General features: G+C 34.5%; 7 protein-coding genes across 13 annotated transcripts; 4 read left to right on the plus strand and 3 right to left on the minus strand.

The window, feature by feature from the left end:
- Positions 1-837: 837 nt before the first annotated feature.
- On the plus strand, positions 838-3464 carry LOC125847710 (protein RTF1 homolog). 3 transcript variants are annotated; one of them, XM_049527378.1, is made up of 2 exons: positions 838-966; positions 1375-3464. In XM_049527378.1, exon 2 carries the CDS (start codon positions 1397-1399, stop codon positions 3353-3355), a length of 1959 nt encoding a protein of 652 aa, XP_049383335.1. In that variant the 5' UTR covers positions 838-966; positions 1375-1396; the 3' UTR covers positions 3356-3464. The 3 variants fall into 3 exon arrangements, with proteins under 3 accessions (XP_049383335.1, XP_049383334.1, XP_049383337.1); XM_049527377.1 differs by having other exon boundaries at positions 878-966; positions 1347-3464; XM_049527380.1 differs by having other exon boundaries at positions 896-966; positions 1359-3464.
- A 5463-nt stretch (positions 3465-8927) lies between these two features.
- On the plus strand, positions 8928-11105 carry LOC125848623 (uncharacterized). The gene has a single exon (XM_049528515.1). It carries the CDS (start codon positions 9215-9217, stop codon positions 10514-10516), a length of 1302 nt encoding a protein of 433 aa, XP_049384472.1. The 5' UTR covers positions 8928-9214; the 3' UTR covers positions 10517-11105.
- A 1568-nt stretch (positions 11106-12673) lies between these two features.
- LOC125848862 (probable polyol transporter 4) lies at positions 12674-15344 on the minus strand. Of its 2 annotated transcripts, none has more exons than XM_049528806.1 (2): positions 14880-15344; positions 12674-14291 (listed from the first exon to the last, which is right to left on the minus strand). In XM_049528806.1, the coding sequence occupies exons 1-2, from the start codon at positions 14935-14937 to the stop codon at positions 12928-12930; spliced, it is 1422 nt and encodes a 473-aa protein (XP_049384763.1). In that variant the 5' UTR covers positions 14938-15344; the 3' UTR covers positions 12674-12927. The 2 variants fall into 2 exon arrangements, with proteins under 2 accessions (XP_049384763.1, XP_049384762.1); XM_049528805.1 differs by having other exon boundaries at positions 14884-15343.
- Positions 15345-16542: 1198 nt separating this feature from the next.
- Positions 16543-26515, plus strand: LOC125847826 (uncharacterized). The gene is made up of 18 exons (XM_049527530.1): positions 16543-16951; positions 20398-20517; positions 20607-20732; positions 20810-20872; positions 21624-21731; positions 22325-22402; positions 23082-23174; positions 23288-23374; positions 23928-24029; positions 24155-24274; positions 24385-24447; positions 24751-24884; positions 25043-25124; positions 25221-25279; positions 25376-25421; positions 25806-25897; positions 25986-26055; positions 26173-26515. Exons 1-18 carry the CDS (start codon positions 16706-16708, stop codon positions 26242-26244), a joined length of 1761 nt encoding a protein of 586 aa, XP_049383487.1. The 5' UTR covers positions 16543-16705; the 3' UTR covers positions 26245-26515.
- Positions 26516-32171: 5656 nt separating this feature from the next.
- Positions 32172-33485, plus strand: LOC125848323 (dof zinc finger protein DOF2.2-like). Its single transcript, XM_049528174.1, has one exon. It carries the CDS (start codon positions 32410-32412, stop codon positions 33259-33261), a length of 852 nt encoding a protein of 283 aa, XP_049384131.1. The 5' UTR covers positions 32172-32409; the 3' UTR covers positions 33262-33485.
- A 1909-nt stretch (positions 33486-35394) lies between these two features.
- On the minus strand, positions 35395-39208 carry LOC125849186 (uncharacterized). 3 transcript variants are annotated; one of them, XM_049529217.1, is made up of 4 exons: positions 39006-39208; positions 38559-38678; positions 36159-36358; positions 35395-36022 (listed from the first exon to the last, which is right to left on the minus strand). In XM_049529217.1, the coding sequence occupies exons 2-4, from the start codon at positions 38646-38648 to the stop codon at positions 35764-35766; spliced, it is 549 nt and encodes a 182-aa protein (XP_049385174.1). In that variant the 5' UTR covers positions 38649-38678; positions 39006-39208; the 3' UTR covers positions 35395-35763. The 3 variants fall into 3 exon arrangements, with proteins under 3 accessions (XP_049385174.1, XP_049385173.1, XP_049385172.1); XM_049529216.1 differs by lacking the exon at positions 39006-39208 and adding an exon at positions 38856-38880; XM_049529215.1 differs by lacking the exon at positions 39006-39208 and having other exon boundaries at positions 38559-38772.
- A 656-nt stretch (positions 39209-39864) lies between these two features.
- LOC125849532 (protein MOR1) lies at positions 39865-63768 on the minus strand. 2 transcript variants are annotated; one of them, XM_049529619.1, is made up of 54 exons: positions 63368-63768; positions 63105-63210; positions 62890-63013; positions 58993-59072; positions 58734-58911; positions 58578-58642; positions 56985-57067; positions 55890-55975; positions 55605-55718; positions 54467-54586; positions 54001-54103; positions 53160-53296; positions 52131-52196; positions 51919-52036; positions 51773-51813; positions 51091-51162; positions 50905-51009; positions 50686-50791; positions 49672-49784; positions 49489-49576; positions 49280-49380; positions 49030-49137; positions 48832-48937; positions 48675-48754; positions 48457-48603; positions 48306-48381; positions 48088-48212; positions 47898-48008; positions 47670-47819; positions 47480-47554; positions 47302-47383; positions 47057-47178; positions 46874-46975; positions 46716-46790; positions 46539-46634; positions 46355-46456; positions 46112-46213; positions 45429-45611; positions 45245-45356; positions 44984-45060; positions 44680-44759; positions 44202-44264; positions 43983-44109; positions 42944-43066; positions 42782-42859; positions 42483-42641; positions 42224-42382; positions 41864-41961; positions 41603-41759; positions 41405-41518; positions 41178-41270; positions 41016-41087; positions 40651-40933; positions 39865-40533 (listed from the first exon to the last, which is right to left on the minus strand). In XM_049529619.1, exons 1-54 carry the CDS (start codon positions 63525-63527, stop codon positions 40268-40270), a joined length of 6069 nt encoding a protein of 2022 aa, XP_049385576.1. In that variant the 5' UTR covers positions 63528-63768; the 3' UTR covers positions 39865-40267. The 2 variants fall into 2 exon arrangements, with proteins under 2 accessions (XP_049385576.1, XP_049385575.1); XM_049529618.1 differs by having other exon boundaries at positions 41178-41273.
- Between the last annotated feature and the right edge of the window lie 7113 nt (positions 63769-70881).

Genomic DNA, 70881 nt, shown 5'->3' on the forward strand with positions numbered 1-70881 from the left:
TCAGATAGGAGGATCCCTTTTTTGGGATAGACCGACCCCTACACGGAAGTATTTTTAAAGTAAGATAAAAAATAGTCAAACGTTCACAACCAAAACTTGATAGAGCAATGTAAATTTTGGACACATCTCCAAAACTTAGACTATTATTATATTTTTGAAAGAAACGCGTGAATTAAAAATATAGACAAATATAACTACAATGAGTGGGCTGGTTTGAATTTTTAATTCCATACTATAACTCTTTTTGAAAAAATAAAACATGTCTTTTAGTAGCTCTGCACGTAACTAGAAATGACTTGCTATAGTCAATTACATAACTCATATCTGAAATAATTTGAGCAAATCACGAATATGATGCCTACTTTTATTATTACCTTGAAAAATAGAAACCTTTCACATTAATAATGTTTGAATTTAAAATACGTCACAATAAAATTGTGATAATATTCAATGTGATGTTTTTATTAGAAGGCATGATGCCAATTAGTCTTATCAGATGTATAAAAAGTAGAACAATATCGCTTGATTTTTAATAGTTGCTTAAACATTTTGTTAGATTATTTTTTCGTAAAAAATATTTTGTAGTAGTATTTTTTAGGTCTCATTTGGCTAATCAATCTTTATTAAATTGGCTAATATTTTAAGTTTGAAGCTTCATCATTAAATATTTTTATTTTATTTTATACTATAACAACTTATAACTATTACAATATTTGATAATTATCCAAATTATCGCTATGCTTGTAATTAGATACCAAAGTATAGCTATTTACAAAATTTATTAACTCAAAAGAAATAGCCCAAGCCCAATTTCTTTCTGATGTCAATTGAAAAATGAAAAAAAAGTGGATCTTAATCCAAACGGCTTACTTACTGGTTACTGCCTTGCAAAGCATTTTCTGCTATGCCCTAATTTGTTCCTTTCTAATTTCTCTCCGGCGAGCTCGTTATCCGGCGGGATCAAATGTATGTATCTAATTCTTCTCTCCGGCAAACTTGTATTCTTTCTGTTATTCCTTTGCCAATTTTGTGTATGGTAAATTTTAGACTTGATTGAACAGAAATTTGAAATTTTAGAATGATTGATAGAGTTGAATGGATCTGAATCAATGCTAATCTGTTTATTTGCTCAGCAGAATAGTTTAATTCCTTGTTCTACTGTATTCTGTATCCAGACTTAGGGTTTGTATTCTGTATGCAGATTTAGGGTTAGTATTCGGTGCTTTGAGGTTTGACTGAGAGTTTTATATTTCCTTGTTTGGTGGTTTTGTTGTTCTTCTTTCAGGTTATAGTCAAATTAATTGTTGTTGTGTTTATAATTTGTCGAAATTGTTGATTTTTTTTAGTGATTTTTGAAGTTGTTATTTTCGCAAGTGGCTGAGTGGAATAGAAGACCATGGAAGAAGAGTTAACTGATTTGCTCTTGGAGGCTGCTGGTAGAACGAATACTGGTGGAAGGAATCGTCCACCTCAATCATCTAGAAGACATCACAAGAGTTCATATTCTGATGATGGAAGTGATTCCAGGGATGATGACTCTGATGATGGTCGTGGGTATTCAGGTCGAAAGCTTTCTGGTTCACAAGTTCCTCTTAAGAAGAGATTGGACCCTCAAGAAAGAGATGATGATCATAGCAGTCATGGAGAAGGTAATGATGGAGATGGTTATGGCAATGAGAGTGATGATGATTCTATTGGTAGTGATCTTTACAAGGATGATGATGACCGGCAAAAGCTTGCTCAGATGACTGAACTGGAAAGAGAAATGATTTTGACTGATCGTGCAGCGAAGAAATCTGACAGGAGTCTGCATGACAAAATGATCAAGGATCGGGCCCAACCAAGGAAACAAAGCTCACCTCCTTCACATTCTCGTGGCATGCGCTCATCAACAAGAGCTTTGGATAGGGCAGCTGACAGAGATGATGCATTGAATGAGATACGAGCAAAACGAGCAAGACAGCAGCAGGATCCTGAGGGTCAATTCAAGCTGAGGGATGCAGCTAGAAAAGGTTCTGGAGGCAGGGGTTACTCACCTATCAAACGTAGAAGTTTTACAGCTGCAACCCTAGGTAGTAGTCCTACCAGGGGAGAGAGTGATTCACATAGTAATGAGGGAGATTCATCAGCTGATGATGGAATGGATGACAGTGATGATGACAAGTCATCACCGGAGTCACAGTTGCCAACATTTGAGGATATAAAAGAAATCTCTATTCGTCGTTCAAAACTGGCAAAATGGTTTATGGAGCCCTTCTTTGATGAGTTAATTGTGGGTTGCTTCGTAAGAGTTGGCATTGGGAGGTCAAGGTCTGGTCCTATCTATAGGCTCTGTGTGGTCCGCAATGTTGATTCTTCAGATCCTAATCGACAATACAAGCTAGAAAATAAAACCACATCCAAATTTCTAAATGTTGTTTGGGGCAATGAAAACTCTGCTGCTAGGTGGCAGATGGCTATGGTTTCAGACTCTCCTCCTCTGAGGGATGAGTTTGATCAGTGGGTAAGGGAAGTAGAACGAAGTGGTGGTCGTATGCCTAGTAAACAAGATGTGTTGGAAAAAAAAGAGGCCATACAGAAATCTAACACATTTGTTTACTCTGCTGACACTGTAAAGCAGATGTTGCAGCAGAAAAAATCTGCAACATGGAGGCCACTTAATGTTGCTGCTGAGAAGGATCGTTTGAGGAGGGATTTGGAAGTGGCCAAAATGAAGAATGACGAAGCAGAGGTGGAGAGGATTAAGGCAAGACTGCAGGAACTGGAGGATAGCAGGAAGGTTCAAGAGAAAGATGACAAGGCCCGCAGACTAGCTGAGATGAACCGGAAGAATAGGGTCGAGAATTTCAAAAATGCATCAGAACTCAGACCAGTGAATCAACTGTTGAAAGCTGGTCAGGCTGGGTATGATCCCTTCTCTAGAAGGTGGACTAGGTCTACAAATTATTTTGCAAAAGGCGCCAATGAAGAAGCAGAAGGTGCATCCAATGGTGAAGCTGCAGCTGCTGCAGCATTGGCAGCTGAAGATAACAATGGGGCTGGTGGAACTGCTGACGGAGGAATGGCAGCTACAGCAGCAGCCTTGCAGGCTGCAGCAGGCGCTGGGAAGTTGGTGGACACAAATGCTCCAGTAGATCAAGGAACAGAATCAAATACGCTACATGATTTCGATCTGCCTATCTCGTTGGCTGTACTTCAGAAGTTTGGAGGGTCTCAAGGAGGCCAAGCAGGATTCATGGCTCGCAAACAGAGGATAGAAGCAACTGTTGGATGTAGCGTTCCTGAGAACGATGGGAGAAGACATGCACTAACTTTAAGTGTTAGTGACTACAAGAGAAGGAGAGGACTCCTTTGAGATTTACAGCTTTTGTTATTAAGCCAAATGAATTGTTCTTCCCTTTGAATTGTTGTTACTGGGGATTCATGTACTAGCTGTGAATTAAGAGTTACAGTTACTGCTATATCAAATATGTTGAAACTGTTCTTCAATTTATGCTTCTACCGCAAAGACCTGGTCTACCAGAGGTCTTTTCAGCTTTACTGAGAATAGCACTCTTTATTTTTCAAAAATTCCGAGTATTTACCTCCCATACGCTTACAAAAAGTCGTGTTTGAGCTCTTCGATTTTTCTGGATATTATAATTTCTGGTGAAAACTTAGAACTTGTCCTAAAAATTTCAAGAGAGACGATGTAGTACCAGCACCTAGATAAATTACCCCAAAAAAATGCACTGATATGAACCTTGTTTACCCAAAAAGCAAAAGAAAATTACACTGGTATAATTTGTGATTTTGCTTTCCCAAATTTGTTGCAATTCCCAAAAAGGACAATCAGTTTGGCAATAATGATTGAACATGGGACAATGAATGACATTTATTCCACATGACAGAAAATATAGCCGAATGTTTACACTAAATTATATGAATTTATCATGGTGAAATGTAAAGTGAAATCAACTTATAAATCAATTAATCACGATTACCTTATAAAAATACATGTATAAGTCTCAAGTATTTATCAATTCGATATAAACACTATGAATAAGTATTTCTAATGACATGACATATTGGCATACCCAAAAGAGGCATAAGTACGCTAATTTAGAATAAACATCGAAGTCATAGGGACATAGTTTTAGGATTAAAACTTAGACCGTCTACTCCAAAAGCATTCATTCATAAATCAATTACTGATACAAATAACATAAAGCAAGTATTGTACCTTTAAATGGCTAACATTACCGTGTGAAGGATTTTAATGGCTCATTTTTAACCCTTTCCCTTTCCTATCACCTCATTCAATTGATACTAACATTTGGAAAATGAAATAGGAAAGTAACGTGTTCAATTTATTATCGTTCGCAATAAATTTTCTCTTAGTATGAAAAATAAACTGCAACCATAAAATTAAAAGAAAAAGAGATTTTATTCATCAAGTTTGTTTTATTGTTCTCTTGATTCTTCTTTGCTAACTTTTCTCCATAGTTCGGCGGTTGTTAGTAGGGTGAATCGGTATATCAATATCGATTCAATCGAAGCTCTTAATATTGGATTGTGAAATTTTGATGATCTTGAAACTTTCATGTTAGAGGTCTCAAGTTCGAAATTCCTTGCCATTTGCTGAGGGTTTGTCTTATGGGTCGAGCTTGTCGCACAGGGCTTGCCTAGTGCGGGTTACCTCTCCTATGTGGTTTGTGAGTTATTACATGGGAGCGGGGGTTTTATCCTGTGCGCACCCAAAGAATAGCGACTGCGAATNAAAATAAACTGCAACCATAAAATTAAAAGAAAAAGAGATTTTATTCATCAAGTTTGTTTTATTGTTCTCTTGATTCTTCTTTGCTAACTTTTCTCCATAGTTCGGCGGTTGTTAGTAGGGTGAATCGCTATATCAATATCGATTCAATCGAAGCTCTTAATATTGGATTGTGAAATTTTGATGATCTTGAGACTTTCATGTTGGAGGTCTCAAGTTCGAAACTCCTTGCCATTTGCTGAGGGGTTTGTCTTCTGGGTCGAGCTTGTTGCACAGGGCTTACCTAGTGCGGATTACCTCTCCTATGTGGTTTGTGAGTTATTGCATGGGAGCGGGAGCTTTATCCTGTGCGCACCAAAAGGATAGCGACTGCGGATTTTCCTTGTCGAAAAAAATAAAAAATGTCTCCTTGAAATATATTTGATCGCTAAGAAAATCATGCAACACTTTTATCATTTCAAGTTGATCTCTTTGCTTGAGGATATCTTCTCTATGGTACTTTGGATGTATCGTCAAATGAGTAATGTAACTTCTGTATTTGGTCAAAACAGGTCATTTTGAACAGGTAATGACTTTTGATTGGTCTTTGTTTTGACGGAAAGTTGAATCTATCTTAACACGTGGTATTATTAAAAAAAAATTGAATTTAACTGGAATATCAATGATTGAATATGTAACAAGATTTGGGCCATCAGATGATGCAAACTATAGTTATGAAACATAATTAAGTTTATTATACTATTTGCGAAAGTTTATCCAATAAAAGTTGACTTATTTAATTTTTGAAGTCTGAATTAATTATTCAACCAAAATAAATTTAAGTTTTAATCCAAATATAGTATGGAACGGACCCAATTTTTTTTTTTTTTTATAATTATGTTCCATCTCCTTTTTTCTTTGATAATTTTTAATTTATACGAAGATGTAAAAGCGCATTTATCTCTATAAGAAGAGTGTGAGATATGAAGTGACAGAGGAGGAATGTCATAATTTAAGGGTTTTGTATAAAATGTCTTCTTCCTTTTTTATATTCAGAAAGTAATAAGAAAGAGAAGTGTAAAACTTTTTATTATCTTAGTATCGAGCTATTTTTCATAGGACCTCTCTTTCGGTATTAATTACTTGAATAAAGTTTAATCGTCGTGCTCAGGATTGATTGATATATTCTCTACCCAGGAGTACATCAAAATATTGAATCATGAGTGGATTATTATGTTATCATTTTTGAAATTTTCATGTATAGAAAAGATATATAAAGAAATAGATTAAAAATAACATTAATTAGTTATATAACAGACATCAAAGAGATATTTAATGAATGAAATATCTCATTAGGGAGAATTTTCGAAAGTTACGAAGAAAACTTCAATCGCATATTGTATCGATCATGAATTCATGATTCATTAAGTTGGAAACGAGAATTAAACCTTATGAAATTAAATTTCATATTATTATCCATTATCCAATGGTACCACATGCACAATTTTTATATACAACAAGCAGGTCAAAAGGTGAACATATATAATTGAAATAAATGTAGCAATAAATTGCCTATCAGGCAGTTAAATCATAATCATATTTTTTTTCCCTATTAGTCAAATCATATTTTATTTTGTGATTCTTCGAGATGAATGTAGAAAAATCGTGTAACATGATTTTTGTTTGGTGGAGTTTTAATTAAAGAATAATGTCACTACACATCTATGATCTCATTCTGTACCTAAAACCCTCGATTTGCTCAAAATTAAAATCAATTAATAGGTGTTAGCTATGGGCAGTTAGTTGTAAGTAAATAAAATGTCAACATTGAATCAATGTGTATCAATGAAAATTCAGATTAGTCGAGTCAATGAATTATAATTATATATTCCTAAATTATTGACATTTGGTTATTTCTCAATTTTGATCCTTCTATTATTAGTGCGACATTTAGCCTTGTAGGGAAAGGATATTACACATAAAAATTAAATTCTTAGCAAGGTGAAAAAGTTCAGGTATCCATTCAACTGAACTACGAAGATCCTAATTGAATACTGAGCAACAATCTTCTTCTTTTTACAAATACTATGTTGAAATTGATTAACTTAGAATCTTAAAGTCTATAATAAATAGACTTTGGTAAAATAAATACGATTTTAATAATATTGAGACGTAATTATCATAGTCGTTTTTGGTCACTATTGAAGAAGGTTTTAATTCCCTGCAGAGACAATATTTTTTTAGCGATTTCTTTTCTTCTTGAGTTTTAGACTTTTAGTGGAAAATATTATTTGACACATGTAAATTGTGTTAATGAAAATAATAGGTACCTAATAATAGAGGCGTACAAGACAACAATTTTACTAATATGTGTATACTACCATTCAATTTATCTTTTCCTTTATTTTTAAATTTTTTTTATACATGTGTAATTGCTCTATAACAATAAATGATTTAGCGGCATTGCGGCAATGATATAATTTTCATTAAATTATATTCGGCGATAATAACAAATATGAGTATTTTTAATAAATAATTTATATATTGCTAAAGGATCTAACAACAGTAACTCAATTATTATTAAATAATTTTACGGCAATAAATATTACAGTTAAAAAAATCTATTTTCACTAAATGTCTTTTTTGTTATTTTGTCGTGATTTATCATGTCCATGTGTAATGTGTTTGAGAATACATAGCACTATTTCTACACTTTGAATGTGATTAATTATTGTTTAAAGGGGAAATTGATTTAGCCATGATTCATTTTTCATTAAAATACACAGCTTGACCATGTAATGACCAATTAATTAATTAGCTGTGAGCTAAAAGATAGTAGTAATAAGTACTCCGTATTTAACAAAATATACTGGCTATATTAAATGTTATATTACTAGAGTACAATTTCATCCTATTTGTTGTGAATTTTGTAGCATTTTAAATTTCTAATTGAACTTAAAGAAAGTTAGGTAAACAGCTATAATTAATATCTTAAATAGCTTAAAAAAATTAAAGGCACTAATTTCCTTTAATGAATCTAATTTGTGATTTCCGGTAAGTAAACACCATTATTGTAAATGTAATTATTTATACTTAAAGGCTGAATTAGTGCTAAACGTAAGTTTTTTGATTGATCAAACTAAAGAAATTACTTAATAGATCAAATTAGTACAATTTTGGTGATTTTTTTTTTAATGAAATGTAGGGTAGTTCAATCATTTAATTAAACTGTGCACCACCTCTTTCTTCCAAAATGGAAACCCAAAAACTAATAACACTACTACTTAAGGTAGATATTTAATATTTTAATCTAAATATGTTATTAACACTCTTAACTACTTTATTAAATATTTTACTTAAATAACACTCCTCCATAAATTTGATAACAGAATCACTTTGGAGGAAAAGAGTCAAAACTGCAAATTGTTCTTGCTTGACCATAAAGAGTAAAGGAATAAGTTTGAAACTCCTCGCTAGCAAAATGAAACGATTTGTCTTCTTGGTCGAGTTCATTACATCAAACTTGTCTAATATAAATTATCTATTTGATGTGATATGCAAGCTATTGCATAAGAGCAAAAAATTTATCCAATGACGATGAGTTGTCATTATCATAATAAAATAAAAATAAACAGTAAAGGAAATTAACTTTGTCAGATATTAATTGGAAAAAAATGCTGCAGCGCCTATAGCTAAAAAGAAATTACTCATTCTATAGGTTATTTAATAAGTGGAATAAGATGAGATATTTTTAGAATATTATCAATCAAATGCGATGTATAAAGTTTATTTCAAACTTAATTCTAGGATATCTCATCTTATCTCATCTAACTTTAAATTATTTTATTCCATTTCTCAAATAGGACAAATTAATCCAAAACTTAAAAAATTAGAATAATTTAATTCCCGTTCCTAATGAAATGAATCTTAAAGGCTTATTTGATTAGAAACATCGAAATTAATTATCTCAAAATTAATTATTTTACTCTCAATATAAAATAAAAATAACATACCATCTCGAACATAAATAAACTCATCCTAAAATTAACCACCAAATTAGTTACCACTTACTACTCTTCTATCCTACCAAACCAAATGTGCCCAATTATATAAAGGGAAGTTAAGAACCAATGCAATATAGAGTTTGTTCTTCATAAAGCTATTGACTTGATAGCCCAATCAACAAATTCTGCTACATTTAATTCTCATTCTCCCTTCCCTCCGTTACTCCACAAAAATACAAAACAGGCTCAAAACCCAAGAGCTTTTTTCATATAGTGGTGATCTTTGGCTACTGAAAATTTCCAAAAAGCACCAAAAAAACATCTTTTCAATTTTCCTGCACTTTTTTTGCCGCCTCCATCACTGAAAAAATGCTCTTCAACTTCCTCTACTATCATCTTCATCACTTTCTCATAGAAAATTGCTTTAGAAACCAACTATGAAAAAGGAGACATTTTTAATTTACAAGAAAAGACCATGGATGGTGTCATCAAGAGGAGGTCTTTATGTGCAATTGTTTCTTGTTTTCTGCTTTTTCTCTTAGCTTACAACAGTTCCACTGTGTTCTATGTTCAAGTCCCGGTTCCGGGGAACTCTTCGCCGGAGATTTCAAGTTTTTTAACTGAAAATGTCGCCAGAAAATCAAGAAAGTTGGTTTCTTTATCTACTTCAGCTAAACTTTTATCCTCTGTGATATATGCAGTAAAAGAAGAAACCCCACTTGTAAAACCAAACACCCAGTTGATAATTTCCCGGAAAAATCCAAACTTGGTGGGTTTTACATATGATTCAGTGGCTTATCAACCTAGAAGAAGGAGAAAGAATAAGCCTTTGGTGAAGGTTCTTCCTTCAGGGGACAGAATCAATGTGTTTTCAATGAGAATGAAGGAGTTTTTTGGTTCTAAATCATCCAATTCTTCCTGTAAGTTTCGATTTTTCATGACTTGGATTTCTTCCATTGAATCTTTTGGTGGAAGGGAACTGTTTGCTGTGGAGAGTCTGTTTAAGGGACACCCAAATGGCTGTTTGGTCATTGTGTCTACTTCAATGGATTCTCCAAGAGGAATGCAAGTTTTAAACCCTTTCTTGGAGAAAGGATTAAAGGTAACTGCAATTTCACCTGATTTTATGTACTTGTTTAAAAATACTATTGCTCAAGCCTGGATTGATAACTTAATGAAGGGTAATATTGACCCCGGGGAAGTTTCTTTAGGTCAGAATCTCTCAAATTTGTTAAGACTTGGTTTACTGTATAAGTTTGGTGGGATTTATTTAGATACTGATGTTGTAGTGTTGAAGAGTTTTGGGAAGCTAAGGAATGTTATTGGGGCTCAAACTATTGATGTTGAAACAAGAAATTGGAGTAGGTTAAATAATGCTGTAATGATTTTTGATAAGAGGCATCCTTTGTTGTACAAGTTTATTGAAGAATTTGCACTTACGTTTGATGGGAATAAATGGGGTCATAATGGTCCTTATTTGGTTTCAAGGGTTGTGTCAAGGGTAAGTGGAAGAGATGGATACAATTTCACTGTTTTGCCCCCAATGGCTTTTTATCCAGTTGATTGGAATAGGATTGGTAGTCTCTTTCTTGGGCCGAGGAACGAGACTCAGGCGAAATGGTTGCTCTTGAAACTCCAGCAGATTCAGAGTGGAAGTTTGGCAGTGCATCTTTGGAACAAGCAAAGTAGAGAGCTTGAGGTTGAAGAAGGAAGCATAATTCAACATATAATGTCAGATTGTTGTGTTTTCTGCAATTCTTACTCATCAAAGTTGTAAGTATACACCACGGAAAATCAGCGTCAGCGTGTTTTATTCTTCATTAATTGTTGTAGGATTATGGACCACCTAAGTTCATTACATAGGTTGTCTTGAAGAAACTTAGATGGTACAGAAATAATGCAGGATCCATGTATTCTACTTCATTGTCTATGTGATTGAACAAATTATACAAAGATAGAACAGCAGAATTATTGCTAAGTTCCCATCGACTGAAATGCTATTGGCCCTACGATTTAACTGGATAAATATCTTGATTTTTTTTGCTTGGGTTTGGCAAAGACTTCAGTTTTCTTTAATATCAAAGTCACAACAGTAGTTGGGAGGGTGTCTATCAGCTAATGAATTGATTCAGGACCACTATATGTAATGTGATGCTGTTAGCTTATCCATTGAATAAACATTTGAGCTATTACTGATCAGCTCGTGCCCTTACTTTAATTATGGTCCAGAGTTCGTTCACATTGTTGTGCATGAAATTATGCTAGCTCGAGGGAAGCAAGTGAAATGTCTCCCTCTAAATCTGTAGGAGACAGGGTGCTACCTGTAAGATAATAGGTCAGTAAGCAAGTTTCTGCTGGAATTATTCATAAACTACCCTACTAACACTAATAATTCATAATTCTATCTGGTTAGTTCCATGTGAATGTAATTTGTGCAGAAAAGTCATGGAGATGTTGTGATCCAACCACCTTCAGTGATATCTCCTTACTTGGTGCACAAATATTTTGTTGACCTGAAACAGGATTATCATGAAGAATACTTGGAAATTTCCTCACTCATATCTGTTAATTAAAGTAAAATGACAACCAGACATATTGAATCTTCAGCTCCTCCATCACTCCTCATATCTGTTAATTTTTGTGACATTGAATACGAGCTTTCATTAACTACATTACTTCATTATAACTGAATTTGTATCCTGTATTGATCTTCATATAGTCCTTTCAAGACTAGAATAATGTCATTAAACTGAGATTCTCTGAAGAGGCCAGGAGAATTATTCTCTGTGATTGTATGTTTCTAGAATGGTACACTTGGTGCTTGACACTTCAATTATTGTCTTCTATTTTATTCTCCCTTTTGGTGGGGGGTGGGGGAGGTGGTGATCCTGTACTCTCTGCTTTCAACACAATAAAGAATGTAGATACTATCAACTAATATTTTATCTAGCGGTCGATGGCTACATAAACTTCCCTAAGCTTGCTGAATTTGAGATTGAAAGCAGTGTTTGTTAAGTTTCTTAGGAAATGCATATGCTGCACATGGTTGCTATCTTTTGAGTAGATACTACTCCACACTTGGGCCAATCTACTTTCGTTTTTTTACCCGTTTTTCACTCACTTTATCCAGTTACATTGCTGATCAAATTGGTGTATTTGGAGTGACAAAATCTAGATAGTTACCAAGTTACAGGACCAAAAAAAGGTAATTAATGTTTAGCTGGTGGAACTTTGATGATCAGTCCTTTTCTTTGTTTTCTGCACTATGTAGTGCATGTGGTCCTTTAAGAGCTTTCACTTTCAGGTCTATCTGTTTGGTGTACTCCCAATTCAACTTCACCAGAATGCTCAAAATAATTGCTAGTATCATTCTCTAAATACCTTAGAAGAGGTTGAACATTATAGAAGAAAAAAGGAGGCATACCATTTAATTCATTTTCCATTGAGGACTGAGCAAAATGTTTGACTTGCTATTTAGTATTTTAACAACTTTTATTCCTTTACAGTAATTCATCCTATACATGACATAACCTTTTGATTTCTGCAAGTTTTATTAAAGACTAAAAGCCAAAAAAAAAAAAAAAAAAAAACTAAAAGATGAAAAAGATAACCAGAAACCACCACCCATGGCATTGATCTAGTGATAAGAGAGTAGTGCGTGATGCATGGGTTAGGCACTCGTCACAGGTTTGAACCCTACCATGTACAAAAGTTTGGCATTTTAAGTGGAAGGATAAAGGGTCTGGCCCATCAAGTGTCGATTTCTGGATTGTGCTAACATTGATCCTCAGGGATTTCTTGATAGTAAAGTAAAAATAAGGGTAAACAGAAGAAGGTAACAATGGTCCAGTAAAAGTCAGTGGAATATCAAGTGGAACCTATATACAGATATTCACCATCAATACTCTGTTGTTCTTACAAAAAAAGGAAAAAGAAAGTGAATGAAGAAAATCTATGTATTACTTCTATGTTTCTAGATATCGAATTTCAATGTCATCAAGATACAAGAATGCCTCACCCCTGACGACAAAAAGATATAAAGTTTTTTGTTTTGTTTATAACTTCATATATTGTGTAATGCAACACAGATATTGTTAAGCTGGCAAATCAAATAAGTGTCTCAAGAGCAAATCCCAGCTTTCTTCTGGCTGCTGCTAAAACTATGATATGATATCTAATATGCCTCTTTTATTGTGTCTGCATTAGATGTTTGACATCTTCAAGCTCCAATTCACCACCTTGTTGTGGCCTATCATTCTGGAACATCATTTCGATTTCTTCCAATGATTTCCCCTTTGTTTCTGGAACACATTTATGAACAAAAGCAACAGAGAGAGCTGATATAGCAGCAAACACAAAAAATGTTCCTCCTACTGTAATCATACGAGAAACGGAGAGGAAAGACATTGCAACCACACCACTACTAACCCTGCTCCCTACTGCACCAAGAGCTGATGCTTGAGCTCGAAGTCTCAGAGGGAAGATTTCAGATGTCAAGACCCAACAAATTGGTCCAATCCCCACGGAAAAGAATGCTACATTTCCACACACACATAAGATTGCCAGCTTGATACCAACTGAACCATTACCCAGTAGAGAAAGTGTGAGGCCAAGGCCAAACAGACAAGCAGTCATACCAATTGTGCTGACATATAACAAAGGTTTCCTGCCAACTTTGTCAATGAGCAATATGGCTATCAAAATGAATATTGTTTTTGTGAATCCAACAGCAACAGTTGCAGCTAGGAGCTGAGTGTTACCCTTAATTCCTGCATCCTTAAAAATTGTTGGACTGTAATACACAGTGGCATCGATACCTGTGACCTGTTGAAAGCACTGAATACCACAACCTGTAATCAGCATTCTTCTAACTCCAGGTGAAGGATTTAGCAGTTCACGCCACACTGCTTTCTCTTCATACTTCTCAGCATTAACATGCCCTGCAGCTTGCTGAATTTCTGCTAGCCTCTCTTCCACTTCATTAGCATTTTCATTAGTTTTAAGTAGCACTAACCTTGCTTCATCAATCCGGTTTTTCATCACCAACCACCTTGGAGATTCTGGAATGACAAATAGCGCGATACCAATAAAAACTGAGGGGAGAATTCCCACACCAAGCATGACTCTCCAGTTTATATGGGGGGATAAACCAGAAAATGCATAATTTGAAACATAACCTAAAAGAATTCCTAGATTGATGAATATCTCAGGGAAGGAAGTGAAAGACCCTCTAGCAACCGTGGGTGATATCTCTGCAATATAAACAGGTGCAATCATAACTCCAAAACCAATACCGATTCCAGCCAAAAATCTGCCTATCATTAACACCTTGAAGTCAGGAGCAAGAGACATTATAAGAGCCCCAGATTGAAACACAATGGCTGCAAAAGCCATGGTCCACTTCCTGCCGATGGCATCTGAAGTTCTTCCTCCTGCTAAACTCCCCAAAAGTGAAACTATGCTCAAGATTCCAACAAGAACTTCTTCTTGTACTTCACTAATATTCAAGTCTTGCTGAATGAATATAATAGCTCCACTCATAACACCAACATCTGTAAATGGAATAATTCCTATTAGATACTAGCTTTGAATTGAACACATAACCAGCTAAAACACTGAGGTGAGAGGTCTATGCCAAAAACATTTGGTATAATGCTGAACAACTAAAGGGAAGTGGGACCAAAATGCTAAACCTAAAAGACACTTAGCAGCCCGGTGCACTAAGCTCCCATTACGCACGGGTCTGGTAAAGGACCGGACCGCAAGTGTCTATTGTACGCAACCTTACCCTACATTTCATTAAGAGTTCATCAAGAGCTCAAAAGGAGGTCTTGGCTATTTATAAGGTTCTTTTAGAGGTAGGTTTCAAAAGTGAACAAAATCTACTAAACTCTTGGAGCTTTATGATGACATTAAAAAAAAACACAACAACAGACTGCATAATCCAGTATCCTCTAGCCTTATGAATCAGTATATGATGCAGAAACAGAATCCTAAAGCTAATCTTGCCACTCCAAATATATGGCAAAACCAATGGTAAAGCAAAGAGAATCAATATAAAGATGAGAGGAACAGATAAAGGAATGGAACACAAAAGGACAAGAATAAGCACTATTCATTAGGAGAAGAAGTAGATATACCAACCATATCCAAGCAGCACAGAATTAAGTGAGGCAAAGATGGCACAAACCAAAACATATTTTCTGCTGCTCATATCATTTCTTTTCTCTTCACATAATACAGCAACGTCCTCTTCCATTCCATCAGAATCCATCCTCTTATACTTCAAAACACCCCCATTCCCATTTTCTTGGATACCCATCTTCTCTGTATTTCTCAATATCTAAATCCTTCTCTACACACTAATCAAACAAAAAAATTGTTTTTTTTCATCTGGGGTTTTGTTAATTTTTCTCCTTGTTATCTCAAAATGTCTAAAATCTGGGATCTGCAATTTCTTTCTTCTTTCTCATATGTTGGAAAGACTATTCCTAGATCTGAGGAATCAAGAATTCAGAAAATACTAACTTTTAACCAATGTGAGACTGACACTTCAGCTTTGGAGGGTCAAGAATGTTTTTCCTAATTCTTATGATGTAAATACATTACCAAAGAAAACAAAACATTAAAAAAAAGGAAAAGAAATTGTTTTATACAGTTTCAGTTTTCAAAATATGTGTGTAAATGCATGAATGGATATTATTAAACTTGTGTTATTACCATAAATATAAATTTGATTACCATAATCTTGTCGGTAGACTTTTTTTTTTTTTTTTGGATATAACTGTTTTGCTTTTCAACGCGGGAGTCATTTGAAGGACTTAAACTATTTATAAATTATAAATATGTTCATTTGACTAAAATATTTTGTATTAAATCAATATGTCTTCATGTTATATCCTAAATTAATTATCTATCTGGTTCAACTACATACGTGAAAATTTTAAAACTATAGACAAAGAAGATGAAAAAAATATAAGTATATTTCAAAACTGTAATGGACCTGATATGACTTCATGCTTTATTCCACCCAAATTGACATGTTGGAATATTCACGAATCTTATCAAATCGTCACCATTTAAGTTATTATATTTATTTGAGTTCCAAATAAAGAAATGCATGGAGATCAAGGAGAATAAAAATGACAGTTCTTCCCATCAAAATATTATTTCCTAATCTATTTTTGGAAAAAACTATTAATTAAACATAACATTTCTACCATATTTATTATTTTTCCTATATGAAATAATTACATAATGTCTAATTATTTAATAATTTCATATCAGATATAATATATGTATTTTTACTACTAGATATACTCTAAAATACAAATACACAGGTAGAGAGGAGAGTGGTGAGCGAGAGACCTAGATATATGCAAATCACACTAGATACATATAATTGAAATTTCAGATAGATTCCGAAAATATAGATACATTGAGAGAGAGAAGAGCGAGAGAGGGAGAAAGGAGATCAAGAGAGGAGAAAAGCGAGTAGGATAGGAAAGAGGGGTGAGTGATATAGGAGAGAGGCAAGCGAGAGATTCAGAGACATGAAATACACTTGAATATAATGTATGTATAATAAATTACACCTAATTTTGACCTCTAGTATTTGAGATTGAAATATGGCACGAATGATAATTTAAAAAACTCACGAAAAAGCACATAATTAAATTCTAAACTAGTGGGATTTGTGTTTTTCGGTACTTTACAATTTGTGTGTTTTGGTGTAATCCTAAACAATAACATAAGCCCAAGGCTACACAAAGCGGTTCAGCCCAACTATTTTTTCCTCAATGGTTCAGCCCAACGATCACTCGCAACGGATCTGATATTTTCTCGTTCACTCTTCTTCATCTTCCGACTCCCTCCATTTTTCTTTCTCTTCACCTTCTCGTACAACTCCACCGGAAAAAAGTATCTCAACTGAAAATCTACATTAATCTCAAACGGCCGGAGTACTATGCTGGTTGAAGTAGCAACCGGAGTAACAGAAGCCATTGGTAATCCAAAAGGCGATTTGAGACCTCAAAACCCTAACGCCGCCTCTAAGAAGTCGAAGGAAAGCGATCGACGTCGTAGGCGGAGGAAGCAGAAGAAGAACAAGGCGGCGTCTAAGGTTGCAAATGGAGAAGACAGTGATAATGGTGCGCAAGACGCAAACGGCGGCGCTGAAGATAGTTCTAAGGAAACTTCTGATCCTCAGAAGGTACTTTCTGCTTATCCTTAATGTTAATGTTATGTGTGCGGTGTTCTGTATTTTTTGGTGAATATAATTTGCTTAGTGTTGTTGATGAGTTAATTTGTTGTGGAGATAGATCTTCTCTGTATCAATGATTTCAGATATTTGTGTTGTAGCTTGATATTACTAAGGTTTTATGTTGAGGAACTTCTTAGCTTGAAATGTTGATACTCTTTTCGTGTAAAAAGATTGGGCTGAGTCAGTTTTAGTTTTCTAGTGATTGTGGTAGTTTTAAAACGGTAGTATAAGAAGAATATCTTGTTATGTTTTGTGATTTGGGGAAACAAGATAAGAGGAGGAGGAGGCAACATTGGATATAGTATGAAATTGCTAATTGGTATCAGGGAATGAATTTCCTCCATTGGGAATGCTGAGAATGACTACATGTGTGAGGTTTGTTGTTAATGGGTATCATATTGAACTTGTTCATAGTTGTAGGGCAAGTAAATTATGTCATCGTTGTAGGATATACTAGAATACTTCATGGAAATTTCTTTTACCATTTTGGTCCCAATCTAAGATGTTCAGGACGAAGCGTGTGTATCATGATGACATGTGTCAAATCTGATGGGGCTTCAAGTACAATGGACTATAAAGCGTGTGTTTCACTGATCATGGGTGCAAATGAACCAAAAAGAACACATTGGAAAATCTGTACACACTCAGACATAGTGCAAGAAAAAATATATGTGTCAGGATTCAGGAACATGAACATTGTCGTGGAGATCAGCGTTTATATTGGCAACTAAGAATAGACTCCTTTTTATTTTCTTATATATTTGCTTTCACTGCGAGTATATAATTAAGTTTATGTTGCTCGGACCCAGCACTTTTGCCGCTGTACCAGGACCAGGGTCTACACACATTGACACGGTAGTGTGCGGAAGTCGTGTCAGATCCAGTCAATAGTGATTGGATTCTTTGACCAAAATCCACAGACAAATTAGAAAATATTTTTGAGATTTTGATTTCTCAAGATAACAAAAAGTAGAGATTTGAAGATGTGGAATGGCATACCTTCAATATTTTCTCTGTTTCCGATTTCTTCAATATTGTTTTCTTCATATAGCAGGCCAAATTGAAGCAAACAGAGAGTTAAACCACTGGGAAGAAGCAGAGAGTTTAATGAAACTGGGGAAGATGACTGAGTCAGCTCATTGGGGAAAACAACGGAGTTTCTTTTTTTATTTAAGGTCTGAAACGACTGAGTTTCGTTCTCTTTTGGGTTTGAAATTACTGAGTTATTTGTAGACAATATTGGATTTCACGGTGATACATCTTCGAGAAAAAAGAAGCTATAGAGAAGAAGATTTGAGGAAAATTAAGGGATATAGAATGCATCTCAATATGGTGCGATACAAACACGGAGAAACTCTTTTGTTTCTGGGCCTTGGTCACAATACACTTTCAGCTACATAGAGCATGGGCCAAGACAAACGGCCCATTTCACAATCCTCATCTAGAATAAATATTTTCCCTCTAAAAGTAGGAACTAGACTATTCTTTCACTATGTTTGTTACAAATTTAGTGATAGATCTTTTGTCTCAAAAAAAATTTAGTGATATAGAAGTCTTAATTAATAATAATGCAAGAAAAACGAACAAACTAAAAATGGTGATAACATTCTTTTTTCTTTGTACTTTTCCTTTTTTATCTTCTTCCTAATTAATGAGTATTTAATAGTAATATTAAGGAATTAATGAAATGTCAGTATATTTGATTAGGACTAAGAATTAAGTACTTCCACAAAATCTCTCTCATGATGTAGGCATAATTTTGCAGCTATACTTTTAGAAGTTTGAATTATTTTTTGCCGAATCCCCGCACCCACGAATCTTAAAATTTCGATTATGCCAAATCCGATCTCTAGATCAGTACCCGAATCCAACACCCCGCACCCGAGTCTGAGCAACATAGGATTAAGTACAGACAATAATTATAGGAACAAAGGAATTTGAATAACTTCAAGTAAATGAAATATTGGATTCTAAAACATGTAAAGCAAGTTCAAATGATTTTAGATGTTGACTACGTGCTTGTGCGGAGATCCAACTTAAGTTTCTAATTCGGACTTTGTATTAGTTTCTTATGCTAAATTTCTAAGTTTATATTTTAATCAATAAGAAGTTCATTACTTGATATAAAATCAGTAAGAAGTTCATTATATTATTCCTATATTATTTTATAGTACTGTTGTTTTTAAGATAGTGCCTATGAGCGATAAGGTGTATGCTTAGTGTCTGCACAGAGAAGTGTGATTGAGGTCAAGTTTTGCTCCTAAATTTGGGTTTTAAGCATACCTTGATCGAGCATTTAACAACATTTTATAGTAATGATATAGTTGGCAACCTTAACCTTTTATCTTTCCTTAGTAAGTAATATAGGTGGTCCCCTTTTCTTTCTAAGAAATAAGTAACATAGGTGGATACCTTTTACTATAAAAGATATATATATATATATATATATTGCATATTTATGTATCACTATATGTGTGATGAAGTTATTCCTACAATACAAAAATTGGACAACCTCTTTTCTTAAAAGAAGTTAGGAATGTGAAAGGATGGAAGAATTTATATGCCATTGGATTAACCTCTGTGGGCAGAATGCTGGCTAAACACCATTATTATTCATCCACAAAAAAAACTGAGGTGGAAGACCCTTTAAAAAAATTAACATTAGTGTGTGTCTTTTCCCTGCTCCCTTTTGTTATTTTACGGGACTGCTGGATTAAGAATATACACCTTTGTGGATTATTGGAGTCTTTTGACATAATTACGTCCTTTCTGTTCAGCTGTAAAAGGGTGATGTGATGGGACTGATATCAGTTTTGCAAATGATATGAGCAAAACCATTTGTTCTTTAGAAGTCGCAACTCACAAGTGAAGTGGTACTTGTTATAACCTTTTATTTTTAGCAGTAAGCTTTAATATACTATAATATACTGAAGATTATTCGACTGTTTCTCATTTGCATGTTTTAATGTGTACAAAATAGTTGGCGTTTGGTGAATTTCTGACTTCAGTGGGTAATATGAAGTTCTGTTAATCTATTTGTCTCTGGAAAATAGTTGGCGCTTGGTGAATTACTTGTTTCATTGCCTTCTTTATGAAGCAATCTTTCCTAAGATATTATTGTGATATCTGTAGAAATATTGAACCTTCTAGAATTTTTTGTTGCTAAGTTGCAGAAAAAAGTGTGCTTATTTTATTCAATGATATGTTTTTTGAGATTCACCTTTGAAGCAACACTGGATGTAAAAGTACTCTGGAAGCAGCAAAAGTTGGTCTCTATCGCCTTAAAAAGAATAACCTTTTGTTGTTGGTTTTATTGTATTATGGTTTTTTTTTACCTTCAAGGCATATTTACATTAAAAAATATTTGATCTTTATAACTCCCCAATTTTTTACAGTCTTTGGTTCAAGTTGAAGTAGAGTATGTACCAGAGAAGGCCGAATTAGATGGTGAGTTCGATGAGGAATTCAGGAAGGTTTTTGAGAAATTCACTTTCACGGATGCCACTGGTGCTGAGGTACATAAAGCTTTGTTCACTTGCATGAACTGTGGTTATAATTTCTGCTGAAGCTTGTTTGCCAATATCTTTCAATTGAAATTCTTCAGGAGAATGATAAGAAGGATGAAACTGCTGCTGATGGAGCCTTAAAGAAAAAGGCGGATTCTGATTCTGAGGAGGAAGAAGAGGATGCACAGCAAAAGGAGAAGGGAGTCTCTAACAAAAAGAAAAAAGTTAGATTTTCTTCTTTTTTACTTCTAAGTTGTTTACCTTCAGTTAGATCTCAGTCTGAACTGTTTCTGCATTTCAGCTTCAGCGTAGGATGAACATTGCAGAACTGAAACAAATCTCTATGAAGCCTGATGTTGTTGAGGTATGGAAGGCATTTGTTTCATTGTTATTTTCCTGACATACATACTCTATGCAGTTTTGTGTACTGTTAGCGGTTACCCTGTGTATTTATCTTGTCATGAGCCAAATGAGTTATCAACTATTATCCTTTTAGAAATGTATTAACGTTCTGATTTTCTGTCTGTCATTTGTGTTCTTTCTTTTGTGATTATGCCCATCCCTAGCTCTACAAATTTTCTTTGCTTGCCTTTCTAAATCTGCTTTATGGTTGTGTCAATTGCTATGATGTGAATCATTTATTAAGTATGACTTTACGAGGGTTCTAACATTATTTTTCTTTAAAGATATGGTATTATCACCTTTCAAAAGGAAGGTATTTGCATCTTTATTATGGGAGATATGTTTTCTGTGTTGTGTGCTGTCTTTTTTCCAGCCCACTTGTGCAGAAAATGTGAAGTGCCAGATTTTGCAGAATATTTTGCACCGTGAGGATCAGTATGACATGGTGTTTGATAAAATTTTATATGATAAACCATTGTCATCTTCCGAATCATCTTTTTTTTCCCACTGTACTGGAAGTAAATTTTGCACGATAGTCATGCAGGTTTTACTCAACTCTTTTGATAGCATGACAATGTTGGCGTGGTAAAATGTCTGTCTGGTGTCTGATTTATATGGGATAACTCCTAACTATATTGATGTTTAGACTCTGGATTTTTTCACTTAAAGTGTAGCCCACTTTTCCTTGGTACTGATTATGCATATATGTCTAGGTATGGGATGCCACTGCAGCAGACCCTAAGCTCCTGGTATTTCTGAAATCTTATCGGAATACTGTTCCTGTTCCAAGACACTGGTGTCAGAAACGGAAATTTTTGCAGGTTAGTCATCATTATTGATACATGTATAGTAAGGTTAACAAAGTGAAGAGTAATGTGTACCTCTTGCACTGCATGTAACAACTAGTAATAGTAGAATTGTTTGATAGGAGAAAAGGTTTGGTTTATGAAGGGGCTCATAGAAGAAAAATGAGTTTGTCTTATATGTATATATATGTGGTTCTTGCAGGCGAGATGCTGTGACACTGGTGGAGCCTCAAACATGTAGGTGTTTGGCAAGGAGAATCCTTGCATGATGTCTATGTTTCTGTGTATATATGTTTTTTATTATTTAGTGGGTTGGGATACATGCATTTGTCTGTTTTTGGTTGTATGTTGCTGGGGTTTCACTTCTCTTAGTTGTAAAAACGGCTGGCTGCTCTTGAGCACCTTAAAGATTGAGTGACTAATATTTTCTCCTATCTAAATTCTCTAATTTTAGTTATTTTTGCATTATATCTGTTCAAAGTTGGATTTTCTGATGTGAAGGGATCTGCCATACAGTCATATAAGCCACACAGAGTATTTGTATAGAGTTTTCTTAGTGTTTTTTTTATTAATTTGCTTTTATCTCACTGACTGATTTTGTTTTTCAGGGGAAGCGTGGGATTGAGAAACAGCCATTTCAACTTCCTGACTTTATAGCTGCAACAGGAATTGAGAAAATTAGACAAGTAGGATTTTCTATCCAATTTTATCCTCCTTTGGCTGATGGCTTTGTTAAGTAGGAATATGTTGCATGAATTATTGTAGATACGCTATTTATAAATGAAGGCTTTTCGTTTTGACTATGGAAAAATGAGAATATGTTGGTGGTACTCTATCGAAGTTGTATCAACGTAATGATCATAATTAAAATGAAGCTTAGATTTCAAGTGGAACTCCTTGATGCTTTCACATTCTACGTTATCTTGAGATGACCCTGGTGACCCTGTTTTTTTAATAGAAGAACACCCTGTGGCATTTTATTTTATTTTATGAAAAGATAAATTAATGTGTACCAAGAAGAGTACAACTGAAGGTCTTAGTCCACCTACATCTTGAAATACTATAAAAGATCCATCAGTGAGGCAAGATCAATTATAATATTCTTCTTACACCAAAAAGGCTCTCAAGTCACGACTTCACGTAGACTTCACATAGGAAATGTGCTCTTTCTGTCCGTTGACCCTTTGGTAGTTCTTCTAATTGTAGAACAGATAGATCCTAAAACTATTTACCTGGTGTAAGATGTTGAGTTTACAAATCTGTTGTGTTAAAACTTGTTGAAATATGATACCTTTCTTTGAGCATATGTAGTATGTCTAGTTTCCTTGCTGATGTTTGAACATCGTATTTGTTATTTTGGTGCAGGCTTATATTGAAAAGGAGGACAGTAAGAAGCTTAAACAAAAGCAGCGGGAAAGGATGCAGCCAAAAATGGGGAAGATGGATATTGATTATCAGGTTTATACGAGCTTTTGGTTTCTCAATGATGCTGACCTTTCAAATACTTATAGACTATAGTTAACTGCTTATTTACTTTTCTAAGACTTACTGCTCTGGGTTATTCTTCACAGGTTCTACATGACGCCTTTTTTAAGTATCAAACTAAACCAAAGTTGACATCCCTTGGTGATCTGTATTATGAAGGGAAGGAGTTTGAGGTATAAAATAGCCATGAATATTGTCATCAAACTCATGTTCTTTAAATCTTTTTAATGATGGTGGTGTCTGGGTGAGCTTTGTGCGCACGTAGAGTATTCCACCAATTCCACTAGGTATCTGCTACTTCGCAGAACATCTGCCCCAAGACTTCGATAGAGGGGAAGAAACACCTAGTATATGTTTGCTTCCGCTGGGATTTGAGCTTGAGACCCCATGTTGTGCTCCAACTTCATTGACCACTAGGCCACAACCTTGGGTGCCAAACACATGCTCTTTCTTCTCTAGCTTTCATGCTAACTTTTTGAAAAGAAAAAAAATTATTCTCAACCTTGCTGATATTTCACCGAGCCTGGGGAAAAACAATGGAAGTCTTTTTGCTGTTGTGATCTTATATGACCAAACTGGGATGGTTTGGATAGGACTATCCAACTTGGAGATGTGTTCCTGTTGTGTTAATTCTTGGTTGTTGTTAGGCTGTACAACTGTTATTACTTTCTATATCCTATCCTCTGCATTTTTGTCTGTTAACCATCATTTTATTTTGATGTGCAGGTCAAGTTGAGGGAAATGAAACCTGGAACTTTGTCTCATGAACTGAAAGAGGCCCTTGGTATGCCTGAAGGTGCTCCTCCTCCATGGCTCATCAATATGCAGGTTAGATAACTTAAAACTGCTTGTTCTTTTACTGGAAGAATCGTTTGTTACCCCAAGTTCTTGTTTGATTACTATGTTGAGTTCGTTGCTAATGTGATTTTCCATGCCTCCAATTTTCTGTGCAGAGATATGGTCCTCCACCCTCTTATCCTCAGCTGAAGATCCCTGGATTGAATGCTCCTATTCCACCTGGAGCCAAGTTCGGTTATCAGCCGGGAGGTTGGGGTAAACCACCTGTTGATGAAGTGGGTTTTACAACTTTTCAGTATATTTGTTTTATATTCTTTCTTTCAGATTGTTCTGCTTTAGAGTTTCTTATTTTAATTTTAACCTTTGCCTTCTTTCTTTGACATAGTATGGGCGCCCTTTATACGGAGATGTCTTTGGTGTATTGCAACAAGATCAGCCTAATTATGAGGTAGTGTAAACTTAATGGGTTAGGATTTTATTTTAGGTAGTTATCTTATCATATAATGATACAGTAAAATAATGGAAATTGCACCATATTCAATATGGTTATAGAGAATACTTAAACTAACTACTTGATTTTGGTAACCGTGCAATGGTATAGACCTACTGATAATGTTTCAATATTGTTAAAAAATTCTGTTTATATATTCATAAATGTGGTTTTGTAGTTGGTGCCACAAAGGATTGAGCCTCACTTTTTTGCTCGGTGTATTACGTAAATTAATATCATGCTGCTCATCTCCATGTGTAGGATGAACCTGTTGATAAGACTAAACATTGGGGTGACTTGGAGGAAGAGGAAGAAGAGGAGGAAGAGGAGGAGGAAGAAGAGATGGAGGAAGAGGAGATGGAGGATGGTATTCAGTCAGTGGACAGTCTTTCAAGGTACTGCACTTGATCAATACCTTTAATGATCCAATATCTATTAGAAATCTTGTAGTAGCTTGAAATCTTCCTCATTTTTGATTCCCTTCACTAGTTATTCGTTCTTGCTGAGGTCCATTTTAGGCTTTGTTCTCAATGTATTTCTCTCTATGGTGTAGTACTCCCACTGGAGTTGAGACTCCTGATGTTATTGACCTTCGCAAGCAACAGAGGAAGGAGCCTGAGAAGCCCCTCTACCAGGTAATTAGGCCAACTTTTTGTCTCCCAATTTCCATATTCTGCCTGCTTACTATTTGTCCTTGCAAAGAAACTCATTACATCTCTTTTTCTGTTAAGGTGCTTGAAGAAAAAGAAGAAAAGATAGCTCCTGGTACTCTTCTTGGAACAAGCCATACGTAAGTAATCTATCTATACTCACATTTATATAGTTTTGGACACTAGCATCTATCCTTTCCTCTACTGTGCAATTGATTTATGCTCTGATCCTGCAGGTATGTGATCAACACTGGCGCTCAAGACAAGGCTGGTGCCAAAAGGGTAAGAGTATCTTTTTCTGTGTCCTGTGTTCAAATGCAAGTTTACTTTCTCAAGCAGAAATCTTCATAGAGACATGGTCTCAGTAGTGTCAGCCCCTATTAGTGGGGCTATAGCTGTTGTGGATAAGTCATATATGGTGAATTTTTCAGCTTATTTCTTGTTAGTTGGTCACTGATGGAAAAGACATAGTTCAAGACAGAGGCGGAGTACTTCAGTTTCATTTGTTACTTTCTGACATAATATCTTGTTATATTTTGACTAAATTATTTGATACTTCTCTTTCATTTGTGTCACTTTCTGATATTAATGCATACAGTTGGTTTTTCTTCTAGAAGAGGCACTAGATAAGAATTTGAGGCTAATTGCTTGGAATGTCCACTGCAGGTTGATCTGCTCAAAGGTCAGAAGTCAGATAGAGTTGATGTCACATTGGCACCTGAAGAGTTGGAACTTATGGACAATGTTTTACCAGCCAAGTAAGTAGTGATTCTTTTAACATTTTATGATTAGAAGCTCCTACATTTCAGTTTAAATGTTTCTAAAACCTTTTTGTGCTTTTTATAGATACGAGGAAGCTAGAGAGGAAGAGAAGCTCCGTAGCCAGCGTGAGGATTTCAGTGACATGGTAGCAGAGGTGTGTAGTTATTTCATGTCTTATCTTCATTCTTTCTCTCCGTACCACCTTACATTTCATTGAATTGTTGGTTTAGAAAGAGTGATTATCAGTTCTGATGAGATAAAATTATTGCAGAATGAGAAGAAGAGGAAGCGTAAAATGCATGAAAAGGATGGCAAGTCGAAGAAGAAGGATTTCAAGTTTTGAGGTTGATAAATTGTACCATCTAGTTTAGGGCTTGCAGTACATGCAGCTTAGGGTAATAACATAAGTAGGTTTCAATATGCACTGCGATAAATCTGTATGTTGTGATGAAGTGTTTTCCCATGCGTTTAAGCAGGGGAGTTGGTGTATGCTAATCTATCCTATGAAATGTGCTTAGTTTGTACCTCTGGTTTCATTTCTACATGCGTTGAGCTGTATTTGAACATTGAAGATCTCTTGCCCTAATTCTGATATATGCTCGACTTGGTCGTAATCTTAGTTTTAGTTTACATTTAGGGCCCGTTTGGCCATGCGATATGGTATCATGAGATGAAATTGAAGTTTTGTTTGGACATGCGATATGAAATTTTTGTGTTGTATATTTTCTCATAAACATAAAAATCTCATAAGTTGTAAAACTATTAAAATATTCCCAATTGTTTATTCAATCTTATCAAATAAATAAAAATTTATAAAGTCGCATAATAAATTATTGCAAAACTATTTGTTCTCCACTTGAGTAATTGTTTCATTTAACTTTAATTTAATAAAAAAAAATGAATATAAATTGTAGTGTACAAGTCTTTAATATAATCCTCCCACATAGTACGGATAATTTTCTCACGTTGAACTTGCATTTCTCGATTATGTGATCGAGAAGACGAACCAACATTGTTACTTTGAGCCATTTGTTGGTCAATATCATTTGTAACTATATTTTCATGTTCATAGATCATAAATATTCAATCAGTACTTTGGTATTCTCACAAATAATTATGTAACACTGCACAAGGTATGACAATTTTCACTTGTGTATTAATATCATAATGGTTCATGCCTTGTTTCAGTATTCTAAATCTAATTTTCCAAACTCCAAAAGTCCGTTCAATCACATTGCGCAGAGATGAATGCCTATAATTAAACAGTTCTTTGATATTTTGAGGCTCTCTTTCACTTCCTCGGTAATCTTGCAAATGAAAGCGTCATCCTTTGTATGGAGCTAAAAATAAATCCTTTTGTATTTCGAAAACCAGCCTCAACAACATAATATTTATCTACCAACAAACATTTTATAAAGAATTACTAAAAGCATATGTTACGTAAATGAGAAAGCTTTGTGTAAATAAATAATATTTATTCTAAGGATGTAATTTAAAGTTACCATGTGGCGGAAATGGAAATTGTGACATTGGTTCAACAAGTGCATTCTCAAGTACTTTACTATCATGTACAGTGGCGGAGGCAGCATGTAATGATCCGGCCCCCCTCGGCGAAAAATATTACTATTTATACATGGTTAAAATTATTTTTTAGATATGTATAATAGATGTCGAACCCCCTTCCACTAGTTCGTGTGTTTACTTTTCAGATTTTGAACCTCCTTGTTAAATTTTCTGGCTCCGCCACTGATCATGTACAATGCCTTCCCAATCAGCAACAACAAAGGTAAACCGCATATCAAAATCACAAACACATAAGACATTTTGTAATGTTCTTCCTTTGCGATTACGATATGCTTGTTGCACCGCTTTAGGAATCTCCCCTTCTATATATGTTCCATCAATCGCACCAATACAATCCTACCAAATAAAAAATACATCAATATTAGTTTAGTGAACATAAAATAAATTGGAAGCATTATAGAATGCACTTCAAAATAATATTTGTAAGAGTAATAAAAATATAGTGCTTCCAAGACAATGCAAAGTCATAAAATAAATGTTATCTCTTTAAACAAAGTTGATAGGAAATATGTAACTAAATACTAATAACTTACACATAAAATATGAATGTGCACTTATTAAGGCCATAAAATAAATTTATTACTCAACAATCGGTTGGTGTGAGTTAAAGTGACTATATGTTGGTGAGAATAATGAATTTTATGTCGGTGAGAATAATAAATTTTAAAAAGTAATGATGTGATTATAAATTTTATTTACATATGAAATAAATGGTTAGTAGATATAAATGTGTGGTTGTTTTAACAAAATATAAACTCGTGGATCAATTTTTGTATTAAAATATCTCAAATCATGATATGGAATTCCCATATAATTCCATATCATGATTTTTGGAGAATATGGAATCATGAGATGGAATCAGCGTAAAATCACTTGTCTAAACGATGTTTCCATCTCACGATACCATATCGTGATATGGTATCGCATGGCCGAACTTCTACTTAGATTTCACGTGATTGTACAAACTATTACTGGTGATTACATTTTGCCATTTCATGCGTGCCCACCATATTTACTCCACAAAAATAGCATACAAAGCCTACAAGGATTTTAATAATTGAAATAGAACGAAACTAGTAAAGCTCACCTCTTCTCTCTTTTTGCATTATAATTAGTAGTTGAGGATTCATAAACAATGGTGAAAACAAAAAAACAAAGGATTAAATAACGATATTATGTATCTTACTTTTGTAATGAATTAAATATTCGTCTAAGAAGTATCTGCACCAAATAATTAAAATTTATATCATCATTTATTAGTAATTATTATGACATTATAATCTCTGCATAGCTTTTTCTGGTTCAGAATTGCATAGTGGTTATAATCATGCAAATGGGCGGCTAAGCTTAATGGAAATATATGATGATGAATATATTTTGCACCTTTTATCTGACTTAGTAATGGATGAGATTTTCATATTCATGATTTAACCAAGCTGGAACCTTATCATACAAATCTTTTTTTTCTCAAGTGGTCCATTTGTTTGGTAAACCCCATCATGTCTAATGATTTCTCCCATTAATTAATTAACATTCATACAATAAACAAAATCCATTCGGTAGAAAATTATAGGATATAGTTATTATTTATATATATATTGTGAAAATATTTGATTCACCGTTAAGAATAAGTGGGACGTTACTTAATAAATACCTAGAACACTAGGAATTGATATAGTGGGATTATGTACACACGTGTTATTGTCAATAAATTAATCCACACTTTAGGCTGTCAAATTAGAATGATTTTTCGTCTTCATAATTTCAACTTGAATTCATTATTTTAATTAATTTGAATCTAAGCTTTATAACTAAGCTATGAAGAAGTCCTAGTTGTCCGACCAAAAAATATTCTTTTTTGTCTTCTTTCTTTTAATATTTATGGGGAAAAACATTCTCATAGTGACAGTACCTAACAAACCGACCACGTTTGATTTCTTTGATTTGTACTAATAATAATAAATATGTCTTACTAATTTAACATCTAGGGAATTTTAATTATATGCTTGACTAGACTTCTTTTACTCTTAACCACCATCTTTTGATTACATGCATGTGGTTTTCATATTTATAATTATTTAATTAATTTCATTTGAATATTCATCTACTTTTTTTTTGTTTTTTTTTAAATGTTGTGGATGGTGATGGGACTTCACGGATGCACATATTAAGATATTGAGGTAATTTGATTTTTTATATGATTTGAAAATTCAACCGTCAATATAGATTGTTTTTGATAGTTTAGAATAGTTGCATCCATTTTTTTATGTTTAACGTACATATAGTAAATGCTGAATTTCCTTGACTTCTTTCTATATTTTTACTTTGTTATATTTTGAATCCTCCTGGTGAAAATTATAATTCCGTCTTTTATATAATAGAAGTCATATCTTAGTACATATCGAGAAATGAACAAAACCAAACATATTTGACACTACCGCTGACTTTTACGACTGGATATTGTTGCAGCCAATACATTCATCATCATACCATTGAAAATAATGACCATGATGTTTTGGTTTGATGTTTATTTATTGGCGGGATCTAAGGAAGAGCCGGACCATATATATATCACAAGTTTGAATTCGTGAGCTCCTGATTTTGTGATAATAATTTTATTAATTACGTCAAATTAAAGCTCTCAGTTCTTGTTTTAGAAAATACAATACAACATATATAACTTAGTTTAAGACTGTAAGATTAAAAAATCAGTCTTATTTTCTCTTTATGCTTACTGTAATTTGGTCAAACTAAGACACTTAAAATGAAATGACGAAAGTATTTTTTTACACCTATGTATTTTCTATAAGTGTATGTCGTCCTAAAAGCCTCCTAGTTTTAATGGATGTTAGTCATTGTATTGTATTGAATACAATGATTATTTTGATTATTATTTAAATTTTGTTTATCATATCGCTAAATCTATCATTAGGTGATGAGGAAAATTGAAAAGTCCTATTTTGTGTAACAACCAATTTACTATATTCGTGTCCTTACCTTATTTATTTTTTTCATTTTATTTTTATTTATTATTTAATAATATTTTTTTATTCTATCTTTTTTATAATAACTCTAACACATAACCCACTTTTCTTAAATAAATTTATTCTTTAAATTATTAATACATAACATTATATTACGACGAATAACGATATAGAATAATCCATTCACTAAAACAATACCTAACAAGTAACAACCATCCAAATAGATTACTTCCACACTATATGCCCAAACTCTACATGTAAATCTCATTAACCCCCTTATAGCATAATAATTTCACAGGTGGAGTCAATATCAAACCGACCATCCCTTTTATTCACTAAAAATAATTATATGAACTTGACTGGAAAAAACAATTTTGTATATGTAATTTATGGGAATATGAGGGGAAAAAAAGGACGGTGGTACCCTTTTGTAAGCATCTTCTTGGATCTGGATATATTATTTGTTGGTTTCCCTTTACTTTTTTTCTTTTAATTAATTGAGTAATTGACCACATCACTAACTCAATAATCCATATGTAACATATGGTCCCTTTTTCTATACAAATTTAGTATATAGAATGGAACATTTCTCTTACCAAACTCCCACTACCGTCGGTACATATATTTCCGCGTCCGAGTTGAGGCAGAGGCAGAATTTAAAATTTTAGATTTTTTAAAAGTATTTTCGTAAATATAGGATTTGAACTACAAATATTAAGTCTATTAAATATGCTTTTTATACATTAGTTTTGCCCCTGCTTGACCTTCCTCTTAGGAACGTGTTTATATACTGTGAAAGTAAAAGGGATAGATTAAACACTTTTTGTCGAAAAAGTAAATTATATATTTAGGTTAAATTTTATTTTTTTTGGGGATAAGTGTATATAAGATTTGAATAGAAGGTGTGCACGCCAAAACATATGGATGTCGATAAATGAAAATTGAAATGTTTTTTTTTTTAACAGTTACATGAATTAGAAAAAGTAATTGTGATGAAAAAGTGTATTTAAAATTACTTTAAATTACCGTTTTCTTTCATTTTTTAACTAAAAAGTTAATGTTACAACCAGGATTAGCTGCAATAATCATTGTTATTTAACATGTTACAATTTACAACATACTTATAATTAACTAGCTAGTTACCATTTATTTCAGGCTATGTATCGATGAACAACGCTTAATTACTAACCTCTTGGCTCTTGTAATTTAATAGTGTAAATGTCTATTTTACATTGTTGATTACGTTATATTAAAAATAATCTTTAACGATAATTAATTGACGATAATAACTTAATTACTGAAATATATATATATATTTTTAACAACAATTAACACTTTTTATTGATCAAGAAAAAATAAAAGCAACATTCGATTTGAAATAAATAATTATAAGATGAAATAATACAATAATAATGGGAGGGGATGTTATAGATTGTCTGCTAAAATGAAACCTAAGAGTCATAATTTAATATAGACTGCACCCCACAAGCCACAAGTATCAATCAAAACCATACAATACAACTATTGCTCTCAAGTGATATATACATATATACCTAGAAATTAAATATATATCTTATATCTAGATCTTATTATATACAATTATATTTTATTTTAATTTTACAGATAGATTGATAGCCCCCATAGACCACCACCCCTTCCACAAGTATATACACACTTTCACATTTAAAAAACAAAAAAAATAGCTAGTGATATACTTTCTCATTTCTCATCACCTTCCTCATAAATAATATTCTCTCTTTCAAAGAAAATTCACCATATAATAATACTCCAATTCTCTTCATCTTCATTTATCTTTCTTGTATCAAGATCCAAAGGCAAAAAATTGCACATTAGAAATCAACAGGTTGATTGTTTCGCTCCTGTATACTAAAATTATATTTCACTACTCAGCTAGCTAGGAATCATTTGTTTATCGATTTATGGGGTTGAATACTAAGTTGGTTTCAATTGAGGATGATGGTCTAGATAATTGGACCACCACCACCCACAATACTCCACCGGAACCACCGTCGATAAGGCGGCAGCCGCCACCAAAATCGGAGCAATTGAAATGTCCAAGGTGTGATTCAATCAACACTAAATTTTGTTACTACAACAATTACAACAAGTCACAGCCTAGACATTATTGTAAAGGTTGTAAAAGGCATTGGACCGAAGGTGGCACCCTTCGTAACGTTCCGATAGGCGGTGGGCGAAAAAATAAACGTTTAAGGCCTACTGATCCCGTTGATTATATAACTGGAAGGAAACATGTCAGATTAGAAATAAACGATCAGAGGTGTCCATTAATCACCACGACGAGTATGACCAATAGTATTACAAGTTCCATATTGCCAAGTGTCACAATAACGGGAAATAGTACTATTACTAGTACTATAGATGAAGATTTCAAAAATCTTCCTTCATACTCAATACCTTATGACATATTTTCAAATATTTCTCAAGATCATGGGAATACACATTTTTCATTAATTCCCAATTCTAGTACTAATACTCAATTATCTTCAAATGTTTATAATAATTATGAACATATGGGGAAGTTTGATAGTACAATATTGGAGGAGTCAACAATAACTACAATTATGCCAATTACAAGCAGCAGTACTGATCTTCTTTCTCATGAGCCATGGAAAGTTCCAGAAACAAGCAATTATGATCTTATTATAGATGAAAATATGTCAAGTAATTACTGGAATTGGAACGAATTCGAGACGTTGAGTAATGCAGCCGATCTCAATAAAGCATGGGATGATTTAGAGATCAAACCATAAGAGGATGATCAAGAGAAATGTTTGTATATTGATTAGTTAATTAAAGGATTTGTTTTGATGTAAATTTAATTTGGGTTCATGCTGGGCTAATGTTCAAGCTAAGTCTTGTTAATTAGTACTATTAATGTTACCATTAACCTTTTTTTCCCTCAAAAAATGCATATCCCTTTTTATAATCAGCTTTCATGCTATAATAATGTTGTGTTTTCCATTCTCTCTTTTGATTGTGAATGAGAAAACAAGTACACAAAGGTTGTGTAGCCTATAACAAAGAATTTAGCGGTAATAATATAATTGTCATTATATTATATTTATCGATAATAATAAATATCAATATTTATAATCAATACTTTATATAAATGATACTAAAGATTTTAGCGACTCTAAATATAATGACATTAACTCAGTTACCGTTAAATGTTGATAGGAAAGGGTGTGAATATTGAGAGGTACAGATTAATTAGAATTAAGAATGGAAGAGACTGATGGGGTCTTATTCCAGCTAGGTAGTGGTGGGATGATTTAGATGTGATTGAATGGAATTGGAAGATTCTTTCTTGTGGATATATATGTCTAATCTCTTTACATCAATAATTCTTCACAAGATTTATTTTCTTCTCTACATCTGTCTAATTGCTTGGGGAGTCATTCCCTCTTGCTCCCCACTTCTTGTACTAGTTATTTTTTTATTTATTTTATTTTTTATGATCGTGATGTTTGGATTATTTTTTGTGCATTTCAACTAATTTTATGGAATACCTGCCACCTCCTACTAGTAATAGGTATCAAGTAACTCTGTCCATCAGTAACTCTGTCCATCAAGACTATGACAGATAAAAAAAATCATAGTGCTTTTTTGAACTTCTTGTAAGTACTAGTTTTTTGTTGTTGTTGTTGAATTCTATGGGATCATTTGGTAGCTCATAAAGAAGTATCTTAATTTTGGTATAAGTTAATTGGTAGTTAGTCAGAAAATTATTCATGTATAAAATTAATACGAAATTTCATTTGAAATTTAGAATGCATTACTAATATATGTGTATAATAAGTTATAGGGGAATTTATGTATTATCTTATACATAATAAAAGATGAAATAGCTAATATCCGCAAAATTAATATCTAATAATTCTAATCATCTACCGAACGAAATGTAACAGTTTGTGCATTATGATTAGTCCTCTGTCCACCATGTATATTTGGTCATAGGAAAAGTTAGAGTTTTTGGCCAAAAACATCCTTTAACTATATCTAAAACTTAATGTACATCCTTNTTGTTGTTGTTGAATTCTACGGGATCGGTTGGTAGCTCGTAAAGAAGTATCTTAATTTTGGTATAAGTTATTTGGTAGCTAATTAGAAAATTACTCATGTATAAAATTAATACGAAATTTCATTTGAAATTTAGAATGCATTACTAATATATGTGTATAATAAGTTATAGGAAAATTTAGGTATTATCCTATACATAATAAAAGATGAAAATAACTAATATCCGCAAAATTAATATCTAATAATTCTAATCATCTATGAACGAAATGTAACAGTTTGTGCATTATGATTAGTCCACTGTCCACCATGTATATTTGGTCATAGGAAAAGTTATGAAGAGTTCTCACCAAAAAAATGTTATTTATCTACATCGGATTTTATCACTAACTACATAACTTTACAATGATCAAGTGAGGTGAAAATATATCTTAATTAATTATAAATGACATAATAACATATTTTATAACACTCATCACAATCACAATCGCAATCGCAATCACAATCACAATCACATAACAGGGATTCAACCCCATTTAAATTATCAATTTAGAAATATGCAAATTATGTTTAAAATGGAAAATAAAAAAGTAGACCCTTCAAGATGAAGATGACCTCCAATATAAAAAAGTCAAGAATATGGACAAGGACTTGGGTATTTGATAGGTAGATATGTCCAAAGAAATGCCTTGCCCTTCTATTTTGTTATATAGAAGTGTGAGTTAGGTGTATGTCATGAATTCAAACACTTCCAAAGACAAGCCCGGTAACTAAGTGGAGAAGGATAGTAGTAGGGTGGGCAGGCCCATTATTCACCGAGTTTCAAACTGTGAGCCAACAGCTCTCGGAGATGTCTCAGTTGTCAAGAAAAATGAATATGCTACTAGAACAGAATGTGAAATGGCAACAGGAACATTAGAATCATCTCAAGGTATCATAAGGTGGACAACCCATTTTTTGCCTCATCAGACCCCAGAAAAACTCTCTTCAAAACATTGTACAACAGAACTCACAAGTAGCAGTCATACCTATCTATGTCTATATCCCTACTCAGCAATTTTGAACAATGATGAAGGATGCACAAAAGTCGCAACAAATGATCAGAATCTCTAATTTCGTTGAAGTCAAATCACCAACCCGACAGGGTTAAGTATACCACGTTACCAATATCACATTCTAAGTAAGTGCAAAAGCTTAGTGAGTATACAACCAAAACCTCCTTCTCCTCAATGGGTTCACCTGAACGCATTCATCCTTATGCCACCATCCATTCTTGGAGGAATGGATCCTTCATCGGCCTTGGAATAGCTGACGTAGAAAAGTTCAGAGACAATGCCAGTGAAAACAATAAAAGCAGCGCCAGCACCAAAGACTCCCTTCCTCAAAACCTCGCAGGACGGAGGATGTTGTGCCAAGTAAGTCCTATACTTTGTGTGGTAGGCATTCCTAACGGAAGCCGCCAGTAAGCACACTTCAGCAATAAAGAAGGTGACCCTGAGAAATTCAAGACATAATTATTTCTCACATATTTGACTAGATTCTTACATACATTAGTGAAATCATTATGTCTCTACTCTGGCTAGCAAACACTAAAATGTAGTTCATGAACCATGTTTACGGAGAAACGTACCAGCAGGTGATGAATAAGACAATAGCCCATGATCGGGGCTTTCCTGGTCGCAGTGCCCTCCCACAGCATAAACATCGACTTGCAAACATTATGAGGAGCTGACTAGCTAAAAGAAAGAAGAATGAACCCACACCCAAGCCAGTTGCAACATCTGACTCATACACACAGTAATTATACTCTGCATCTCTGTTGATCGTTGCCTGAAATAAAGAACCCAAAAATTAAACTTACTGAAAATGTATATTATTAGTACTTGTTAGAACATGAATAAATAGGTTTATACAATCCTATTAGAATAGGAATAGGTTTACACAATCCTATTAGAATAGGAATAGGTTTATACAATCCTATTTAGAAAAGGAATGGAAATAGTAAATTGTATCCTACTTGGTAAAGGATTGTATTCTAGTGTATAAATAAGGTCTCAATGTAATAATGTAGACACAACAAAAATTCAATAATATTCTTTTCCTATATTTCTCACATGGTATCAGAGCCTCTATGATCTTGATAATTGTCAAGTATAGAAACATCAACCTTATAGCCAAAATAGCTAAGTCAGAAATGCTTTTATAATATTAAACTAAACCTCTAAGCAATTAGCGCAGATCTTGATTTCTATCATTTACTTCTTCTAACTGCTCTGAAATCTCATATTTCCTCTTAGGCCACCATCTAAGTTGGCTCCTACAACGACTATAACCGTCCCTGCATGAAACCTATGAACCATGTCCATTTTGAATATGTACGTGTTACTTGGTAACTTCGTCGTTCTTGCAGAACTAGTCTGTCATGATCGGTTCCTGTCTGTTCTAACCTCAAAAAGTCAATGAGAACTCTGATCACATCATATCACGTAAAGACTCGCATGCTCAGACAACTTCCACTCCACTTGCATTTGAACAAGGACATCAACATTGGTTAACTCTCTTAGAGAGTAGACTTACATATTGGGGTTGATTTAGTACAGACTTAACAAAAGATTATAATCACCTCACCTTCCAACCACACACACAGAGAATCAAGGGAAGAAGAGAGAACACCAAGCAAGATGTAATAATACCATGAAGGTACTAATTGAACAGATTTCGATGAAGTTGATGCACAGTATCTTGAAAGGCAAGGTCCATATGTACTTAAGATCTCTGGCCACACTTTTTAATCCACTCACTTGTTTATATGGCGACGTGACTGAACAGGTTACTTTTCTAATTTGATTATCCAAATCTTAAAAGAGCATCAAGTTACTTGTGGAATCTCAAAGAATCATCGAAACAACCTTTTTAGATCAACTGAATTAAGGATATAACTAGCACTCCTTCCAAGTTTATCCACATCCGAGAAGTTGGATAGGGAATTATCTCTGATCAGACTTGCAAATCTGTTTACATGCTTATATAAATGAGAATGTGCAAATAATGCTTCTAACTTAAATATTTGATTGACATAACCAAAAGCATCTAAGTCACCAAGTCCTTCATTCAGTTAACAATAATGACCTGATATCACGACAAGCCTCAGCATATGCAAACTAATCTGTAGATGTGACACTATGGCAATAGATGGTAATAAAAGTGAACGAGGTAGATCTATGATCAGATTAGCAAACATAAAACATTATGGAAGCAAGGATCCAATTTACCAACACTGGTCAGATTAAAGTTAAGTTATTGATGTCGTTACACTTACATTAAGTTTGAATAGGGATAAGTGTAAAATTTATAAAACCTTTATTTGCAAAGAAAATCCAATTAGATTTAAAGACATTACTTACATAAAATGAGGATTAGATTTCTCAGATGGTTAGAAAATCATTTTCGTTGTCCAAATGATTTTCTGAGATAATACTTAACTATTACTAGTTGAGTCACCATACAAGAAATGAGAAGCCACTCAATTCAAACCTATCAAGCCGGTCCCATATTGCTAAACCCAAGAAAGAAATAAGACTATATTCTGATAGACGACAACAAGAAGCAGACACATGTAGTAGGCCAGTGGAGGGGCATGACCCTACTTGTTCAAAATTCAAAATACCCACAGGCCACACCCCACCCTTTTTAAAAAAAAAATTATTAAATCAACTTCTGGGTCCTTTCCTGAATATCACCTTAACAAGCCATAAACTATATACTAGAACATAATCCAACTATCTTCAACCTTGCTAGTGTTAGTACCATAACTACTGTTCATAGTGCACGAAGAATTTTATGGGCTGAGAATTTATTTACCCTCTAAAATAGCTACATAATTTCTTCAATTCCTCAACATACAAACCCGCACCAAAAAAACCCCAATACAGTAGTATATAATATGATACTGAAAGCTGAACGAAGAATATAACAAAAAAACATACAGGAAAGAGCAAAATAGAAGAAGAATTATCGGAAAACAACTCACAGTAGCCCTCCTCTGCTCAGCAGCAACAGCAAGTCCAAAAGCAATCAAATCAAGCACAAAAACCAAAACCAGTAACAGTGTTGAAGCCATCTTGCTATACAAACGTTATATATTTGCTCTCTGCAACCAAAATCAAACCCAAACAAATATATTTATGCAAAAAAAAATTTAAAAATCATGCGTATACGTAAGCTAGAAACTAAATTTAGACTAAAGCATATCCAGAAAAAAAAAAAGTATTTGAATTTAAAGGGGTACTTGGGGAGGAAGGAAAAGGTACAAGGCTATGGAAGGAACCTTCTGAGAAGATGTACAAATTACGTTACTTTAGTTTTTTTCAACTTATTTATACCAAAAAAAAAAAAGTTAGCTTTGTTGATACAATATTCCTCAGTCTTCACAATGTTGGAAAATATAAAAATAGGTTTAAGTTTAAACCCAACTTACCTATTTTAAGAGGTGGCTTAGTTGTGTTATTAGTGCAACTAATCTCAGTATAAAAATTTGTAAAAGACAATGTAATATTTAATTGGCTGTGTATAAAAAATATAATATATAAATTATACAAGCATTCTGAGATTAGATATTAAGCCAGTATCACTGCATAAATAATCTATGCATTTTAATTTTTGAATGTATTGAACCAAACGACTCTTACCAGCAGTGGAGCAAAAAAAAGGGCAATCGCACCCGTGATCTCTTCGTAAAATTAGATATTTTATATGTATATTTTTTAAGATTTTGTATAATATTATATTCTTGCACCCGTACTACAAGAAGTCTAAATGGTCCACATGGTTAAATGTTGAGCTTTTGACCTTGAGGATTAAAGATCAATTCTCACTTCAATACATTTTACTTGGTGCACCCATGTTTGAAAAATTCTAGATTCGCCTTTGCTTACCAGTACACATTATCCCTTTAACTTATGATATCAAATTAGTTACTAACTTTATCAAATTAGTAAAAAAATTTAATGGTAGAAAGCTAGTAAGCTACTGTTCTCCTCTTTAAATAAAAGTGGTCACGTGACCAGTAAAGGATATTTAAAGTGGTCACGTGTGTCCCACAAGGAGCAAATCACGTTAAGAAAAACATCAAAAAATTATAGACGAATAATAAAATTTTTGCACAATTGAATTTACTCACATGCAGAGTTTCAAGGCAAAACTAGTTATTGATATCTCGTGTTCTATTGTTTAGAATCTTTTAGATTTTTTTCATCCAAAACAGAGATGACTTAAACAATATTACTCCAGTAATACTACTATCCTTTATATTGTGTTCCACTAAGGAGTTGGAATCAAACGTGAAAATAGGAAGATTTCAACATTGAAGTGTTATCATACAGTTTACAACAGTTTCAACTACCTAGCCGGAATCTAGCTATCAATTGAGGCATGACATACTAGATCAAGATTTCGAAACACACGAGAGCCTCTCAATTAAATTAGACCAAATCAAATCAGTAGATATCTCTACAAAAATATACAGCTAATCCTGCCGGAAAAAACCATTATGGTACGTTATCTACGAGATCTCAAGAACACAAAGATCTGTCCCATAAAATTGAGATGGCAGGCAACGCTTGACCGAGCTTTCCACTTGTAATCAGACATGAGCTGTATAAACGCTCAAGGTGTTTCTCGGCAAACATAAAGCATCTTATGATGCAAGTTCACTGGGAATCACGCTTGACCAAAAAATATCTAGAATTCCATAGATCCACTCTTCAGCCTCTCCATTCGTGCCTGGAGCCCTGAAAGTGCCTTCTCATCCATGGGAAGAACCCCACTCTGAATGGTATTTTCAACACTAGAATGTTCTGTGCCAGGAGCGTGATTTGACACCATGTGACTGATGTTACCATTCATGGACATTAGTGGTCTATTACTTGGGTCCGTGTTCCCCACGGTAGTAGCTAATGAAATACTTTTCATTCTTTCGCGGATCGCTTCTAGTGTTCCACTAGTAACTGCAACAACAAAACTACTTTGTAACTGACATTTGAAGTGAACAGTTAATATATCAAAAATGAAAAAAGAAAGGAAAACACGAAAGCTAGAATAGAAATAACTTGGCACATGTGTACCTCCAGAAGGCAATCTATCATTTCTCTGCAACTCCAAATGTTCAGATGATAGTCCTCTTGAGGGGAGAGCATTACCACCTCTGTCATCTTCGCCATACGACGGTGGCAAACTAAAGTGTGATGGTTCAATTTTATTATTTACAGATTTTGCATCATTCAATGGGTTAGTATTTACAGGAGATAAAGGACCAAATTTGGGAGAAGACAGGTTTAGTGAAGATGGAGGAGGAGTTGGCATGGGTACACTAGAAGGAGTCCTTCCAGCCGCAGCATTCTTTTCCATCTGCAATTTCATGGGAACAATTATTCCATGACTAGTAACTACAAATCTATAAATGTGTAGTACAAAGAGATCCAATGCACACCTGGGCTAGACCATCTCTAATATATGTTCGGAATGCCTCACTAGCATTTTGCAGCTGAGCAAATATATCAACCTAATACAGATTGGACAAAATGATGTTACAAGAAGTTCAGTTTTGAAGGCAGGGAAATAAGTTGACACTAAAAAGGATAAAGCATTGTACCTTGGGATACAATTGTGTGATCCGGTATAACTCATAAAGACCAATTGTGCAGGTTTGCTTGTCACCGATCTTCTTAAATATGGCAGCAAGTTCCTGCTGTAAAACACACAACATAACACTACTTTGTTATTTACTAGTACAATGCAACAAAATTATATTGCAAAGGAAAGAAAAGGAAAGTTCACTTTCGAAAAAACAAGCTAGAAAAAAAATGCCACACATTATACCTTCAACTGAGCATCTGCATTATGTGTTGCTGGTGCTGGATTATTTGCTGCAGAATCACCCCAGTGAGTTTGGCCAGGTACAGAGGGAGTCAGCATCCTCGCAGCAGCCAAGGTCTGAAAGATTATTAACATCAATTGGGAACTCCACGTGAATTAGTAGCACAGAAAAAGCAATATGGCAGTTAAAAATTTCATAACCTGAAGGTTAAGATCAATGTAGGCAAGAATAATTGGTGGTGGTTGCATGTCTATTGGCACCATGGACAGATGACCTTTTATGGCAGTACCACGAAGCTTGACAAGTTCATGCAGCACAGTTTTCACCATTCGTAAAGGTTTATCATCGGCTCCCGCTCTTTCAGTATTTTATAAGACAAGAATTAGGAAAGAAAATAGCTGATTAATCCATATCAAAGTGCATACCCAAAAAGAAAAATCTGAAATCTAATTGAAAGCTACCTCCTCCTGATCTCTTCCATTCCTAGTTCTTGCAGGTAAATGTGAATACTCTGAAGGATGCGATCAAGATCGACATCATATATGGTGCTTTGAAGAACCTATAAAATGTGAAAGCAACAGTTGATACTTAATCGTCACAATATCAACCTTCAAGAAAGAAACATGTCCACTACACTACTACTGCAACATGGGAGAGCTTGTATAGATTTTGCATTCAGAAACTTACCACATCACATTGAACAAAGAGAGAAAAGGAGGCAGACAAACATATTTGCATAAAAACGTAAATACAGCTTACGAATTGCTAGTCATCACAATCTTAAGAAACCCAGGATTGTAATAACAAGCGAGAAAAACTACCTTTGTAAGTTTTATAAGACATTTGACGACCAAATCAGAGAACTTCTGATTTCTTATGACAAGTGATTCATTTGTTGCTGGAGATGGCCACCTTGATGGGTCCAAAGGCCGTAATAGATTAATCAGCACAACAAAGGATGATGTTCTATCAGCATTGTCCTATATTAGTGACCAAAGTAAGATAGAAAATAATCAGGACAAGCCAGCTAAAATAAAAGTAAACTGCACTCTTTTTATGCAATGTCAGAAGCAGAAGTACCAAGATTTTTAGCATCAAAACATTCAACGCTTTCAGGAGCTGACTGCCATCATCCATGCGGGGTACTCTCTCATCAAGAAGCCAAAGCAAAAGTTCAGTAATGAGGATATCTAGCGTACTCTCCTTTACGGCATGAGAAAGCGTTTTATTCTGAAATGTCTGCAAACAAGGAAACAGCCAGAAATTGAGATATTTCCAAATACGTGTGAGACCAACAATTGTTCAAATACTTGATGATCACATATACAAGGAAAAAATAATGTTAGTGCAGAATTAATAGAAATTGGATAACCACATGCCTGCATGAGTGTGTTAAGAACATATTTGCAAGATCTTGAAGATGCACCCATCAGACTGAAATCAAACGTTTTTGCTACCTGTAGTAGATCTAGAACATGAGCAATTTGAAGAATACACAGACAACAACGAATTAGTTACACAAAGAATGAATCATATCGCGCCTTATTTGCTAAGCAGGAAACAAGCCTATCTGCATCTTTGACAATTTCATCCATGGCACTGCCTTCAGGATCATTGGTTGCTAGGGCCAACAAATGGCACACAACTTTCATTCCTTCAACAGACTGCAACAAGGGAAAGAAATGATTGTATCAGTGAATCATTGACAGTTACCCTCCATCCTCATTAACCTCTATAATGATGAATCCATAGAAGCTGGAAAACCAAGACATAGACACACAAACAAACAGAAAGATGAACCCATAACCAGCTATAATAAATTGTGCAACATACGTTGTTCTGGATTTTAGACAACTTATGCATTTTTTTTTATAAACTCACAACAAGTTTAGCAATGAGAATATCCCCAAAACCAAAGAAGAAAGAAATCATCGGCATCAGAAGATAAAATACTCCAGTAGTCTAATTAGGGATCCAAATTTCTATATTTCAATGGGGACAAAAACCATTCATATTCTTAAGCAAAAACACATACATTGTGGATTAACTCTTAGGCAATCATTTGGATCACCCAATACGGTTCAGGATGTGAAAAACATCTCAGAGGAAAATGTTTTCTTGGAAACTAAATGGATTTCTTACATATTTTCTGGTGTTCCGCAAGTAAGCAGAAAATATTGTTTCAAAATTATTAACAGATAATCTGGAAACACTATGGGGTGGGTGGGGGTGGAGACGGGAGCTATGGGTGTGTAGGAGAGGATGGGGAAGAGTGGAATACCACTTATGGAACTTGTATTCCCTATTTCATGAAATTCATTTTCAAGGAGCTTGTTTTACTAGAGGAGGTGATTTCCAAACTCTTTGATTAACCAAACATGGAAAAAAATTGGAAACATCTTCAGGCGAAACACACCCTTAGAGTAGTCTTGTTTGGAGAATGCTTATTTTTATTCAGTTGTTGGTGGGTGTATGGAGTACTTAAGCTTATATAATCCTTCATTGCTATAAACACGGGGTATGACAAGGGATTAAGATGAAAGTCAATCCTAATCCATGAAAAGGAAAAGGGGAAGCAACCTGCTCAGGAGAATCATATGATATAATATCAAGAGCTTCATTCCAGTCTGAGGGACCAATTGTACCAGCAACTGGCCGTAGATTCATATTTCTTTCCATGGGAAGCTCTGTAGTGTTATAAATATCCCTGGAAAGAAGAGATAAAACATACAAAGAAAACAAATTAGCAACTCATATTCAGATTGGTAGGAGAAAAAAATGCAAGGATCTCTTGATCACCTATTTAAGATTGGGCCAGCTATCGGCCGTGAAACTTCACCGCTCGGCTCTGCCAGATCAGTCCTAAAGATCAACCAAAAATATCCAGTGTCAACGACGAAAGTAACAAATAATATGAGCTCAACCTGGGTTCAACCACAGAACGAGAGCACAAATATGTGGTATTCTACCTTTGAATATATTTTTCTCATTGAAACAAAATGTAAAAACAAATTAGAACTCAAACGAAAACCGTCAACTAGTAAGTTAGACAGTCAAAGTATTGTATAATTATCATCCAGGTTCTGGACAGTTGATTAACCTATAGGTTGGATTTGCAATCCCAGAGAAAGTGGTAACTCAATATGCTACAAAAGATGTTTCTTGTCTAGATGAAACTTTAAGCATTACATACCCTCCAAAAGATGTTTTTTGCCTAGTTGAAAATTTCTACATCGAAAGTACAAGACAATCCAAGTATTAGCAAATAAATAGATACCCGTTATCCCTCACTGAACGCCTTAAAGCAGCCCTAGCTTCACCAGGTTTGCCCTCTCTTCTTTTGTCCATCTCTCTTGCCTGGAAAAAATTTAGTACCCAATGTTGTGAGAAAGGTAAGGGAACAAATATGCAAGACACCAACAACATACCCAGTGAAATCCCACAAAGTGGGGTCTGGGGAGGGTAAATTGTACGTGGATCTTACCCCTACCTCGTGGAGGTAGAGAGGCTGTTTCCGAAATACCCTCGGCAAAATATGCAATAAAATAAAGAGAAAATAATGAGCAGAAACGTTTAGCAACCTTCCACTTGAATCTATCATCTAACATGCTTCTTTGCGCCTCTGTCAGCTTTCCAAGATATTTCCAAATGTCATCACCTGAAAGACATTTAATTAAGATGCTTTTTCATCCAAACTACTGTCATTCATCCAGTTCACTGGAAAAACATATTTCAGAAGGCAACACAGACATGCCAAGGGCTCACGGAATCTGAAACCGGAAGCCAGTTAACCTTACACCAGTATTCATAACTAAAGAACCTCACAGAACACAAACACTCACCAAGAATCTTATAGCCAATAGCCAGAGTATTCAACGCAGCCTTCCTAGTTTCACCATCCCGTTCTGCTGTTAAACTTGCAACAACTTGCAAGGATTTCAATTGTCCACCAATCTATCACCAGGAAGGACAGAAGAGGATTTAGCAACCTCTAGAGGTGAGAAGATCAATAACTCAGATATTTACCTCAGCTTCATGATTATCCAGTAAGTAGCCAACAAGGTCAGCACATTCTATACGAGTTCGATTGCTCCTTGATCGTAAACCTTCCAAAATGTAAGGAAAAGTCTTTGCAGCAGAATATGCTTGGATGATTAGCTTAGTTAACTCTCGCATTTTTTCTCGCACTTTTTCAATGTTATGGCCAGACTGAAAAGATTGAAAGGATCATATGAGACAGGTCGGTGTTCATATGAAAAAATAGGAAGGAATGTGTTGGTTAACAAAGAAGAGGTGTTACATGTATAAAGCATCGGCAGGGCGCTTAAATATCCACGTATGTGTGTGAATATAGTACCAATAACAGTTCTTGTGATTTAACTATTACGACCTATCTAATAATCCGATACCAAGAACTGAGCATAATAACTAAACTACTACGACACGCAAAACATGCAATTAAAGAAAACAAGGAAATAATGTCAGACTAGAATAAAAATCAAACATCTAACACAACATGTCATCTGAAGGCAAGCCACTACCAGAAAAGGCAGTATGCCAAATTTACAGGCATATATGTTTATAGATACACATCAATTATGGAGATAGCAAAGGTGAGCCCATATAGACCTATGAGCTTCAAAGATCAAGCATAAAGAACATCACAAGTTCACAACAATTTGAAGTAAAGGAGATCATTGGACAAGTACCTTCTCAACTAAACAAGGAAGGAAAATGGCAGCTTCAGCTTCAGTCATCATGTATCCCTCGTTCCTTAACATCTCAAAAAGTTCAGGCAGGAATTCCAGAACCTGAGAAAAATTATCACAGTGAAGTACTGAAATGACTTCAGGGAAGAAAGCAACAGAGCTAAAATACCATGAAGTGTTTGATTCGCAACAGAGCTAAAATAACATTAAGGAAAAGGACAAATAAAAGGAATAGGAACAAACCTTTAATATGCAGGAAGTGTTTGATTCGCAAAACCTCAGAACAAACCATCTTAGTACTATATCAAGAATTTCAATTAATTCCTTCCCAATTGATGGAAGCACCTGAAATGAGCAAACATAATATGGTTGATGATAGTCAATTGACTCAATTCCCGAAAGAAGGTTGATCTAATAATAAAAGCACCTTTTGCAGCATCTCTATTCCATCAACTTGTTTCTTGAAGTCTGTACTGAGAAGCCTCCGATGCAAATCCTCTCTGAAGTACTTCATCAGGTCAGTCTGCAATTAAAGGTTAATGAGATTCACCAATCAAATGAAAACTACAATTATTAAAGTTCACTAAATGAATCTTCCAGAAACCTCAAGATCTTGAATCTGTTCCAATCGTGGCTCTTCAAACTTAAATCTGCGCACAATTATTCTCTCTCTGTCACCCTGCAAGTGTATTTGATCATAGCATCACTGAACAAAAAGGAATAGACAACACAAAGATAGTATTTCCTGAAATATAGCTATACCTTGTTTGAGTCCTTGACATTTATCAAAGCTTGTGACTGGATACTAATGTCCTGAACAGACATTAGGGTCTCTTGCCTTGAGCTCCTTGCAGGAACAACTCTCTAGAGAAACAAATTAAAGGAAGAAAAATCATTACTCCAGTTGCTCCCTGACTTCAGTCATTCAATCACATAGAAACATACCGAAGCACCAGCTCTGTTTCCATGCCTAGAAGCACGATCAGCAGGACCAGTGGATTTTCCTATCTTCGACCCCACCTTCGATGTTGTCCCAGTGGAAGTTGTTCTTCCCAGATCAGAGGTTTCTGATAAGCAATAATAATTATTGCAATCACATAAACCAAAGATGAAATGATAGATTGTGTAGAGACACCATCACAAGTGGATGACAACAAAATCGTAAAGTTAGAACATAGAGTAAAGTATACCTTGAAGTACCCCATATGGTCTCAATCGTTCAACAACAATAGCTAAAGCAGGTCCTTGAATATCTTTCAAGTTCTTGCTCACCTACATCAGAGAGTAACGCAACAAACAGAAAGAGATGTCAAGCAAATAATTGGTGGACAAGCAGAAATAACTCAAAACTATTTAAAGCTCATATACCGTCTCCTGCCCGCACACTCTAACAAGTTCTCCAAAGCATGCTTCTGCTGCTTTCCGAACATCAGCTGATTTGTCCTAACATAAAGAACGCAATCACTTTAGTGCACGACATAGACAATTAGGTCCAGTAAAAGAAGGCAAAGTTTATATGCTAGACACTAAACGATTAGTGCAAGAGCCATCAGTTTACCGTCATAGCAGAGGCTACGGGCTTTAGAAGATGTACAGCATCAGGAAATTCTTTCATTCCAGTTAGTTGTTTGGACAACCAATCAAAGAGATCTTTGCGGCCTTCCGCACCAAGTTTGGCATCAGTTAGCGCAGTAGTAATGTATGGCACCTACATAACATGATTGTGAATGGGGTGAACAATGCTAACCAAAACTAAAACATAGCACAGAACTGGTGAGGTGGAAACCATTTTATCAAGATGAACAGCAGCAAGCCATGAATCTAATGTATTCAAAGTGCACTCTCTCATGTGCTTTTTATTGTCACCAAGACATTTCAATATGTCCAACAGAATCCCCTGCAATGAAAAACATTATTGGATAATCAATAACAAGAAAAAATACAGAGATAACTTTTAGGTTCTGAACAACTTGAACCTTGCTTGACTTCTCAACTGCTGGTCCCATCGCAGAAGCAACACCACCAAAAGTAGACAAAGTTGCCATGATTAAATTCTTGTTGCTGTCATATAGACGACCCCTAAGAGCACCAAACAACTCTCCTGCACAGTTAAGGGGGGGAAATGAAGTGACATTCATATGCACACAAGTACTATTGCAAGATAATCACTCACAGCACAGTAAGAACACCGTACCAGTTCCAGTAGGCTGAATGCGCTTATTGGCTTCTTCCAATATTTTATTTACAGTTTCAATAGATTCTAACCGAGCCTGAAATTCAATACAAGAATTACAGCAGTACTATTAAGACACCAATTGCTGAAACATCGACAACAATTGAGGTACCTTCCAGTCAGAACTTTCCAATCCCTTGAGCAAAGCAGGAGTTATCTTTCCACTAATGTCTTCGCGTGGAAGACTATCAAGCCCACCACTAGACAAGGAAGGGGTATCTGATACCTTCACAGTCTTCTTTGGGACTGCAGATGTCCCCTACATACATGGAGGTGAAGTTAAAGCCACTAGTCACAAGGACAAGAAATGATGAAGGCAATCAAATATACCTCAAATGGATTTTTTTCATATTCTGCATCAAGTGCACTAATAAGAGCAGGTTTTACATCTGACAAGAACCCTTTGATATCTGTAAAAATAATAAGTATATTTCATCCCCAGCAATAACCTAGAAGGCATGTAAGAATTTCCAAGAAGACAGCTCACCTGGACCAACAAACTTGTGTAAAGTGCCAATAAGTTTAATGGTTGCATTCCTTGTGGCAGGGGCACTGGATTGTAAGCCAGTATCTTTGCAGAAATCAATTAAATCCTATAGGAATAACATCCATTTTCAAAGATTAAGCCGACCTAAAATTGTGAACTAATCTTGAGTGAATTCAGATTTTTATAAGCTCAGAATACCTTTAGTTTAAGAAGTGAAACACCAAAGTCATCAACTGCGGTAATCATCCACAATATGCCTTCACTGAGAACCTTAGGGTTCTTGTGCTCTTTCATAATTTTATAAAGCTAAATCAAAGCAGATACAAAAAGTAATAGCTGAGTAACATGAAAGTATAGATAAGTCGTACTTCAATAACAACATCCAAATATTAGTATTTCATATCATGAAGTTAAAATAGAAAACAATGCATGTACAAACTTTACTTACTCTCTCAAAAATAAACCCTGGGCCCACAGCTTCACAAAACGTAGTTAGACATTTCATGGACTGAGCACGAGTCTTAATGTCAGCAACCCTTTCACTCACACCTGACAAAAAATGAATTTGATCTTAAAATCAGCCAAAAAAATAAAATAAAAAATTGCATGGTAGGATGATGCAACTAAGTGGAATGAAAAGGGAAAAAATGAAGAGACCTTGAATGCAAAGCACAACACATTTCTTTGGGTATTTTGATGCAGTTGAAGCAATGTGGGTAATTACATCAATAACCTGCTGTTGGACCTGCACTTCGATATATATTGACAAGAACCAAGAAAGCGTGTGACTTTCCAGATCAATCATCTTCACTATGTTCAGTTCAGGCAAAAGAGAAAAACCTGGACATTCTTTTCACTCCAACCAGGAACAGCACAGAGAAGACGGACCAAAATCTCCACTGAAGGGTCAAGCACTTGTAACGCTTCAACCTGTTCTTTGAATGAATTAATAGCTGCATAAGATAGTAGAGAAATATTATCAACTTTCAAACCAAAAAGAAATGGACAGAGGTGTAAAGGAATACATTGAAAAGTATATTACATTCTCAGTGCCTGTTTGGATTAGCTTATTTTTAGGTACTTTTGACTTTTAAGCACTTTTTTTAATTTTGGAGGTATTTGACAAGGTTAAGAAGTGCTTTTAAGCTCTCACTTTTAGGCTAAAAAAAACTGTAAAAAAAAAAAAGTCAAAAGCCAAAAGTAGGGTATCATCTACTTAAGATGTTTCCACATCAGGTCTAAAAGCAGGAAAACTGCAGGGACTAATAGAGAAAACTAGCAAATTAAACAAACAAAAAGAAATGCTAAAAAAAAAAAGTGAAATGTGGCAACATTCCAGGAACTGAAAGTTCCCAGAAGAGGATCCACATCTTACGTGGACGCATGCTATGGGGATCGCATGCTATCTATGGGAATACATACATGTTTTATAGTACAAATTCTGGTAGAAGGTTATAAGAAGAGGATCAAATATCACTAACTTTGTAAGGGTTAATAAAGACAGGTGACACAGCATTCGCCTTGTTTCAAAGAATTGACACAAGCAAGTGGACATAAAACAAGTAGTGACCACAACATTATCGATGATCCTACTGCAACAACAGATGGTGAAACTAGGTGAATCAAAACTACAAAATACAGTAGATACTCTCAGCTGAATACTCTGTAAGTTGTCTGCATCAACTCCACATCTATTATCCCATTCTAGGATAAAGTGAAAGTAGAATTTAGGCCATTGTATATCCAGGGCTCCATCTTCTTCCGTCTTCCTTTTTTTGGAGGGAGGGTCCATGAAATCATCTTAGATAAGCACAAAAAGACCCAAAAAAAAAAAGAAGAAGAAGAAGAAAGAACCTTCAAGCCTCTCTTTCCACACAGCACTCTTCAACTGAGTAATCGTCTCCGTCTGTATAAGGGACCCTAACTTACTTTCAATTTCTTCAAGACTCATCTCTGCGGGCTGTTCATATATCAAAAATTAACTCATTAATCATGTGTGTTTTTCACAGTATCAAGAATGGCGAAAGGATTCTAAGCAAAAAGTTAAAGTTGAAACAAAATAACAGCCATCACCTCAACATCTTCAACTTCAACAGACTTAGATGCTTTTAACTGAGAAGTTCCATCACCCTTCTTGCTTGTACCAGATTTTGCAGATGTCCCTTTCTTACTAGGAGGCTGAGAATCATATCACAAAAATGAGGAAGACGAGAGACCAAAAGAAAGATAATTGAAGTAGGAAAAGAAAGCAAAACTCACAGCGGCTTGGACAGGCTTCTTTCCACTCAGCATGCTCGCTGCAGACCTCTTAATAAGTGATCCACTCGAAGCCTACATTAAAAAAGAGCAAGATATCTTTTTGGTTCAAAAGGAAATATTTTGTAAAATACTAAGCATCATTACAAAATGGAGTGCTATTGTTTGTACTCTGGTAGCTAACACCTATTACAGCCTAATTAAAGATGCGCACATTAATATGCTTAAAACTGAAGAACATAGACAGAAACTGACCTGAAAATTAACTGGAAATAGATATCAACAAAAAATTAACCTAAGGCTGGCATGGACAGATCATTTCAAAATATTGAATACCCTAAAATTGTTAAAGGAAAACAAAACGAACAAATAATGTTGGCCATCGCAAGTCATACAGAGTGTTGGATCAGCTAGAATACAACTCTAGTGACAACATAACAGTTTCTTCACTGCTCCAAGTAGCTAGGAACAAAAATTTATAGTAACAACGAATGTCTCAATGCAGTTACACCAAGCTGTAGTTAGGAGCAATAAGTCAAAAGTAATTTGCGAAAATATATTCACAAGTGTGGTAGAGTAAAACAAAAATGTTTGCCCACATTCTCCCAAAATAACTCAAATAGACCTACGTAGCATACTTTATTTAAATAGAATTGATCAGTATGTTAAAAGAAAGATAAATCACCTGAGTGGAAGATACAATTCCTCCAGATGATGGGACTGCACCTGGCAGTTATATACAATTGAGCATGATAAGACAGAACATATTAGCAATAAATAGATAATACAGCATATACAATGGAAAACTTGAAAAAGTAAAAGAATTTCAACCAGAGGTGAATGCGGCAGGTGGACCACCATCAGAGCCCCCAATCATTTCAGATAACTTCTTCTTTCTAACATCATCTAATTTCTCCAACGACTTCTCCAGAGGTCTCATGCCAACCGACTGATGCAGAAAGAAACACATAGCAACAGTTGTCAATAGAGAAGTTGAGTGAGAAGCTCTACAAATAGAGAGAAAAATTCCTTGACATAAGTACCTTGGCCACAGCTGCCAAGGCTGAAAAAGCAGCATCTCTAACATCTGGAGTTCCATCATTCAGGCTCTGTAAAACAATATAATAATAATAATAATTTTAAAAAAAAAACAGTATCATAAACATAGCATCCATGATAAAGAAGCAAATATAGGCAAGTAGTAAATAATCTAAGAGAGTGGGATACTATCAGGAGGTGAAAAAGAGCTATCTCAGTGCAAGATGTGTAGGTTCACCTCAACATTCAAATTTTCCAACTAACAAAAATTGGCAAATTCATGTTATTTGGGAATTGAAGACACCCTTTTATACCCATTAACTTTTTTTCAAACATTTCAACTACAGTTTAAACATATTAAAGTGGAAAGCCCGGTACACTATGTTCCCACTCTCACGGGGTCCTAGGAAGAGCTAGGCCACATTGGGTATTGTACCTAGCTAAAAAAGCACTGAATTTTCACTGCATGCTAAAACATCCTAGGCCATTTCTACAAAACGGCAAGAACCAGAGAATTCCGTACCGAGTAAAACAGTGTATAGACGAATCTCATTAAACATTAAAAGTATCTAAACGTTTTTGCCTTCACAAAAATTTGTGACGAACCACAATATTTTCTAGCGTGATTAAGAATACGGCAATTTATATAACACCGCCAGAATACCAGCAAATACAAATGTACGCCCAAAACAAAGTTTAATACTCTCTCATTTCCAATTTATGTCATGTTGCTTGACTGGGCACAAAATTTAAAAAGAGGAAAAACTTTTTGAAACTTGTGGTCTAAAACAAGTCATAGATATTAGTAATGGCTATAACTCATCTTACAAGTGTAAGAAGGGAAGTTTAAAGCTATATCTTACTAAATATAGAAAGGTAACCTTCTTTTTGGGATAGACTAGAACGGAAAAAGTATCACCAGCTTGGGATGGAGGGAGTGGTTGATTTTTGGGTATGCACGATACAAATGTTACAATATCAAAAGAAAAAGGATCACTGTAAGAAACAAAGTACATGGAACCGATCAAACTAACCTCCATGCAAATGGGAACATATTCCTTGTGCGCTTTTAGAATAACAGCTTTGTTGCTTGTCTCAATGCAAAATGTCACCCAATTTAAAGTCAGAGATCGAACTAGGGGTACTTTATTTTTCGTAGCAGTCTTGACATCTGCAAAAATATAAAAGCAAATTAGGTATTTTTTCGAATACAATGTTTTACTTTAGTGAAACCAACTTACAAGGCAAAGTACAACATATAAGACACACCTCCATCACAAAAACAGGCAATTTAATAACTCCGTATTACTACAAGCCCTTCTGGAAAATCCCAAAGGCAATTTAACAAACTAAGAAATAAGCAGTAACCAAGGGCTTCCTTAGATGCCACCTATCTGGGTAGCGTTAGACAGTAGATACCGCCATATTGTTGCATCATCGATGCTGTGTCTTGGACTCATGCAACACCCCCAGGGATCAAAATCTTATTTACACTTTGACATATTTGAATATTGTTCAGTCAAATTGTGGACAATTAGTAAGCTATCAATAACTTGAATGGCATATGTCAAATGTTACTATTATTGTAAATCTTGCACAAAGTCGGTAAGACGAACCAGATGCATGCTTAGATGTTTGTCAGCTTCACAATGTTAGACATGAAAGTCTTCTAGCATAAATTCAATAAAGTTCTTTCAAGTAAAAAGTCTAGGAATCAGATAGAGAAGGGGATTAAATTATCACTATGGACATAGAGAAGCAACACATGACTGCTTAAAAATTTCCACAAGTTAAATTTATATTAGCAATTGCAGTATCTGAAAATTATTTGCAACAAATGTAGATAGCTTATTCGAATTGAAAACGGGAACCTGCCTTCAACAATATCAGCAAGATTTAAGCACCCGGATTTGTGCATCGCCTGGAGTGTTTGAGTAAGTGCATCCGTCAGGGTTGGTTTTTTCTCTTTCAGTTTTTCCTATAAAGAAAAAGAACATGTAAAAGAGAAATATAATAAAGAGATTATTCTAATTTAAGTATGAAATAGTTCAACTCAAAAGAAATTATTCTATGTCAAAATGAGTGGTAGTCATAAGCTTCCACATGGTGTGAAGAAAGTGAATGGAGGCTGACCAGTCCCCAGAGACCTGTCTTCTAATTGAAAACCCCAGCAAGGGACAGAACGCAAACCTCAATTTCCAAACAAGGGGACTAGCTTAAGGTCCACGATATAGCAAGTTCACAACGACAAATAAGAGAACCAACTTCTGACAAAAATAGAGATATACATGCGCCAAGTATATAAAAACGAAAGATGCTCGTCTTAAAGCCAAATGCTTACCAATAATATCGGCAACAAGAAGCGAGAGCTTCCTGAAAAATGTGTTCTCAGTCCCCTCGCAAGATTTCCGATTGCCTGGATGGCTTCAACTGCCACGGCAATATTTACATCTGTGATGAGCTGCAAAGTCACAAGACAACAGTCAATTTGTACTGAAAGACAGTGCATGACCAAATGTGCAAGGTAAAAAGACAGTGCATGACCAAATGTGCAAGGTAAAAAGACAGTACATGACCAAATGTGCAATGTAAAAATAAATAAACAAGAACTAATTAGCCATCAATATAATGCCACAAACAAACAATTCTTACAAAAAGAAATTATTGAAATCAAGATAGTAGAAACTAGAGATAGATTACAACAATGTGGTCAAAACACCACAAACACAAAAATACAGAAAGAGAGTATCAGAATAACAGTTCCACAGAAGCTAAAAAGTAAGAATATAAAAGTAAAAGAGAAAGAAACTCTTCATGGGTTCACAAAAACCCATGGAAACAGTTGGTAACACCACAATCAACAGGAACATCACGGAACTGTAGGTGTAGCGACAGTTAGCAAACAAAATACTGTTCACCATGCACAAGCATAAGCTTCAATTCACTTCATTGATGCGAAAATAGACATCCATGACCATATTAGGCAAAATATAAAGAGCCCGTGCTCATACAAATTCAGCTAGAACCATTTAATGTGTGAGGAGATGAGAGATGAACAACAGAAATAAAGTAAAGGGGATCCATCCAAGCTTCTAGACTAGCTCATGGTTAGCACTGTTAAAGAACGGACCTTGGGACTAACTCAACCCAAAAACTACATGAGGCGAGGAATGCCCAAGGCAATATAAGGAGACATCAATCAATTTCTTCCACCGATGTGGGATACTTAACAAGCCCCACTGGTTGATTTCACCACCAGTGATGCCATAGCGTACAAAGAGCCACATAAGTATTAGACAGGCACTTAGCAATGTTTTTTTTCTTTAAGCCTATCATACTTATCTTTCTGTACTTCCCAATCAACAAGAAATAATTACTGGTCAACAATCAAATTTAAGAATTATTGACAGGTAGCCATCAAAAACTCTGCATCAGCTAAACGATCAATTTCTTTAACCAAGGAGCACAAAATTAGAAACCTTCTTAAGTGTCCTGCAAATTTCAGCGAAATCACCAGGAGCGATTTTCTTTGTAGATGCAAGCTTTGTTAGCTCTGCAACAGCCTCTTTACGCTCTGACCACTTGGTTGCTTTCTACACAAAATCAATTGAAAAACAAATTAATGAATGAATATGTGTTGTCGCTCGTAAAGAAATTTGTCACATCAGTAACAGGATGCCACAGAACGTTAAACATAAGAAAATCCTACAGTTTAATGCAATAAAATAAACAGGAAGCCTAAAAGAATAAGAGGTAACACTGACCACTCCTTCCCAAAATCCTGTCTTCTCCAGAGGGGTCAAAATGTCAACAGGATCCACAAGGTCATACTCATCTATCTCCTGTGGAACTGAAAGAAGAGGGTGTGTCAAGTGGGATAATTCACACTGCAATGAAAATTTTCACATTGAGAAAAATTCCAAACATTAAATTAGTGCAATTAGCTGCAATTCCCAGGTTTTATTAAATTATATGCACTTTGTTTCCATATGACAATAGTACGAGTAAAACAGCAACTAAGCCAAACAAAATAGTGATATGGATCTCTTTAAAGAAGAGGAGCCGGATTATTGGGGAGAAGACAAATCAGCAACTGTTGCATTGTGACTTAATGTTTTTCTTTAATATATATTTTTAGGTGAGTTCTCCCTAGTTGCCTAAGAATTATGGGCAAAGTTACACAGCACTTGTGTTGGCTTTTCTCCCTAGTTGCCCAAGATGGTATGGTATGATATTTACAAGGGTGAAGCTTGGAAATACATTAGGCGCCTCCCAAAAATCTAGTCAACTAACTGTCTACGCAAGTTGGAAAGAAATAAGAACTTTTGACTCTCAAAATTTGATTCCCTACCCCATCAAAAGTTCTCTTATGTCTTCCCCTCCATAGAACCAAAATTACAAAAAGGACTGTCCCCCATAACTACCCATGCAATAAGTGGCATGTCACAGATAGGACCATTCATTATTGATGTTCACAAGGCATGGGTCTTTTTCTCAACCAAAAAAAAATTGCTAACATAGTAGGTGCCGCAAAAGTCCAAGTAGGAGATTGCAGAAGATCCGCAACAAAAGTAAGGCATCTTGGAGAAGCATATCAATCTATTTGTCTTATTTTGGCATGAAAGAAATATGAGAACATTCCATAATATTGAGTGTGATTATTAACAAGATCTCTTTTTCAAGTGTAAATCAAGAGTTCCCCTTTGTGTAGAGAGTTGCACCGACTCAATATATGATTGTGGTTGAGCCACATACCCTAATTATACATATTTTTTACTAGCTTGGTGTGCTAGAAGAATCTTGACTTATGTAGAAATATTGATTCAAATGGATAAGGAATCTTCAGTTAAGTTACATACTGTCTGCAGCAGATTCGTCAGAAGGACCAGAGGCAACTGCCTCAGAAACTGCTTCCTGTTCCGGCTCTTTGTCCTGCTCAGATCTGATAATAAATAAAAAATAAAAGCTTAACACAATGTTGCTAATCACTTTCACCAAAAAATGTTGCTAATCATAGCGATGTTAATGAGTTATGCAGAAATAAATATGCACAAGTAGAATGGTCCTGACTGAAAATCATTAGGTGATCTCACATGGCAGCCCAGTTCATTAGAATGAAAAATATTCAATCAACATCAAAACTTTTTTATCAGGTCAATCAACATCAAACCTAACATAGCAAAGCCAGCTTGTTTAACGAGAATGTTTATTAACAGGTACATGTTTAGCTAGATTAAAAAATAAACTTGCAGGATACTGTCAAGTCTGGTTACATTCTGACACAAATGTTTACATTCTTCCATCAACAAAGATTGTACATTCCACTAGTCAATACTGCATGTGTCCTTTCACAATCCACAAAATACACAAGTACAGAAAATGTTGTACAAGCAAGCAGCAAGTAAGACAAGTTGGATACAGAGATAGATAGTTACTGTGAGTACATTCCACTAGTCAATAATGCATGTGTCCTTTCACAATCCACAAAATACACAAGTACAGAAAATATTGTACAAGCAAGTAAGACAAGTTGGATGCAGAAATAGATAAGGTATACACATTTATATAATTCCAAAAGTAGGGTGCTCATAACATTTAAATGGAAAACAAAACCCCGGTCATCTCTTCTTAAAACCCTAATAATGAATTTGGAATCTGCAGCTATCCAACTAATCCTCAAAGATAGCAAAGATTAAATTTCCTCAACTTTTTTTGAAATGATAGATAGCAAAGACTCCATTTCCTCAACCTAAGCTTCACATCCTGTTTCATCAAAGTCCACAGGCATTTCTCCATTTCTAATAACCTCACTTCTATTATCTCCACCAGCAATGCCTTCCCAACCTTCATCATGACCAAAACATTTTCTCAAATAATGCATACCATGTAGTAGCTACTATTCAGGCCTCATCCAAAGAAGAATATATCAATTTCAATTTTAGCAAAGTCAACTTCCAATGCAGTTAGCAATCAGACACAAAATACAGCAAAGAGAATCCACCAGAGACATCAAGCTCCGACCAAAGACAATAAATATCAGACTGAAATAAACAACCATCTATTTGAGTGATCTTAATGAGCTTACACAGTTTTATCGTGTAGCTGTGTCATGCAGGCCTACTATATGGGATCATTCTAGATAATTCAAGGTGGAATTCCTAGACCATTTTCCTACACGGAAGACTTGAGAAAACAGATCCTTCAAGCTCATTATAATTTTGAAATCATATAGGTGAGGTGCAATCTGTCTCTTTATCAAGCACCTGTAACCTAAATGATTGACCTTTGTCCTCAACAAGATGACCAAGCCAAGAATCTATGCCCACACAATCAATGAAATGAATCAGAAGAACCATGACTTCAGCACGAATAATGCACCTTTCTTGGATTAACTGCTATGGAATGAGGAAAAACTAAAATACCAACAAAATTTGTCAGATTGGAGAAAATACCTTATTTTGCGTGTTGGCTTGGCAGTCCCCGAAACATTGACAAGCTCAGCTTCCAATTCTTTTTTCTTAAGAAGAAGAAAGAAAGAGAAAGGTAAGGTGAAGATTCATCCAAAACACACCATAAAAACATCAGAAGTATCCAAGGTAGCAGTATACCATTGTATCACGCATTTTCTCAAACAATATAGATTTCACAGGATCTTTTCCAATCCAGCGGCAGAGCTCCAGTGTCAGCCCCTTAGATGAAGCACGAACATTCTGATCTTGATGGTCAAACAGTTCAGGCAGCATCTTCAAGATTCTTTTTGGTGGAACAATCTTTGTGCCAAATTCACTATTCATATTGGTAAAGTGTCATAATCCAACTAGTAACTAACAAGATTAATCTAACATGTGAACACAGATATTCACAAACCTCAAAGCCTGAAACATGACATCAATTGCAGGAACCACAGCTTTGGCAACTTTATTTTTAATTGCTTTCTCCATAGCATCCTAAACCACAAACAATATTGGTGAGCAAGGCAACTAATAAAACGTATAGCCGGGGGGGTGGAACAAAAATCAAGAAATACACAAAAAGAACGCAAAATATAATTATTATTCAAGTGGAGAGAAGATAAAATTATTATAACGCATATGACTCAAAGACTGTTCAATCACCTGAAGAAATTTGTTCCAACACAATATCTTGTCATTAGCTAATAGCAGATTAGCACTTGAAAGTTACTCACAACTTCTGAGAACATTCCAAATATTTAATTTGGAAAAACATAATAAACACAACTACAACTTTAAGCAATTTGTTTGATGCTTAATGGACTAATTTAGTTCTCAAAACAATAACAACAACATACCCAATGTAATCCCACAAATGGAGTCTGGGAGGGTAAGATATACGCAAACCTTACCCCTACCTTTGCGGGGTAGAGAGGTTGTTCACAATAGACCTTGTAATGAACTAATAAGATCACCTACAGATAGACTGTACTCATGGAAATATCTGTTAAAGCAGTTATTAGTTTCCCAAGCATCATATTGGAATCATTACAAGGTCACCATTGCAATTGGTTCTCCAAAGTAACTCTTTCACATGTCATATGAGAAGTTATCAACTTATTTTTCCATCAGAAGTAATTATTGTGACCTTCAGCACTTCCATCTGACATATATTACTCTATAATCGCCAATTACGTTTTGGATGGAGATTCCAGAATCCCAAATAAAATGGCGAGTTTCGACTCGCATGGTTACTGATGAGAATCGGTAAAATATAATGTTATCGAAAACGAAAAAAAAATGCACAAAAAGCTAAAGTCTTTGAGGCTTAAAGCGCAAAACACAAATGAAGTGTGGGATCTAATAAAAAACAGCAAAAATGGAGAAAAAATATAAATATGTATGTGTAGTCCAAGATATTAACCATAACAAAATGAATAACTCATACGGACAAGAAAATTAATAAAATTATGAAAAGTGAAATATCAATTGTGTAGTGTCGCACGTTCATGATTGCATGCATTGACGATAAAAAGTATGTTTTAGAGTTTTGATGACGATATTGAAAGGCGCCATAAAGTGAGGTGAAGCACTCAACATGTTTGTGTCTCGCTCGCCTTTGACAACACTGGTAAATAGTGTAGCTTAATATGAGAAAAGAAGAACAAGACTGCTAAAACTTACTATTGTTTAAAAGTCGAGGAGAAAAATTACATTTTGAAGGGTCCAAGGATTGCAATGTGTAGTGTAACTAATACCAACCTCTTTCAAAAAAAAAGGTCATCAACTTCGTGTTCTATGCGAAGGGAGGGGGTTATCATTATTGTTTCAAGGGTGAAGCCATACACTTCAAAGAAGTGTGTTACAAACGCAAAATAATCCAAACTAGAAGCAATCAGTTCTTTGAATCTCAACGTTAAGGAGTTGAATAGACATGAACTTTTTTTTATCAAGGATAGATATGAGCATTATTACAAATCAGATGAAATTTGTAATTTTAATTGTGATGTAATGTGAATATTATAGCACTAAATTAATATATGTTTGCTATCTTTTAATTATCTATAAATTGTACACTCACTTCAAAAAAATATGCGCTTCAATTTTCATTTTCCGCTTCATGCCCCAGGGACCTTGTGGCATTTTTTGCGTTTATTCGCTCTAAAACAATGACTAATACATTTTTCAACGTTTCACATCGGAGACTTCTCTTCACACAAAAGATGAGCGCTAATGGAAACTGGCTCCACAAAGGTGGGCCCAAGATTTGAACTTCATGGGTACGAATTCGATATTCTACCATAGCCCATTTGATTTAATAGGTTTGAAATATATTATTTTAAGTTTTTAACTGATCGATATTTTTTGAACGTATAAACAAAGTCAGAAACAAAATTACTGGGCACGAAAGTGATGAAGTTGCTTCGACTACAGAACCATGCCTGTCTGGTTTGCTTTCCCAACCTTTTGGCATGATTTCAAAATTCTGCAGTGCGCCTAGTGACTTCTTTAACAATGCTCGGATGAGCAATAACATCAACACTATATCCGACCCTGATGGGAAGAGAGGTAGTGTAGCGTGGCACATTGTTCTAATAGTAGAAGTAGCCCAAAAATAGGCTTACATTCATTTAGAACAAAAAATGAAAGACGAATGCTCACTTTGTTACAATAGGATCAGTAGTAAAATCTCTATTTCCGATGACACAACAAGAAGATCCTCTATATTAAAAGCTTAGGTAAGACACCAAAAGGCAAGCTTTAAGTCAATAAACTTATGTATTTATGGTACACCTTATCACTAAGACTGAAACAGTACAATCTTAGTACATATAAAATAGAGTAGCAATTATGCAATTCCTGAATTCAAATTAACATGTCTTCTCATTTATTTATCATGAGTCATGACTTCTATTCTAAAGAATTGTTCACTCACGACTTTTTGCCAACGGAATCGCAGAGTTAAAATTTCAGTCACTATCCTATGTAATGAATTTGAAGCACGGACACTCCATACTAGTAAAACTTTGGCCTCCAATTTCAAGCATCCATCTTCTTACCCTCCAAGTGCAACTCTAAAGAGTATGATTTAAAAAGAAAGAATATAAATGGATTCTATACAAAATGATAACAGTCAACTGTCATAAGCACAAAGAGTACGTCTTCTTAGAAAAAAAAGTCCACAAGAAAGTCTTCCAGTTATACAGTGAGGGTTTCAGATATCACCTGGTGATGAAAAGACCACAAAACAGCTGTCATCGACCCTATCACCAGTCTTGAAGGAGAAAAAGGCACTAAACAACGTGTTCAGAGCTAGATTACTCCCTCGGAATATATCCTCTAACAAATTAGCAATTATAAATCAATTATATTCAATTTAGCCTAAAGTAATCACAAGCACTAACTACTTAACAGACTAAGGGGTCGTTTGGTTGGGAACAAGTTATCCTAGGATATTATCCTGGGATGACTTATCCCACCATGTAAATGGGATAACTTATCCCATCACTATGGTATAGATGGTGGGATAAGTTATCCCAAACACGGCAACCAAACAAGACACAAAAATTTTATCCCAGGACTACTTTTTTATCCCAAGACTTTATTTTTATCTCTCACACCAAACGACCCCCAAGTATAAGTGCTTAACAACAACTGAATGTGTTCCTACTTGCTATTTCCATCGCTTGGGTATTTCGATGTGACATCCTTAATTTACTAAATAATATTGCTCACGCCATTTAGAAAGACATTAAATTTAAAATATCTCTGTGGAATCCTCCTTCTAACTGTATTCTTTAACCACCAGATATGCTACAGTCATACAAGCTTGAGTCAACGCTAGTAGCCCTTTAGCATCTCAATCCACTTTCTACATTTCACAATGACTACACATTTTAGATTTCTAACAATAAATAGCACAGAGGACAAATAAAACGCCACTGAACTCTCATACAAAGAGGTAAATATATCGTCAATAACTTTTCCAGCTAAGTAACAAAAAGGTGACTTCTCTGGCACGAAACGTGATTCAAATAAGTTTCAGTAGTCTACAAGACAACAGCATTAATGTTGCATGAAGTAAACAATAAAAAAAAGTAGCTTTCTGAAAGAATTTTTAATGGCCAAAACAATTACTTCCACATTGTTTGCTATTTTACTTCAACTCAATAACGCCTAGAAGTGAGTAAAACCATGGAAGACATTTGGGAAATGCATAGCATTATGATTAACGCCTAGAAGTGAACAAGAATAACTACCAAGTACACAGTAAGCATTTGGGAAATGCATAGCATTTTGATTTAACACATACCAAGAATGCCTCAACAGCCTCCAACTCTATCCATAGCATAAACACCATCTGTGCCTTCTCCACTGTCTTCGGCCTTCCCGTTAAGCATTTAGCCACTATTGCATCACATACTTCTTTGGCATATCTACTCATCATCCAAAAAAACAGCAAATAAATAAACCAACACAACAACAATTAAACAGAATTAAATAAAAAGTAAATAAATAAAGTTTTACCTCCCAGCATCAGAATCAGCAGCTTTCAAGTAACAAATCAAAGCATCAAGAGCTTTATCCTGAACTGGCGCATTTGAATCTGCTACAGCCTTCCTAAAAAAAGGACCTGAAAATTCCAAAAAGAAAAACATTCAAAAATGAAAATCTATTAACAAATACAATCACATTACATACACAAAACATATAGATCGCTATAAATGAGATCGTAGGCAAAGTAATCCAGATCTAATGAAATCAAAACCCTAACTGAAGTAAATACTCACCGAATTCACGTAGGCGCGGGTCCTTGGGATCAGTAATGGAGTCGCAGACGGCGGCAAGGTCAATGTTAGCGTCATTTCGTACCTTCCAGTTCTTGTGCGCTAACCTCTCATCCCATGGCAATTTCTTTGCCTCTTTCAACAACTTCTCATCTTCCGACATTGTTACCTATTAATGCACAGAAGTTTCGAAAATGTATATGAATTTCTGGGTGTTTATTCAGATTGATATACACCGATCGGAGAAGCGCCCGGAGAAAGAGGAAGCGGTCGTTTTGCGCTTAATTTCTGCTTCTTCGTTTGTCGTTTCGGTCTCAGCCGAGTGCCGGCGAGTTTGGGGAAATATGGGTTGCAATCGAGTGCGATAATACCTTTTATCTTTCTCGTTTCAAAAAAAACACAGAGAAGAGAGAGAGGAGAGGGGGCTAATTTATGTTTTACGCTTCAATGGGAAAAAGAACCACCCTCGGAGGAAGGAGCGTGTATTGTGTGAGTAATTATATTAATAATATTAAATTGAATATTGAATTCAAATAATAATCTTTTGCAAAAAAAAAAAAAAGAGTTTCAATCAGTTCGATATCTGCACTGAATTCTGATTATATTCAGATTCATGTAAAAAATCTGTATTTTGAATATAGTGATTTCTAACAAAAGTAACTTCAAAATCAAAAGAATTTCAAATCTCTAGATACCCCACCACAATTATTATTGGTTCAAATTAGTATTTCAAACAAATTTCACTAAAAAATAGAAAGGCTTTCCTTGTTGGAAAATGGAGATTGTTGATTCACTATTTTAAAATGTAACCAAATATTATTTTTTTTATTTCAAATAGTTGAACTAGTCTATACAATAAACGAGATTAGGATATTATTTTTATTATAATAATAATTGTTGAGATTTTTAGTTAAGTAATGTAAATGTTGTGTCATATCTATCTAAAAATAAATGGATGTGTGTAGTCAAAACTTAAAAAATAAATAAATAATAATAGTACTCCATTATTAAAGTACAATTAGTCAAAAATTTAAAATAGTATTTTAATTCAAATTCAAATGAGTATAAAATAAGAGGCGCGTGGGGTGTTTAAGCTTTGATTTGTTGTGGTTGAGCGGTGTATTTTGAAGAGGGGGTTGTGGTAGGACCCAAAGAGAAGAGAATTTTTTGTAAAAATTTGGAATTCAAATTAAGGAGCAGTTTATTAATCAGGGAAATATTCCAGTGCTAATAAACCTCATTATACGTAATTTTAAACTTTTTGATCTAATGGCTATAAATAGTTAAGTACGATTTGTGAGAAGGAATTAGGAAATACTTTGTGATTAAGGGGTTAATTCTTAATTTGGCAGAAGGCTTAGAACGGCTATTTTTAATTATTACTTGTTAATTAATAATTATGGTAAGGGGCAAATATTCCCTGCTACACACCATACACAAAAGCACCTGGTCTCTCGTATTGGTTAGCTGAGGAGTCATTTTTTGTTCTTTTCATATTGTTTAATTAATTTCTAGTGTACCTTCATATTACATTTATACATTCTTTATAGGTAAGTATTTAATTTTTAATTGTAATTTTTAATCTCCAGATTGTGACAACAAGTGTGGCCAAATGAGCTCATTTTGTGGAGTGTTTTAGGTCATCAAAGGCACTTTTACTATTTTATTTTGAATGAAACAAAAAGAATCGTAAGTGATCAAGTTTAAATCATTTTTATAAAGAATTGGTATAAATTATCAGTTTCGCTTTTGAATTATCTACAACCATAAAAATATCTTTCTACTTGACTTATTAAATTTGGATAAATCCCGGATATATAATATGAAATAGCAAATGGTCTGAAACTCCTATAAGAACATGGAACTCTTAATAAAAAGCCAAGAAAAGTGTTGAAAGCGCTCAATAAACTTGATGAGATTTTAGAGATGTATTTTACTCATGTTGCAAGATCGGGGTATATTTAGGTTTGGTTAGTCAAGTAAACAGGTGTTTTAAAATTTGTCAATAATTTGGGATGAAATTAATAATTCATGTCGAGTTAAGCGGTGTTTTCAATACTTCTCTGGATTAAAAATATTATATAATATTTTTTATTGTCTTATATTTTGCTACGAGGAAAACATCTCAATTTTTATTATTTATTTTGAAAACAAAAAATATTTTTCTCGAATTTCACAATAAAACATAATCAATCAGCATCTAAAGTAAAGAGATAAAAAAGCATTTTTCTTTGTTTTTTTATTTATCTTGGCCTAGGCCATAGGGAGTTTTTTTTTTTTTTTTGTTACCTTAACAACTACACTCATTTATTCACAACGGTGGAATTCGTCCTATCACAGTAAAGTAATTGTTAGTGAAAAAATACAAGATTACAATTGAAAATAAAAATCTTTTCAGGCTGAGGCGCGAATATCTCGCTCACTTTAAGGAGATTCAAATCCTCTACAATAAATGTTTTTCACCGGTCCAGCAATAGTCTTTATTGACTTGTCCCCTCTAGGATACAACAACTTAATCACAAAATATAACTCAAACAACTCTGGACAAGAGTTGATCCAAAGCTCCACAAAAAGAACACTTTCCTTCAAGTAATAAGAACTCTTTTTTTTGACAAACTTTATACACTCTATATTTTTCTTGTGTCATAGGGAGGTTGTTGAGTTCTTATTATGCATGTTTGAATTTTAAAAACATTGAACATAAGAAATTTAATTCGATCGTAGATTTTAAGCTCATAATTTAAAAATAAAAAACTAACATCGATTATAATCGTCTATCATATTTATAAACGAAATAATTATAAGTTATTATATATAAATATATTTTTTTGTCTATCGTCTTGCTTTATCAAGTTGGGTGTTTTTTTTGTTCTTATAATGTCATTTATTATTAGGGGGTTGGTAATACTTTCCCATTGTCATATGATCATGTTATTAACTTTTATATTATGCATTACTATAGTAATAATTTTTAGTTAGATTTAGTGAGATACCATATTTTGGATCTCTCCTATGTAATTTTTGTTTTATAAGATTTATCATTTTCAGGTGATGAATTATTTATCCACAAAGTGAGAACTTTTATTGATTGGATTAGTTTATCAACCCAAAATTTTAATTTGTTTAGTAATTTTTAAATATGGAAATCATTTCCCTAAAGTCTAAGTTGTGAATAAATTATATCTCGAACTATGTTTGAGTTGTGATTATTACATATACTTATGGTGTGTCACTTTTAATCGGAGTGATATAGGTGATGACGTGTTCAGCTTCTCATCTAGATAGGGGCATTCAATCACTTGATTATAAGGAGAGGAGCATTGAAATCATTTTTGTTGATTTTATTTAGTAACCCATTTCCTTTTCTGGTTTATTTTTTATCCTGCATAGTTCTCTGTGCAAGTTTCACGTAAAGTTATAGATACTATTTTCACGTGTTGATTTTCCTAATAAGATTACATTTCTTATAATTTTAGTGTCTGGATCAATTTATGCACACTTCAACTAATTCTACAAAATACAGGATAATTTCACATCATCACAAATACCAACCCATCAAGACTCACAAACTTGCATGTTTATAAACACTAGATGGGCATGACTCGTGTCAACACGGGTCCAACACTTCATATTTTCAAGTAGTTGATGCTTTATATTGTCATTTGGTGACGAATGATAAGCTTATATGCTAGTATCATTGACACAAGCAAAAGACATATATTACAAAAATGATAAAGTTATGATAGATACTTTTTCAAATATGTATGTTGGCAGAATCAGATGCACAGACCAAAGTAATCTGTGTTGCTTCGACTTATCACTGGATCTTATCACATAGATTGTATATTGTATTCTCAAAGTTTTTGGCTCAATCAATTTTTATTTCTTAAAACGATTAGCGACTGACTTTCCTAATTTTCTCATTGCTCGTACATTTATTTGCTATATCACAAAGCACACATCTACTATCTGCCATCTTAGAACAATTATGTGATGTGGTTCGCATATTTTTTCTCTGCTAAAAATTAATTAACAGCAAAATTTAGATATGAAGAAATTTGATAAAGTCAAAAAAAATATCTATTACTTTGACAAACCTTGGTATAATAAATCTTAATATAAATATGACTTTTACATACTTCACAATGTTAATAGATATATGTGACTAAAATTTTGATATATACGCCAAATACAAATAGTAAATGTTATAATTCTATGTGTAGGAGTGCATCTCACCGACTTTCCACGAAGTCACCATTTTGAGAAGAAAAAATCTGAAAGTTCATTTTATTTTTTAAAAAAGATCATACAATTGCATCTCAATATTTTAAGCTAAACTAAAATTCATTTATCTGTATTTACATCATCAAATATTTTCAACGTCTTCATTTGAATGACTTAGAGCCCGTTTGGATTGACTTAAAAAAAGTACTAGCTTTTAAGTCAATAATAAAAAGTCAAACTGAAATGACTTTTAAGTCAAAAAATAAAAGGTGGGGCGAGACCTACTTTTAGTTTGACTTATTTTAAGTAATTTTTGTCCTTGCCAAACACTTCCCAACTTATTTTAAGTCATTTTTGACTTGTTTTAAGTTTTTTTTTTTTTATATTTACCAAACACTTTCAAATGTCAAAAACTGACTTAAATGTAGGTTTGACCAACTTTTAAGTCAATTCAAACACCCTCTTAAACACTAACGCCTACTCAATAAATAACATATAAAATATATAATTGATGATGTATTTCTGGTAAGACTTGTTTACATATTTTTGAAGACCTACGTTGGTTCATAAATCATGTGCAAGATTAGTTATTCAAAAGTAAGATCTTCTTAACATTTAAAACAGAAAACTGCTTAATTGTTTTTGAACATTTCGTCAAACACTTTAGTAGTGTAAGAAGTTCTTCCTTCATATTCCATAACAACACCAAAAGAACATAGATTTCATCAATAAAACATGAAGAGTAAAATCAAATAAGAACAATTCTTATCCCTAAACACTAAACTAAAATGAAAAAAAATAAATAGAAAGCTTTCAGAGGTTACTCCGCAATGATTGAATTGTGTAAAATGATGGTCTCCAAGAAGAAACCAAGGTTAATTCATAAATTTTCTTTCCTCAATTTTCAACTATGTCGAACAAATATATTCTAAAATTCCAAGGAACAAAAGATTTGAGAATGAAAAAGAAAGAAGAACACTTTAAAGTACACATGTTCAAAGGAGAAGGACCAAAAAATCAATACAGACCATCAATCTAGGAAAAGAAGGGGTAAAATTGAGAATTTTCAATTTAGTACAACTAACGAAGCTTCTTGTACAGCTGTAGAGTGCAGTGTTAGTACATCCACACTCTCATTTCTAAATAAGAGTAAACATATATTATACGTGGCTTATATAAATCAAACAAATATTATGTTTCGAGACGAAATATTGTTTTCCTTTTTCTTAGTTCTTTCTTTAAAATGATTAGTGAAAATAAAAGAGAGGCTAAAGAGATAAAGAAGCAAGACAAACCAATTTGGGCCTTATTGGGCTATACCATGTGTCAAAATTAGAAAAGTAGTTTATAAGTCTTGCTGATTTAGCCCAACATAAAACATAACAGAATTGTTTTCGTTACAAGTCCAAACTATCCCACCACGTAATGCTTGCTAATTTGATTATTCTGAATTTTTTACTATATAGTTGGAAATTAACCAAGTGTTTTTATTACGGGATGGGGAGATGAGGTGTTGATGAGGAAAATGATATTTTTTAAAAGGAGAGATTGATATAATTAGTTGTCTATCAATATAATAATAGCTAATAAATTATATTAAAGTTTCCTTTTATGTCATGGAAACACTAAAATGTAACTTTAATGGGATACGAGTATCAAATTTCACCACTAGCAGAAGACCTTAGACATAACAGAATGAACAAATCTGAATGAGCACAAGCTTCATTGTCTGAAAACGATTGATGTTGACCACGCTAAGTGCTAAAAGAGGCCAAATTATGACAACTGAGAGGTTGTCACCGAACATTCAGTCTGTAACATCCGACAATTTGAAATAGCTTGGAAGAGGCTTAGAATCGGAAATAGTCATTTTTCGAAAGAATTTAAAAATCTAGAAAATTTGGCTAAGTGTGGAAAAATGAATTTTTGGCCAACTTTGAGCAGTCATAAATTCCAGCTCAAGATGAGTTAGGAGTAGTTCCAGTTATGGTTGTGAAGCTTGTGGAATGACCTTTCCAACGCCACCGAGTTTGCTCGATTCCGAGTTCATATGAGCAAGTTATGCCTTTTAGAAGTTGGGCAGTTGGAAGGGAAATCTGTCCGGGAAATTAAGGGCATTTTGGTCTTTTTCCCTAGCCATTTCTTTTGGGATTATGTGGTGTGTTAGGCTGATTTTGGATCATTTCTATTCCATTTTAAAGAGATAAAGTTAGGGTTCTTGAGAGTAAAGGAGAGAAGAAGAAGAGAAGAAGAGATCAACAAGTTTCCGTCGTGGAAATCGCCGGGGGTGATCCCTATCAAGGTATGTGAGTTCTTTGTGTGGTTTGATCCTTTCCCCCACACACCAAGCTCATTTTATGATTTGAGGAAGGATTGGAATTGTTGTTGAAGTTGTTAATTGTTGTTGATGTTGTTAGTTGTGTTGTTGAAGTTGTTGTTGGTTGTGAGACATGATTGGGTTGTGTTTTGAGTTGTAATCCATGGTATGTTGAGGGACATGATGATCCTTAGTGTTTGGGGTTAGATCCTTTGAAGTAAGGATGGTTTAGAATTGAAGAAAAAAGGGGGAAATGTCGAGTTTCTGGGCAAGGGGATTGGCGCGTAACGCCTGTCATCGCGCCCCAAGAGGGGCTTTGAAGCCCAGCCCTTGGGGCGGTGCGCCACTCAGAGCGCCAGCAGGCCTTCTCTGAAGTTTTTGGCCTGGCGCTCCGCGCCTTGCAGAGCGCCAAGGACACCAAGTTTCCCCTATTCTTCCATGCTTTCTCATGCATGTTCCTAGGTGTTATACCTATGTTCCCTAGTTGTTTCCAACACCCCAAAGTGTTTCTAAACATCCCGAACTCATCCAAATACGTGTGATCATATACCTTGAATCCATAGTTCAATTCAAGGCAAGTTAGTATCAAGTTAAAAAGAAGTTAGGGTCAAGTCAAGCCAAGTTAAGAAGTAAGTTCAAGCAAGTCCTCCAAGCTTTTCAAGAGTCTTCATTGAACGTTTTAACTTCATTCTTAGACTCAAGTTTCAAGTCAAGCAAAGAGCTTAGAGTTTCAAGCTAAGTAAAGAGTCTCAAGACTCAAGTTAAGTCAAGAGTGTAAGTTGAGTTCATTTCTCAAAAGTTATTAGGGAACTATGTATTCCCAAAGAAGTTTCTAAATGTTTTTACATTTGAGTAAGAAAGGAACTATGATTCCAAAAGAGCCTTAGGGCTAGTTTTCAAGAAAAAAGAACATTGTTTCCAAGCGAGCCTTTGGGCTAGATTTTGAGTAATTATCTCATTTAAAGAAAGATGTGTT

Source organism: Solanum stenotomum, chromosome 12 (genome assembly GCF_019186545.1).
Source record: "Solanum stenotomum isolate F172 chromosome 12, ASM1918654v1, whole genome shotgun sequence".
NCBI classification, from domain to species: domain Eukaryota; kingdom Viridiplantae; phylum Streptophyta; class Magnoliopsida; order Solanales; family Solanaceae; genus Solanum; species Solanum stenotomum.

What these genes read in the sequence shown, in the direction of transcription:
- LOC125848623 (XM_049528515.1), top strand. Translation starts at nt 9,215, where the DNA reads ATGGATGGTGTCATCAAGAGGAGGTCTTTATGTGCAATTGTTTCTTGT.
- LOC125849532 (XM_049529618.1), bottom strand. Translation starts at nt 63,527, where the DNA reads ATGTCGGAAGATGAGAAGTTGTTGAAAGAGGCAAAGAAATTGCCATGG. An exon ending in CAGGGTTTATTTTTGAGAGA is followed by an intron (nt 49,138 to 49,279) that starts GTAAGTAAAGTT and finishes GCTTTGATTTAG; the next exon opens with CTTTATAAAATTATGAAAGA. An exon ending in CATATGATTCTCCTGAGCAG is followed by an intron (nt 43,067 to 43,982) that starts GTTGCTTCCCCT and finishes CCCTTGTTGCAG; the next exon opens with TCTGTTGAAGGAATGAAAGT.
- LOC125847826 (XM_049527530.1), top strand. Translation starts at nt 16,706, where the DNA reads ATGCTGGTTGAAGTAGCAACCGGAGTAACAGAAGCCATTGGTAATCCA. An exon ending in TCTCTAACAAAAAGAAAAAA is followed by an intron (nt 20,733 to 20,809) that starts GTTAGATTTTCT and finishes TCTGCATTTCAG; the next exon opens with CTTCAGCGTAGGATGAACAT. An exon ending in AGATGGATATTGATTATCAG is followed by an intron (nt 23,175 to 23,287) that starts GTTTATACGAGC and finishes TATTCTTCACAG; the next exon opens with GTTCTACATGACGCCTTTTT.
- LOC125848862 (XM_049528805.1), bottom strand. Translation starts at nt 15,061, where the DNA reads ATGGGTATCCAAGAAAATGGGAATGGGGGTGTTTTGAAGTATAAGAGG. An exon ending in TTCTGTGCTGCTTGGATATG is followed by an intron (nt 14,292 to 14,883) that starts GTTGGTATATCT and finishes TTCCATTTACAG; the next exon opens with ATGTTGGTGTTATGAGTGGA.
- LOC125849186 (XM_049529217.1), bottom strand. Translation starts at nt 38,648, where the DNA reads ATGGCTTCAACACTGTTACTGGTTTTGGTTTTTGTGCTTGATTTGATT. An exon ending in CTGAGCAGAGGAGGGCTACT is followed by an intron (nt 36,359 to 38,558) that starts GTGAGTTGTTTT and finishes TCTTTATTTCAG; the next exon opens with GCAACGATCAACAGAGATGC. An exon ending in GTCTTATTCATCACCTGCTG is followed by an intron (nt 36,023 to 36,158) that starts GTACGTTTCTCC and finishes TGAATTTCTCAG; the next exon opens with GGTCACCTTCTTTATTGCTG.
- LOC125847710 (XM_049527378.1), top strand. Translation starts at nt 1,397, where the DNA reads ATGGAAGAAGAGTTAACTGATTTGCTCTTGGAGGCTGCTGGTAGAACG.
- LOC125848323 (XM_049528174.1), top strand. Translation starts at nt 32,410, where the DNA reads ATGGGGTTGAATACTAAGTTGGTTTCAATTGAGGATGATGGTCTAGAT.